The 72,089-nt window shown below is 38.7% G+C and overlaps 3 protein-coding genes and 4 gene segments (V, D, J or C); all 7 read left to right on the forward strand.

Annotated features, from left to right (window-relative positions):
- The first annotated feature begins 4,437 nt into the window (after window positions 1-4,437).
- On the forward strand, window positions 4,438-5,064 carry LOC120303587. The segment is given in 2 exon segments: window positions 4,438-4,543; window positions 4,631-5,064. Coding segments are annotated over 2 exon segments (480 nt in total).
- A 3,956-nt stretch (window positions 5,065-9,020) lies between these two features.
- LOC120303589 lies at window positions 9,021-12,153 on the forward strand. The gene is made up of 4 exons (XM_039333322.1): window positions 9,021-9,134; window positions 9,219-9,537; window positions 11,477-11,625; window positions 11,714-12,153. Exons 1-4 carry the CDS (start codon window positions 9,083-9,085, stop codon window positions 12,151-12,153), a joined length of 960 nt encoding a protein of 319 aa, XP_039189256.1. The 5' UTR covers window positions 9,021-9,082.
- A 5,807-nt stretch (window positions 12,154-17,960) lies between these two features.
- LOC120303590 lies at window positions 17,961-19,492 on the forward strand. The segment is given in 3 exon segments: window positions 17,961-18,079; window positions 18,172-18,500; window positions 19,370-19,492. Coding segments are annotated over 3 exon segments (498 nt in total).
- A 2,214-nt stretch (window positions 19,493-21,706) lies between these two features.
- On the forward strand, window positions 21,707-31,279 carry LOC120303591. The gene is made up of 5 exons (XM_039333323.1): window positions 21,707-21,828; window positions 21,911-22,231; window positions 24,696-24,844; window positions 30,700-30,763; window positions 30,846-31,279. Exons 1-5 carry the CDS (start codon window positions 21,783-21,785, stop codon window positions 31,277-31,279), a joined length of 1,014 nt encoding a protein of 337 aa, XP_039189257.1. The 5' UTR covers window positions 21,707-21,782.
- Window positions 31,280-43,056: 11,777 nt separating this feature from the next.
- Window positions 43,057-43,731, forward strand: LOC120303592. The segment is given in 2 exon segments: window positions 43,057-43,271; window positions 43,355-43,731. Coding segments are annotated over 2 exon segments (423 nt in total).
- Window positions 43,732-46,310: 2,579 nt separating this feature from the next.
- On the forward strand, window positions 46,311-46,922 carry LOC120303593. The segment is given in 2 exon segments: window positions 46,311-46,434; window positions 46,516-46,922. Coding segments are annotated over 2 exon segments (453 nt in total).
- A 2,823-nt stretch (window positions 46,923-49,745) lies between these two features.
- LOC120303594 lies at window positions 49,746-71,080 on the forward strand. The gene is made up of 4 exons (XM_039333325.1): window positions 49,746-49,896; window positions 49,978-50,366; window positions 70,429-70,561; window positions 70,644-71,080. The coding sequence occupies exons 1-4, from the start codon at window positions 49,851-49,853 to the stop codon at window positions 71,063-71,065; spliced, it is 990 nt and encodes a 329-aa protein (XP_039189259.1). The 5' UTR covers window positions 49,746-49,850; the 3' UTR covers window positions 71,066-71,080.
- The last annotated feature ends 1,009 nt before the right edge of the window (window positions 71,081-72,089 follow it).

Here is a 72,089-nt window from a genome sequence, read left to right on the forward strand (position 1 = left end):
CGAGAGGGGATAAAATGTTTTTTGGTTTTTGTCATTTTAATTCACATTTTTAATGTTCTTTTCTAGTTTTGTTTTAAACTGAGTTATTTTTCCCCCCTTGGGATTTTGTGTTTTAATCTTTTGAATAGAATAAAAATAAAAAGCACAATTAAAAAAAGGAAGAGACCCTCCCTAATTTTGGGGTTGTGACAGGAGGGGAGAACTAAAATCTTTCAGAATTACAAGATTCTGATAATGAATCCTTACAATTAAGTAGACCTGGAGCATCTGCTCTACTTTGTAAGGCTGACAATGGATAAAACAATTACCACTTTACAATGCCTTGGTAAGGCCACACTTGGAACACTGCATCCAGTTTTGGTCACCAAGATGTAAAAAAGATGCCGAGACTCTAGAAAGAGTACAGAGAAGAGCAACAAAGATGATTAGGGGACCGGAGGCTAAAACATATGAGGAACAGTTTCTGGAATTGGGTATGTCTAGTTTAATGAAGAGAAGGACGAGGGGGGACATGATAACAGTGTTCCAATATCTCAGGGGCTGCCACAAAGAGGGAGTCAAGCTATTCTCCAAAGCACCTGAAGGCAGGACAAGAAGCAACAGATGGAAACTAATCAAGGAAAGAAGCAACCTAGAACTAAGGAGAAATTTCCTGACCGTTAGAACGATTAATCAATGGAACAACCTGCCTTCAGAAGCTGTGAATGCTCCAACGACTGGACAGCCGTTTGTCTGAAATGGTGTAGGGTTTCCTGTCTGAGCAGGGGGTTGGACTCGATGACCTCCATGGTCCCTTTCAACTTTATTTATTTATTATTATTATTATTATTGTTGTTGTTGTTGTTGTTGTTGTTGTTGTTGTTGTTATTATTATTTTCCTGAGTTTTACAAAGATGAACATGGCTGTGTTTACTGATGTTTCCCATTTAGCTAAGGACAAGATATGAGACTATGCCATCTCACACAGTCCTCTGACTTCTCCCCACCTTGGCCTTACGAAGTTCTGCAGATAAGTGATACAATTCTGAAAAGAATCCTGTGATATAGCAATATCTTGCATCTATTTCCCAGGTGCAATAACAGGTTGTGTGCTTATGAAAACGTTGCATTCTTGACCCAAAAGGGCTTTCTGGGTTTTCTCAAAACTATCTTTTTTTTCTGAATGATTAATTCCAAATGGTTTTCATGATCCTCTTTATCTGAAGGTTTATGCAAATATGGAGATACTTGCTTTAAAAAAAAACAAAACAAAACTTTGCATCCATCCTTCCACCCACAACACCATCCAGAGAAATAAATGCAGTGTTTTTTTTTGTTTTGTTTTTTTACCAAGTGAGAGGAACTCAAAAATAATGATTTGGCTGCAGTTAGTTCTCCTTGCAACTGTCTTCACAGGTAATCTTTCCTCTTTTTATATATGACAGGGAAATACACACACACACACACACACACATACAGGGATGGGCAGCATCTGTTGATTCAGACTTGTAAGATGGTGTCTCAACTTTCAGATAAGACTACAGGGGAGAGTGATGAAGAAAGGGGGTGATCTAAATCTCCCCCCCCTCTTTTCCATTTGGGGGCAGATACAAGACTTGTAGTTAAAGTGGGGGGGGGGGTTGGGGAGTCAAAACATTTTCATTCTCTTTTTAAAATTTCTCCAAATCTGCAAAATCAAACTCAGAACAAGAACATCTGAAAATGCTTGCACATTCAACTGGATGGATTTCACTGACAACCTTTCAGATTATTTTCAGACAGATTTGGGGACTTTAATAGCAGGATTGGAAGTGGGTTGAATCTTAGGAGCTTGTCACCTCTGCTAGCATGTTAGCAGCTTTATTTGGCAAACGAAAGACCACGATTGGTGATTTGGCTGCCGTATTTCAGCTACAAAATCTGGAATTGTTCTAAGCCTGTTTGCAACTCAAAGTCTACCTTTGAACTAGAGGGGGAAAAAAAGATGGCATTTGTCTGTGAAGTCATATGAAAAAAATGGAATATTATATCCTTCTGTCCAGGTATCCACTTGGAGGTCCAGTTGGTGGAATCCGGAGGAGACACTAAAAGGTCTGGTCAGTGCCTCCATCTCTCCTGTCAGTATTCTGGAACCACATTCAGGAGAGATGAAATGCACTGGGTGAGACAAACTCCTGGGAAAGGACTGGAATGGGTTGCATGGGTAGACAACACAGGTGATCAGAGCCCCGTGTACTAAGCTGACTCGATGAAAGGACGCTTCACCATCTCCAGGAGAGATGCCTCCAACACAATCTACCTGCAAATGAACTCCCTCAAACCTGAAGACTCTGCTTTCTATTACTGTACAAGAGAGCCAGCCACACCGTGAGAAAAGGCAATGCAAAACCTCCTTTTGTTTATGGAAACACCACTAGGCAGTTCAGCTGCAGCATACTCAGAGGGGAAGGAAGAGACCACAATGATAGTCCACTGCTCAGTCAGGGTAAGTCAGAAACAACAGGTTGATGTAGCTTCCCCCAGATGTGAATGATGGCCATTTCATGGTAAAGAAAAGAGAGGAAATTGTTTGCAGTTGAGGCTCTACTCAACTCTACATTGATGTGTTCATTTTCATAAGTGGGCCAACAAGGAGGAACTCATAGATTTGAAGAATGCAATTAGGATAGACTATGGGGAAAAAATGATGATGTCTAGGAAAATTGAAGTTTGTAAAAGAAAGGGAAGAGAGAAGGTAGAACAAAGACTCCACAGGAAAAAAAAAATGTAGGAATTGTTCCATGCCTGGAATGCTTCTCAAGAAATTACTATCTTCTCCATAAAACCAAGGCTGATGTCATTACCAACCTCCATTCTTGAACATAAAGGAAATTGTATTTCTGGAAGACCACAAGGTGACTTATTCAACTTACTCAAAGTAAATATGAAGTCATTTTTGGGAAGTGACTTCTCGGGTTGCAACAGACACCAGTGTATCTTCTTCCTCTGTGAGCCTGCATCACATTTAGTCTGTTTGCTTTAACAAACCATGGGATCTTATCAATAATGGATGGACTGTCACATATCCTCCCAGTCTGTCTCTTAGGTGGCTAATAAATACTTCTGTAAGGGTGTGTCTGTGCGTCACTGTTGATTCTAGAAACACTTTTCTCAGTTGGAACTTTTGCAAAATAACATTTTACTTTCTCCCTTGAAAAAATCTTACCTCTTTGTGTAACAATTTTAACATTTTACCCTTTTTATTATTTATTAGAATGTATTAATAAATCTAAAGTAAGGTTCTGCGTTTAGATAAGAAAAACCAAATGTACAGGTATAGTATAGGTGGTACCTTGCTCAATAGTAGTAACTGTGAGAGGGATCTTGGCGTTCTAGTGGACAATCACTAGAGCCAGCAGTGTGCTGCAGCTGACAAAAAAGCCAACACAGTGCTAGGCTGCATTTAACAGAGGGATAGAATCAAGATCATGTGAAGTATTAATACCACTTTACAATGCCTTGGTAAGGCCACACTTGGAATACTGCATCCAGTTTTGGTCACCACAATGTAAAAAAAATGTTGAAAGAGTACAAAGAAGAGCAACAAAGATGATTAGGGGACGGGAGGCTAAAACCTATAAGGAACGGTTGCTGGAATTGGGTATGTCTAGTTTAATGAAGAGAAGGATGATAGCCATGTTCCAATATCTTAAGGGTTGCCATAAAGAAGCAAGAGTCAAGCTATTCTCCAAAGCATCTGAAGGCAGGACAAGAAGCAATGGATGGAAACTAATCAAGGAGAGGAGCAACCTAGAACTAAGGAGAAACTTCCTGACAGTTAGAACAATTAACTAGTGGAACAACCTGCCTCCAGAAGCAGTGAATGCTCCAACATTGGAAGTTTTTAAGAAGAGACTGGACAGCCATTTCTCCAAAATGGTATAGGGTTTCCTGCCTGAGCTGGGCGTTGGACTAGATGACCTCCAAGGTCCCTTCCAACTTTATTATTATTATTATCGATCATCGCACAGCCAGATGTTCAGACTGGATTTGGCATTTTGTCTACCTATTGAGTCCTTACCCAGGACCTGGGATAGGCAGATGTGGATGATTATTATTATTATTATTATTATTATTATTATTATTATACATTAAGGAAATCTACAAGGTCAAAACAGAGAGTGGCATTTTGATCCCAAAGTTATGCAAATTCAGGAGCAATTTCCTGCTCAAATGAGGTATCACTTTGGATTGTCAAGGCTTTACTTCTTACAGAATAAACCTGATGCTTCATGTATTGATTAGAAGTTCAAAATTGTCCGCTTTGACTAATGTTGGGACTTTTTCAGCATTTTTTAAGTGGAGGTTTAGAAGGTCCTAGCATGTAGCTCTTTTATCCTGAGGGCTATGTAAATTGAGTGACAGCTTCCTGTCCAAAGGAACCATATCATCCTGCTCTCCTGCTACACCCAAAGACACAAATGTTGAGTGCTTCTCTGGATGCTTTGCAGTCAATAGGAATCCTCTGAGCAAGGAAATATGGCACTCTGGCTAAACTTTATGTCTTTACTCCTAGTCCTCACAGGTATTAGTTTCATTTCCAAAGAGATGGTTTACTCCGCCTTTTTATATATTACACTATTGGGTCTTATTAAACAACTTTTCCTTCTAGGTGTCCAATCTGAGATCCAGTTAATGGAGTCTGGAGGGGATGTGAGAAGACCTGAAGAGTCCCTTCGTCTCTCCTGCCAAGCCTCTGGATTCACCTTCAGCAGCTATAGCATGGGCTGGGTGAGACAGGCTCCAGGGAAAGGACTGGAATGGGTGGCATACATCTATCCTGATTCCAGTCAAAAGTTCTACTCAGACAAAGTGAAGGGCCGCTTCACCATCTCCAGAGACAATGCCAAAAGCCAGATGTATCTGCAGATGAACAGCCTCAAAGCTGAAGACACGGCAGTCTATTACTGTGCCAGAGACACAGTGAGAGGAAGTGAATCTGAAGCAAAGCAAAAACTGCCCATTTCACAAAGCAGTTTTGTAAATTTCTCTTACATTAGAAATACAGATTCATTATTAGTATTCTTCTCCCAGGTTTTAATTTGAAATTCAACCTTCATTTTTCTTTACAAAAAGATTCTTCTTTTTATTTTCTGACAATCAGCTCCTCACCTCCATTTCATATTGAGTGATACTTAGTCAATCTAGTCCCGTGGTGGTGAACCTATGGCACGCATGTCACAGGTGGCATGCAGAGCCCTCTCTGTGGGCACGCGCGCCATCACCCCAGTCCTAGGGCTTCAGCTGGGTTTTATAAAACCTTTTCGCTTTAGGCCTCTGCTGCCATGTGCAAAAAAAAAAGTTTAATCAATAAATCAATTTCAACTTCTCATGGGAAAAAAAAGATCTCGCAAAGTTGGAATTGATTGATTAAACTTTTTAGTCCCACCCAGTCTGCTGTTACCACTGCAGCCATGCCCACCCAATGGGCCACATCCACCCGGCACCCAATGATACATAAGTGGGTTTTGGGTTGCAGTTTGGGCACTTGGTCTCTTTTTTTTTTTAATTGAAATTTTTTATTTTTTCCATTTAAACATTATAAAAATACAATATAATTTTAAAATAAGATAAATTCATAACCATTGGTGCGACCCGCCCATTCCCCCCAGGCTGTGTCCACCCTTTCTTAAAACATTCCCTACTTCCCTCCTCTTTCTCTCCTCCCCTCCTACTCTTTTCCCCTCCCCCTCTCCTCTCAATACCCTACTTCCTCTCTACACCTTCTCTCCTCTCATCCCTATCAAACCCATGAACGCAGCATAAGGGGAGTTGGGCACTTGGTCTCTAAAAGGTTCACCATCAACTGATCTAGTCATTCCTCAAACCTCCTCCTTCATTTCACTGCTCACATTTCTTCATACCCTTGATCCATATTTATTTCTTTGAAATATTCGGATTTTGTTTCTTACTGTCATTTAAGTTACTGCTTTTTTTTGACCTGTCAATCACATTGACGTTTCCCTGGTAATTACCAGCTTAGTTTTCCATTTTCTTTTCTTACCTCTAATAGTTCATTCAATCTCCCTTCTCTAAATGTATATCCACCATCTTTGGATGTGTACCCAGTTGATGGAAAAGCTGTATATTTAATAACTGGGAATTCTGAAGGAAATATTTACAGCAGGAAGAGTGTACCAACAGGGAGGTTAGTACAAGAGAAACAAGTCCAACTTCTCCCATGAGACAAGGTTCAGGAAAAGGATTGCATAACCATCAAACTGTGTGGAATAGCACTGATAATGGCTACCAGAGATTCTTGAATAAGAACTGCTACTTCTCATCCCCTGTTCTAGAGTCTTGAGCCATGGTGGCGCAGTGGTTAGAATGCAGTACTGCAGACTACTTCTGCTGACTCCTGGCTGCCTACAGTTTGGCAGTTCAATTCTGACTGGCTCAAGGTTGACTCAGCCTTCCATCCTTCCAAGGTTGGTAAAATGAAGGCCCAGATTGTTGGGGGCAATAGGCAATAGGCTGACTCTGTAAACTGCTTAGAGAGGGGTGTAAAGCACTGTGAAGCAGTATATGCTATTGCTATCCCATGTCAGTCAGAGTTGGAAGGGACCTTGGAGGTCTTCGAGTCCAACCCTGTGCTTGAGCAGAAAACCCTATACCATTTCAGGCAAATGGCTGTCAATTTCTCTTGTCTCTTTTTCTGCACCCACAACTTCTGAAGGCAAGCCATTCCACTGGTTGATGGTTCTCACAGTTAGTTCTAGATTCCTTCTCTCCTCGATTAATTTCATGTTTTTCATCCTAATTTTCTATGAGCTGAGCTAGGACAAAGGAAAAACAAGGCAGCCTTGCCTAACTTTGTAAAAGGAATCCTGATCTCCTTTGGACCTTAGTGTCTGATGGCTTTATTAGAAAGATCAAAATGAGAACTTTGCCCTCTCCAAATTCTCCAGAGCAGTAACCTTCCCATGGATATTTCTGATGAGAAAATCAAAGAGCAGTTTTGATTTCTCATTGTAGCTGTTTTGATCTTCAGGAGTTCAGCTATGCCTTCCTACACTTACTTCCTCTCTTTCAAAGCAAGCATCTCCCTGGAGAACCAGACCTTTTACACCAGGGGTCACTATTGTCCCACATAATTGGATTGTTCATAGGGGGAGGGGAAGGCAAATCACATCACAAGTTTTGATGAGATTTCAATTTTGAGCCTAATTATTCCCTTGGTTGCTGGCTTGAAAATTCATAGAGATCATCTTGATGTGGGCAGTGGTTAGAATGCAGCACTGCAGGCTACTTCTACTGACTGCCAGCTGCCAGCAGTTCAGCAGTTTGAGTATCACTGGCTCAAGGTTGACTCAGCCTTCCATACTTCCAAGCTGGATAAAATAAGGACTCAGCTTGTTGGGGGCAATATGCTGACTCTTTAAACTGCTTAGAGAGGGCTGTAAAGCACTGTGAAGAGATATATAAGTCTAAGTGCTATTGCTATCACATGTCAGTCAAGTTTCTCAAGAAGCTACTATTCTTTTCATAAAACCAAAGCTGAGTTCAGTATAGTCCTTCTTTCTTGAACACAAGGCAAACTGATTTTTTTAAAAATATGTTTTATTATTTTTTTACATAATCACCTTAATATTTGGTAAAGATCACAATGTTGTTGTTATTAAAAAAAAAAACAATCAATAGCAATTAGTTTCTATACTTCTATAGGCCATTGACTTTTCTTGATGTTCTCTTCTTCCAAAAATGTTCTCTTTTGCCATCCTTGAATTAATACAATTCTTATTAGTTGGATAAATAACAATTAAATGTAGACATTTTTTTTTAATATTTCTGCAAATAATAACCACATGTCAACGCTGCAAATACTGTATATTCTTGCTTTGACAAAATATGCAGAACTGTCTGGTATTTTTAGAGTTAATGTAGAGCAGAGGGGAAAGGAGGGAATAGCCCGCAAAAGAGAGAGGAAGGGAACCTTTGCCCTTCACACTAATTGGAGAACATGATATATGACAGCAAATTTAGGGAGGAAACATGCTGATAATTAATTGCTCAGGGGAAGAGAATTTAGATCTTAGTATTCCTTCGTTATGTCATGCCGACATTTTGTAATGTAATAAAAGACTTTTAGGAAAATCAATGCCTGGAAGTTCTTTGAAGTGTTTCATTAGCCGGAACCATGACACCACATTGATATAAAACTTCTTTTCTAACTGATCATCTTGACTGCCTTATCATAGATCCTGTTTAAAATTCTTATTTAAATTTGCTTTCCCCACAATATTCAAAACATTCTTAGTGGTTAAGATTTTCATTACAAATAAGTATTTAAGTTTTTTTCCTCATACTGGCCATCCCAACACTTTTACATTTCTCATATCTTAAAAAAAGAAAAAAAAATCAAAGAAAAGAAAAAGGAAAAAAAGAAAAGAAATAAGAAGATAGTATACTACTTAATATACACAAAATACTAATGTACATTTATATCCAGAATTTTTCTCTTCTTTTTAACCATATTCAAGGGCAAACTGAATATTTTTGAAGACCACAAAGTAACTTATTCAACTTTTTCAAAGAAAATGTTTGGTGGTGAACTGATTTCCTGGAAACCACAAAATCTCCTTTCTGGGCTAGGTAGGATTCACTGATGGAGTTAATCCACTTGCAGATCTACAAGAGGGAAGCAAAGAGAAAAAAGATTATTTATTGCCATCTAGTCCATATTCAATAGTCCTGTATTAATCCAAATTAAATCATGACAAATAGTTGGGATTTTAGAAGTGAAACCATGGTTAAAGTTCTATTGTGGACTGAAACTCATTGATTGATTTAAGCCATTCTACTCATTCCCAAAGCACCATCTCTCATTTCGCCATCCATACTTCTTTACATATATGAAACCACAATCAATGTCCCACTTCAGGGCTAGGACTAACTGGTGGACTTAACCTACATTCTTATAAAGTGGTTTTAACTTCCACTTGAAACTCAGATGCAAATGAGATCACTGAGCTGTTTCTCCTTTAAATAATCACAGTCACACCAAGGAGCATCCCAGACCCAAAGTATCATTGCTGTAAAGAAAGATTGTATTTCTCACTGCCCAATGGATCTTGCCATTCTTCTTCTTCTTCTTTGTGTAGTATCTGCTCCTGTGTGTGAGTATCTTCAAGATAGACCTCAACAATGAGATAAAACAAAAGCAGAGTTGTGTACTAATTCCTGCTTTGTCATTCATTTAGATGTCCACTCCACTGTCCAACTTGTGGAATCTGGACCAGGAACAGTGAGTCCTGGAGAATCCTTTAGATTAACCTGCAAAGTGACGGGGAACTCTATCAAGAGTGTGTGGTGGGAATGGATCCGCCAGGCTCCAGGAAAAGGACTGGAATGGGTGGGCCAGATAGACTGGTATGCTGACGAGTGGAGAACATTCTATGCCTCATCCCTCCAAAGCCGAGCAGCCTTGTCTGCCGATGACTCCCGCAACGAGTATTATTTGACAATGAGTTCCCTGACAGCTGCAGACTCAGCCACATATTACTGTGCACGAAAGCCACAGTGAGATAAAGCAAAGGAGGAAGTGTGAAAAACCTAGTTGTTTCTTGGTCTTTGCTTGAAGAGATTTTTATCTTTTCACATTAATGAACAGAGGTAACTTGGTTCTTCTTTCAGACCATCATAGTCTGCAAAGGTGAACAAGTTATTCTTCCAGCTCAACAACAAGTAGTACTAGACTTCAGAGAGGCTGCTCCTATTCAGAACAGCACATGGCATGCTATTTGCTTCTTCTTTCTCTTGTTCTTTTGTTTCTTTTCTCCTATTTGTTTTCTGAAGAACTGGCTGAAACATCCTTGTCATGGAGAAGGATTAAGAGATACAGAGCCCTGGTAGTTGGGTTGATTAACAAGTTCTAAGACAGTGTTTCTCAACCTTGACAATTTTAAGGCATGTGGAGTTCAACTCCCAGAATTCCACAGCCAGCAATGCTGGCTGTGGATTTCTGGGAGTTGAAGTCCACATGTCTTAAAATTGTCAAGGTTGAGAAACACTGTTCTAAGAGTTATATAACCTTTGCTCTTCCCATTCTCTTCAGCATATCCAGATGTGTATTGGTTTTTCAAACCATTAGAGTATGCAGATGGGATTGTAGGGATGGAAAGAATCTAATCAGTCACTGTAGAGAATTCTACTTCATTGACAGCAATTTCATCAGGGCTGAACTACACATTATATCTAAGAAATATGAGTATTTGCTAGCTCTAAGGAAATAAGTGCATATATTTAGAAATGTGTGTCTGTACATGTATATATATATATATTTCTTCCTCCCATATTTGGGCCGACAGGGCGCATCAAAAAGAACTCAACACACGCACATACACACACACGCACGCACACACACACACACATATATGTGTGTGTTTTTGTGTGTGTGTGTGTGTGTTGTATATTGTTTGCTTTATCAATTAAATGGATAAATTAAATATTTTCAAAATGACACTTTGAAAACTAATTCCAAGTGAATAAATATATCATACTATTTTTTATTTATTTCTTAAGGTGGGGCTAATGAGCTCATTCTATTCAACCTGGAAACTCTGGAGAACTCCTGGAGATCAGAAACATTGTCCCATGCCGTGTTTTCTTTCCCACATAATGAAAGTGTCTTCAGACCTTTAGCCTGATGGCTCCCTTCTACTTGCTTTGCAAAAGAGGGCAGCAGTGTCTAACAAATTGACATTCTCTACCTTACTAAAAATGAAAGTGTGGTTTCAGCTGTTAGCCAGATGGTTTCCTCTGCTGCTTCCGAACTATCACTCAACAGGTCCCTGAAGACCATCCTCTCCCAAAAGACTTTCTATAACTCCCTTTCTTCCTTTTTCATTTTCAGACCAAGCTTGATTCATTTGAGAAAGTTCCTCTTCCTTAGTTCACTGCCTGCTCTTTTTGTTCATTCCTAACTATGACTTGGGGTGAAAGAAAGATGCAGAAAAAATATATGTGCATGTAAGAATATGGGCATATATTTAATATTGGTGAATATTTACACAGAGAGTGCCAGTGCTAGGGAAGGGAAGCGAAGGGAAGGGAAGGGAAGGGAAGGGAAGGGTGCCAATCCCATTTTCTATGGGGAGAAAGAGAAGGAAAATTGTTGTCTTGCCTACGAAAAGAACACAAAATGGTTATCAGTGATTTACATCACTATCATGCAAAGTAGTAGAGCACTAGATACTAGTTATTTGTCCATATTTATATTCCCTAAATGTTCAAATGATGCATCAGGTTGAACTTTCAAGATATGACTTTCCTTCTTACAAAAGCAATCTCTTGCTTCACATATTCCTTAAGGATTAAAAAAAAAATCTGCTTTGATTAATGTTAGGAGTTTTTAAGCATGTCTTCAATGAAGGATGAAGGCACTCTAGAAGTTCAAAGCAGCCTGGGTGTCTTTTATCCTGAGGAATATGTAAATTCATTGACAGCTTCCTGTTCAAAGGAACCATATCATCCTGCTCTCCTGCTACACTCAACATCTTAAAGGTTGGGTACTTGCCTGTTTTCTCATCAATAAGAATCGTGCAATTTTTGAGCAAGCAGAAATGGCATTCTGGCTAAACCTCATGTCCTTGTTAGTTGTCCTCAAAGGTATTGTTTTCTCTTCCAAAGAGAGAGGTTATTCTTCAGTTTCTTGGGTTACCTGCAGGAGGTCTTATTAAGCAACCTTTATTTCTAGGTGTCCAATCTGAGGTTCAGTTGGTGGAGTCTGGGGGAGATGTGAGAAGACCTGGAGAGTCCCTCCGTCTCTCCTGCCAAGCTTCTGGATTCAACTTTGGTGGCTACCACATGGGTTGGGTGAGACAGGCTGCTGGGAAAGGACTTGAATGGGTAGCATTCATATACACTGATTCCAGTGGAAAGTTCTACTCAGACAAAGTGAAGGGGCGCTTCACCATCTCCAGGGACAATGCCAAAAGCCAGATGTATCTTCAAATGAACAGCCTCAAACCAGAGGACACGGCTGTCTATTACTGTACGAGAGACACAGTGAGAGGAAGTGAATCTGAAGCAAAGCAGAAACCTTCCATATCTCAAAGACATTTTCCAAGTTCACCCAATAACCAGAGCTTGAACTGGTACATAATTATTGTGAGGAATCATGCAAAAGCACCATAAACATTGTCTTTCCTGAAAAGATTTCACAAATAGAGTGATAAAGACAGAGAAAGACAGAGAGCCAGAAATGAGAAGCCAATGCTAACTCACAAAGCATATTTTCTATAAGCAGAACTAGAGGATAGAAAATCAAATTGTAGCCAATCACAAAACTTCCAAATGTGCTTTCCATACAGGTAACGCTCAGCGTACAACCATTTGTTTAGTGACTGTTAGAAGTTACAACGGTACTGAAAAAAGTGACATATGATCATTTTTCACACTTTGTAGCATCCCCATGACTAAAATTTTGATGGGAATTGATTCATATTTATTTTATTTTTTAAAAACAAATTTTATTGATTTTTAACTTTTACAACAAAGTGCTCGAGACACACCGTGGTGCTGGGGCAGTCAAATATCCAACAACAAAACCATATAAAATAACCCAAGTAAATACATTTTATGGATTACTGCCTTGTCGTGGCGAAGGGGCTTGCGTAACTCAATGAAGCTATAAGCTATGCCGTGCAGGGCCACCCAAGACGGACAGGTTATAGCAGAGAGTTCTGACAAAATGTGATCCACTGGAGAAGGAAATGGCAAACCACTCCAGTATCTTTGCCATGAAAACCCCATGGACAGTACTAAAAGGCAAAAAAGATATGACGCTGGAAGATGAGCCCCTCAGGTCGGAAGGTGTCCAATATGCTACTGGGGAAGAGCAGAGGGCTAGTACTAGTAGCGCCAGAAAGAATGAAGCACTGGGCCAAAGCCGAAAGGACGCTCAGCTGTGGATATATCTGGTGGTGAAAGGAAAGTCCGATGCTGTAAAGATTTTTTCTCCATAGGAACCTGGAATGTAAGATCCATGAATCAAGGCAAGCTAGACGTAGTCAAAAAAGAGATGACAAGACTGAACATCGACATCTTAGGAATCAGCGAACTAAAATGGACAGGAATGGGTGAATTTAACTCAGATGACCATCAGGTATACTACTGTGGGCAAGAATCCCTCAGAAGAAATGGAGTAGCCTTCATAGTCAATAAAAGAATAGGAAAAGCAATACTGGGATACAATCCTCAAAATGACAGAATGATCTCTATTCGAATCCAAGGCAAACCATTCAATATCACAGTAGTCCAAATCTATGCTCCAACCACTGGTGCTGAAGAGGATGAAATTGACCGGTTCTATGAAGCCCTACAGCACCTTATAGAATTAACACCAAAAAATGATGTCCTTATCATCATGGGGGATTGGAATGCTAAGGTAGGAAGCCAAAAGATAACCGGAATAACAGGCAAGTTTGGACTTGGAGTACAAAATGAAGCAGGGCACAGGCTAATAGAATTTTGTCAAGAGAATGCGATGGTCATAACAAACACTCTTTTCCAACAACCCAAGAGACGGCTCTACACATGGACATCACCAGACGGTCAACATAGAAATCAGATTGACTATGTGCCTGCAGCCAAAGATGGAGAAGCTCTATACAGTCAGTAAAAACAAGACCAGGAGCTGACTGTGGCTCAGATCATGAGCTTCTCGTTGCAAAATTTAGGCTTAAATTGAAAAAAGTAGGGAAAAGCACTAGGCCACTCAGGTATGAACTAAATCATATTCCTGATGAATATACAGTAGAGGTGACAAATAGATTTAAGGAACTGGATCTGATAGACAGAGTGCCTGAAGAACTATGGATGGAAGTTCGCAACATTGTACAAGAGGTAGCAACTAAAACCATCCCAAAGAAAAAGAAATGCAAGAAAGCAAAATGGCTGTCTGAGGAAGCTTTGCAAATAGCTGAGGAAAGAAGGGAAGCGAAAGGCAAAGGAGAAAGAGAAAGATACACCCAATTGAATGCAGAATTCCAGAGAGTAGCTAGAAGAGATAAGAATGCCTTCTTAAATGAACAGTGCAAAGAAATAGAAGAAAACAACAGAATAGGGAGGACCAGAGATCTCTTCAAGAAAATTGGAGATATGAAGGGAACGTTTCATGCAAAGATGGGCATGATAAAGGACCAAAATGGCAGAGACCTAACAGAGGCAGAAGAGATTAAGAAGAGATGGCAAAACTACACAGAAGAACTATACAAGAATGAGCTTAACATCCCAGATAACCACAATGAGATAGTCATTGACCTCGAACCAGACATCCTAGAATGTGAAGTGAAATGGGCCTTAGAAAATCTGAGCAACAACAAAGCTAGTGGAGGTGACAGTATTCCAGCTGAGCTATTCAAAATCTTAAAAGACGATGCAGTAAAAGTGCTACACTCAATTTGCCAGCAAATTTGGAAAACTCAACAGTGGCCACAGGATTGGAAAAGGTCAGTTTACATTCCAATTCCAAAGAAAGGCAATGCCAAAGAATGTTCAAACTATCGCACCATTGCACTCATTTCACATGCTAGTAAAGTTATGCTTAAAATCCTACAAGCTAGACTCCAGCAGTATGTGGATCGAGAACTACCAGAAGTACAGGCAGGATTTCGAAGAGGCAGAGGAACTAGAGATCAAATTGCCAACATACGCTGGATCATGGAGAAAGCTAGGGAGTTCCAGAAAAAAATCTACTTCTGCTTCATTGACTATGCAAAAGCCTTTGATTGTGTGGATCACAACAAATTGTGGCAAGTCCTTAAAGAGATGGGAGTACCAGACCATCTCATTTGTCTCTTTAGAAACCTATATGTGGGTCAAGAAGCAACAGTGAGAACCGAACACGGAACCACAGATTGGTTCAAAATTGGAAAAGGAGTCCGGCAAGGCTGTATACTGTCGCCCTGCCTATTTAACTTATATGCAGAGCACATCATGAGAAAGGCAGGGCTAGATGAATCAAAAGTTGGAATTAAGATTGCCGGGAGAAATATCAACAACCTAAGATATGCAGATGATACCACTCTGATGGCAGAAAGTGAAGAGGAACTAAAGAGCCTCTTGATGCGGGTGAAGAAGGAGAGTGCAAAAGTTGGCTTGAAACTCAACATTAAGAAAACCAAAATCATGGCATCCGGCCCTCTCAATTCCTGGCAAATAGATGGGGAAGAAATGGAGGTAGTGACAGATTTTATTTTTCTGGGCTCCAAGATCACCTCAGATGGGGACTGCAGCCAAGAAATTAAAAGACGCTTGCTCCTGGGGAGGAAAGCTATGGCAAATCTAGACAGCATTCTAAAAAGCAGAGACATCACCCTGCCAACAAAAGTGCGTATAGTCCAGGCCATGGTTTTCCCAGTTGCAATGTATGGCTGTGAAAGTTGGACCATAAGAAAGGCTGAGCGCAAAAGAATTGAGGCCTTTGAACTATGGTGCTGGAGAAGACTCCTGCGAGTCCCTTGGACTGCAAGGCGTTCAAACCGGTCAGTCCTAGAAGAGATCAACCCCGACTGCTCTTTAGAAGGCCAGATCCTGAAGTTGAAACTCAAGTACTTTGGCCACCTAATGAGAAGGAAGGATTCACTGGAGAAGAGCCTAATGCTGGGAAAGATTGAGGGCAATAGAAGAAGGGGACGACAGAGAATGAGATGGCTGGATGGAGTCACTGAAGCAGTAGGTGCGAATTTAAATGGACTCCAGAAGATGGTGGAGGACAGGAAGACCTGGAAGAGCGTTGTCCATGGGGTCGCGATGGGTCGGACACGACTTCGCAATTAACAACAACAAAATACATTAAATATTCCCTCTTTATTTCCCTCAAATAATATATTTAAAATAATCAATTTCTACATAAATTCTATAAATCCTAATCCTGTTTTTATACTTTATCAATTTACAACTACCATAGTCCACTTTAACCTTAAATAAACATGTTATCACTTCAAATGTCCCTTCCAGATGTATTTTATTTCTTAATCTCCTAAATCTTTATTTTATCACAAATCTCTCATTTCTTCTTCCACTACTCAATATTTATCCTAGTTAAAATAAAATATATCTCTACCCTATACATATACAATCCATCAATCAGTTTATATAACAAAACAAAATAATGCCAGATCTTGAATCATTTCAATCCATTAGGCAAATTCAAATCTCATCCAAATAGTTATCATGTCTAAAAACACCCATATTATTACACAATGCATCATCTTACTAATTTAACATACTCAATTAATTATTAAATCAATCCAAATCACTGTAAAACCTCTTTCATTTTCATTCATTCCATTACAAAATAATTTTCCTACAGATAAACCTATTATTCCAAAAATACATTCTTAATCTATTTAACATATATGTTCTGGTAATCACAACTTTTTCTCTCGCTTCTAACTCTAAATCTTAAACCTTAAATCAATCCGTATTTCTACAGTGCCTTTTAATCCATTATAAATACTTTTAAATTTCTCTTTTCAGTCTTATTCTGGCTTTCCTTTTGTGCCAGACCATTTTCCATAACAAAGCTTTTATCTCAGCAAGTAGATCTCCCTTTGTCACTTGTAATGTCATTTGAGTCAATAGAAAACACCCAGTCCTCTGTGATGGGCATGTAGCTCTTTTGTCATTAAACCCTTGTTGCTTTTGAAAGTTCCAGTCTCAGTCTTTGGTTCTTCTGATCCTCAAGAATATAGATGAAATGCTTGTAAGGTAAAAAAAGATTCCCCTTCAATCTCAATTAATTCTTCTTCTAGTATATTTTATACATAGTTAGATGAGGTCTGGAGATCAGTTTAAAGGTTTGGAGTAAGGCTTCTGGTTCTTATTTCTGTAACAATCTTTGTCATTTTAGCGCAAACCTCTTCAGTAGCTTCATAATTTTTTTCCAGTATAGGTTTACAGTTTAGTTGTAGATGAGGTTTCTCCATTTTGATAATAATTGCAGAAAGTCCCTTTTATCTTTTAGTGGAGGCTATATATAAACAATATCCACCCCCACAATTTCCCACAGCTGGCTCAGCTTATCTTTACTCTTCAAGAATAGTTTGAAAGTCCAGCCCACCTCATCTCCGGAAAAAAACAAATAATTGCAATATTAACTTTTCACCACAAGATGTCCACAGTAAGTTACAAAATCTTCCCCAGACACCTTTTTTTTTTCCTTTTCTCTCTTTGTTCTATCCTTTTATTCAGACGCCTTCCTTCCCACGCATACCAACACCACTTTTTCAAGGCAGGAAATTAATTCCAACTAAACTTTTACAGGCAAAAAATAAAATAGGGTGAAGAGAGGAGAAGGAGAGGTCTCACCCAGATCATTCATGGTGGGTCTTTCGCACTTAGATATACCTGTGACTTTCGGCTGGTGCAGCTAAGAAATTGGCCATCTTGTGTAATAATATGGGTGTTTTTAGACATGATAACTATTTGGATGAGATTTGAATTTTGCCTAATGGATTGAAATGATTCAAGGTCTGGCATTATTTTGTTTTGTTATATAGACTGATTGATGGATTGTATATGTATAGGGCGGCAGCTTCTTCCGTGGTTCCAGCTGACTCCTTAGGGCCGATGGAGCAAAGATATTATTTTGATGGTTTTACAATTCATCATCTAAATATCATTTGTGTAATATAGGCTCCACTAAATCAACAAGGTCAAAGAAGAGACTAGCAGTTTGATTCCCAAAGCTATGTAAATTCAGTAGCAGTATGATGTGTCACCTTGAATGTTCAAGATGTGGTTTTACGTCTTCCAAAACCAATCTATTGCTTCACATTTTTCTTAGGGTTTTTTTTTTTACCCAGCATTTGAAAACCATGTGCAAAAAGAAAGTCCCAGGAACTCTGGAAAGGCTTTTTTTATCCTGAGGGTTATGTAAATTCAGTGACAACTTCCTGTTCAAGGAACTATATCTTCCTGTTCTCCTGTAACACCCAAAGACACAAAGGTTGAGTGCTTAGTTGGATGTTTTCCCATCAGTAACAATCATCTGATATTTTGACAAGCAAAATGCCACTCTGGCTAAACTTCATGTCCTTGTTAGTTGTCCTCAGAGGTATTATTATTTTCCTCTCCAAAGAGAGGGATTATTCCCCAGTTTCTTGTGTTTTCCTGCAGGAGGTCTTATTAACCAACCTTTCTTTCTAGGTGTCCAATCTGAGGTTCAGTTAGTGGAGTCTGGAGGGGATGTGAGAAGACCTGGAGAGACCCTCCGTCTCTCCTGCCAAGGATCTGGATTCACCTTCAGCAACTTCTGGATGAGCTGGGTGAGACAAGCTCCAGGAAAGGCACTGGAATGGATTGCAACAATAAAATACGATGCAGGAGAAATCTACTACTCTGACAAAGTGAAGGGACGCTTCACCATCTCCAGAGACAATGCCAAAAGCCAGCTGTATCTTCAAATGAGCAGCCTCAAAGCTGAAGACACGGCAATCTATTACTGTGCGAGAGACACAATAAGAGGAAGTAAATCTGTAGCAAAGCAAAAACTGCCCATTTCACCCAGCAGTTCTGCAAATTTGCAGAAAAATGCAGATTTATTCATTAGGATTCTTCCTTCACGTCTTCATCTTGCAGTCCAAATTTCTTCTTTTTATACCCATCTAATGAGTCCCTCAATTTCACTTTCAGTAGAGGTTGATATTTACTCCGTTCACTCATTCCTGAATCTTCCTCCCTCATGTCACTATGTACATTTTCTTTGGACTCAGTGTATTATTATTATTTTTTTAATCTTAGGATTCTACTTCCTCCTGTCACTTCAGGAACTTTTTTTTTTTTAACTTTTCCATCAAATTCTACTGAGGTACTTACTCAGTTTTTCCATTTACTTTTTTTACCCCTCATAATGCAGAGGTCCTCAACCCCAGTTCCTGGACCAGCACTGGGCCACGGCATGCCAGCAACCGGTCCTCACAAACAAGCACACAAAATCATGGCCTCTGTTATAGTGGATCCAATTTCCCTTCTGTAAATATATATGCACTACTACAGATTAGACTATATCATTCAATCTATTTGTTGCAATAATTCCTTGAAACATAATCCTATGAGGTCTCCAAATTCTCCAGAACAGTAACCTTCCCAAGCCAATTTCTGGTGTTGTCTGGTGACAACAGCTTTGCTTTCTCAGTCAACATGATTTCATCTTCAGGAGTTCAACTATGCCTTCCAAGACTTAATTCCTATCTTTCAATGCAAGCATCGCCCTGCTTTTGCTTATCATGCACACCAGAGGACAATATTGTTCCACAGAATTGGATTGATCATGGGGGGAGGGGAAGGGAAATAAAGCCAGAATTTCCTGGTGAGGTTTCAATTTTTTTGGCTTGAAAATTGGTAGAAATGGTCTCATGTCAAGACTAACTCCTCAAGAAGTGACTGTTCTCTCCTCAAAACCATGGATGAAGTCACTGTTATTTTGGGGAGAAGGCCAGAAGGTGACATATTCAAGTCTCCCAAATAAAGTGTTCCATTCTGAAATTATTTCCTGAAAGTGATTTTTTTTGGTTACGACATGAAACTTTGTTCTCTAGAAATCTTTCCTGCTGACCCTGCATCAAATTAATTCTGTTTGCTTTAACAAACCATGATAGCTTATCCTATGGCCTTCCACACTGTTATTATATGGCTCATACATGCTTCTGTATGAATGCATCTGCACATGTTAGCTTTGAGTGTTCATTCTAGAAACACTTTTATAATTTGGAGATGCTTCACCATCTCCAAAAAACAATTTTACTAGCAAGTGAACTCTTTGAAATCAGAGGACATAGCAAATAATTTCACAATGTACAGTATAAAGTGTGTGCAAAGTAATCTGTAACCAAATGATCTGCTAGGTTCTTTTATCCCAAGAGATATGTAAATTGAGGAACAATTTCCCTTAAAACCAATTTACAATGCCTTGGTAAGGCCACACTTGGAATACTGCATCCAGTTTTGGTCACCACGATGTAAAAAAGATGTTGAGACTCTAGAAAGAGTACAGAGAAGAGCAACAAAGATGATCAGGGGACAGGAGGCTAAAGCATATAAGGAAAGGCTGCTGGAATTGGGTATGTCTAGTTTAATGAAGAGAAGGATGAGGGGGGACATGATAGCAGTGTTCCAGTATCTCAGGGGCTGCCACAGAGAAGAGGGAGTCAAGCTATTTTCCAAAGCGCCTGAAGGCAGGACAAGAAGCAACGGGTGGAAACTAATCAAGGAGAGAAGCAACCTAGAACTAAGGAGAAACTTCCTGACAGTTAGAACAATTAACCAGTGGAACAACCTGCCTTCAGAAGTGATGAATGCTCCAACACTGGAAGTTTTTAAGAAGAGACTGGACAGCCATTTGTCTGAAATGGTATAGGGTTTCCTGCCTGAGCAGGGGGTTGGACTAGATGACCTCCAAGGTCCCTTCCAACTTTATTGTTGTTGTTGTTGTTGTTATTATTATTATTATTATTATTATTATTATTATTATTATTATTATTATTATTATTATTATGAAGCCTCATGATCCCTTATCAGGTTATACCCACCAACACAAAACTTGAGCACTTTCCTTTCCTATCAATGCCCTCCATTCATTAGGGGGGAGCAAAAATGATCCTGTGGGTAAATTTGGTGTCCTTTCTAGCAGTCCTCAGAGGTATTTCTTTTCTGCCTATTCCCATTTATTTTCCTTTTAATTCTTGTATACAAAAATGCTCACTGGAATTCCTTTTACTTTAGCTGTCCAATCGCAGGCACAGTTGGTGAAGTCTGGAGGGGATGTGAGAAGATCTGGAGGATCCCTCCATCTCTCCTGCCAAGCTTCGGGCATCAGCTTTAGTGGCTCTTCAATGAACTGGATGAGACAGGCTCCAGGGAAAGGACTGGAATGGGTGGCATACATAAGCTCCGGTTCCTCTGGTATTTACTACTCAGACAAAGTGAAGGGCTGCTTCACCATCTCCAGGGACAATGCCAAAAGTCAGCTGTATCTGCAGATGAACAGCCTCAAAGCTGAAGACATGACAATCTGTTATTGTACAGGATACGCAGTGATTCCGAAGCTTGGCAAAAAAAACCTACCATTCATCGGAACAGCTCTGAAAGTCATTTCTCTGCTTTACAAAATGTGATTTATGCTTTAGTTTGTATGGCTTTAATATCGGTTTCTTCAAAACAAAAATTGGAAATCTCCTCAGTGAAATTTCTGGCTTTCACCGTTGAAGCCATTCATGGCTGAAAGTTGGAGTACTGATGGGACCATCTCTCCCAAGTTGTTTCTATACCCATCCCATCTGATCTAGCAAGATGGGCTACCTTTGGCTAGGGAGTCTTAGCTGATAATGCTAGGTCCAAGCCTGGAGATAAGAACGTGAGTTCTACTCAAGTCCAATTCTTCATTTGCTCCCACCTAATAGACAGAATCTTGGCAAACTTAAGCTTTAGTTTATAAGGTTAAGATTTTACTACATGGATAAAGGGAAAGGATACATCACCATCTCCAAAAAATAATTCTGGTAGGAAATGAACATCTTGAAACCAGAGGACGCAGCTTATTATTTAACATTTTATGAAAATCACAAGTGTAAAGTCTGTGCAAAGAAATCTATAACGGAACACTCTGAAGGGTTCTTTTATCTCAACTGATATGTAAATTGAGGCACAATTTCCCCTTTAAAAGAGCCCCATGACATCCCTTTTCAGGTTACGCCCACTAACACAAAGTTTGAGCACTTTCCTAGATCCTTTGCCCCCTCCATTCATTAGAGGGGGCAAAAATGTTCCTGTGGCTAAATTTGGTGTCCTTTCTAGTGGTCCTCAGAGGTAATTCTTCCCTAACTATTCAGATTCTTTTCATTTTGATTCTTATATACAGGAGAGCTCACTGAAACTCCTTCCATTTTAGGTGTCAAATCTGAGGTCCTGTTGGTGGAGTCTGGAGGGGATGTGAAAAGACCTGGGGGGTCCCTCCATCTCTCCTGCCAAGCCTCTGGATTCACCTTCAGCAGCTTTGCTATGAGCTGGGTGAGACAGGCTCCAGGAAAAGGACTGGAATGGGTGGTATACATAAACTCCGGTTCGTCTAGTATTTATTACTCAGACAAAGTGAAGGGACGCTTCACCGTCTTCAGGGATAATGCCAAAAGCCAGCTGTATCTGCAAGTGAACAATCTCAAACCTGAAGACACGGCAGTCTATTACTGCACAAGAGACACAGTGAGAGGAAGTGAATCTGAAACAAAGCAAAAACCTAACATAAACTAAGGAGGGAGAGAGAGAGAGAGATCTAAGTGACAGCAATGGGGAAAAGTTCTACTCTCAAAAAATCTTTAGAGATAAAAAAAATGTATTCCTTAATTAGCATTCTTTATTATTTTATTCAGTCATGTAAAAGTGAGATGGGCAGCTGCATAAGTCAATCACATAAATGAAGATTAAAATCAATAGTATAAAGGCTATAGAAATTTAATATTTTGGTTGAGTTTTTATTTTCTTTCTTTCTTTTCTTCTTTTTTTTTTTTTTGCCCCACCCTTATACAAACGGAAGCGGCAAATTAAAATTTCCATGGAGGATCAAAATATATGGTAGTGAAATATATTTATCAACTTGAAAGCTAAAATTTAATTTGGGACAAGTTTAAAAATTGTTGAATGGTTAAGACTCTCATTTTAAAGACCATTGTTCATATTGAAAACTAAATAGATGCTCACACCTAGTGATGGATGAAGATTTTGACAGTTATGATTTCCATAGAGAACTTGCCAAAACCTGGGAAAAGCTTATTTGTGACCTTCAAAGCTTTAATAACAAAGAACAGCTGTGACAAAAAAAACACAAAAAAAAATCTGGGCTGCAGACAAAGAAAGAATTATAAACTTTAGAAAAAAAATCTTTTTTTTAAATAAAGTTTTTATTGAGTACAAAGAAAAAAAAGGATTAAAAACATTGAACATGGTAAATCATCTTTGACTGACATCTCAGTCCATATTGTACATTATTTACATATAATATATCTATATACAAACTATACATTTCTGGTCTCTATCTTAACTCATCTCTTTATTTGTGACCTCCATTTTTTTCCCTCCATCTATAAAATGTATTCCATATTCGATAAAATTATGTTTCTTCCTGATTTTTTAATCTTTTAGTTATCCTATCTAGTTCTGCGCAATATATAATTTTCTTTATTAGTACTTCCTCACTCGGTACTTCCATTGCTTTCCATTTTTGAGCAAATAGTATCCTTGCCGCCGTAACCACGTGAATAATTAAATATGTGTCCTCTTTATTTACATTTTTCTCTAGTATTCCTAATAGTAATGCCTCAGGTTTGTATAGAATGTTTTGCCTAGTCATTTCTATTGCCCATTCCCAGACCATACGCCAGTACACCTGTGCTTCTCTACATGTCCACCATACATGAAAAAAGGTGCCCTTTTCTTTAGAAAAAAATCTTTTTTGAACTCTTTGGATTACAAATATCTATTTAACCGGAGCTCTAAAGCTATTTGTAGAAAAGAAGGAAAACTTCAACTTTTGGCCATCATGGATCAGAGATATGTAGATAGAACACACAAAGAAAACATAAATACCTCTCAGGAGGAAATATATAGAATACTGCAATTAACTCAAATAACACTGAGTTCAAATCACAAAGAAATCCAAAATAACTTTGAAAATATATATCAATCTATTTCTAAGTTAACTCTACAACAACAAAAAACTTCCAGGAAATAACAACAGAGAAGGAGCAGACAAAACAAATAAATGGACATAAAATTGAAAATAGAGACTCAAAGACAGAACTTAACAAAACAAGAAAACATGATTTAATCCTAGTGGGGAGAAAATTACAAGAAATGGAAAAAACAACTACAAAATAAATCTGAGGACAAAAAACAGATTGAAAATGAATCTGAAGCAAAGCAAAAACTGCCCATTTCACAAAGAAGCTTTGCAATTTATTATTATTTTTTTTTTGAAACCTTAGAATATGCTGCATGCCTCCTTTGGCCATCTTGTACTACATTGAGCACTAATCTCACACCACTGCAAGGGTGGAGCAAGGCATGGAAATAAAACTATTGTGTACAAATAGTATCTCATTTCCAAAGTAGACTTTTTTTTGATCTGGGATGCTTAAAATATCACCAAATATACCTCAAGACAATATCACTTTTCAAGAGACTATCGCCTGCTCCATAAAGCTGTATCTGAGTTCAGAAGTGGTTGTTCAAATATTTTTTTCAAAGTTTTTCAAATCTTTTTTTTTTACTGTCCATACTTTTATTATAAGCCTTTGGTTTCTACTATGTTATCACAGGGAAAGAAAAATAAAGTATGCAAGACATCACCTGTGTTAGGACTGGAACTTTACTTGATAATCACATGTGTAAGGTCTGTGCAGAGAAATCTCTAAGCGAATGTATTGAGGGTTCTTTTATCCAAACATATATGTAAATCTAGTTACAATTAACTCTTTAAAGGAGCCCCATGGTTTCCCTTTTGGGGCTGCACCCACCAAGAAACAAATTGTGCACTTCTCCAGATCTTTCCTATCTGCTCCTATCCATTAGTCAGAGAGAGCAAAAATGATCCTGTGGCTAAACCTGTTCCTACTACCAATCCTCACAGGTAATTATATCCTCTTTATTCAACACCATTCCATTTTAATCCTTGTATACAGCTCAACTCGCTGAAACTCCTATCATTTTAGATGTCCAATCTGCAGTCAAGCTACTAGAGTCTGAAGGGGACAGGAGAAGATCTGGAGACTCCATCAGCCACTCCTGCCAAGCCTCTGGATTCAACTTTGGTGTCTTCAACATGTTCTGGGTGAGACAGACTCCTGGGAAAGGATTGGAATGGGTTTCCAGGAAAGATATATACAGCACTTACTACTCTGAAAAATGAAGGGATGCTTTACTACTTCCAGGGACAATTCCAAAAGCCAGCTGTATCTGCAAATGTACAGCCTCAAACCAGAGGACACGGCCATCTATTACTGTGTTAGATACACAGTTAGAAGGAAGTAAATTTGAAGCAAAGCAAAAACTTCCCATTCCACATAGCACCTCTGAGAATTTCTTTAAAATTCTTAGAATTCTTACAATGTAGTGCATGCCTCTCTTGGTCATGTTGAACACCAGGGGGCGCTATTCTCACACAGCTGCTGGGGCACGGGAGGGTACGGAAATTAAACCACTGCATACAAACAATATTTCCAAGGCGGAGCTTTTCCAACCGATATGCTTAGAAATTCACCAAACTGGTCTCAAGGGAATGTTATTTCTCAAGGGACCACAATTTCCTCTTTCCTTTCTTCAGAGCAGCTCTGCAACTTAAGTCAGCTCCAGACCCTGGATCAGCCGATGAGGATTCATCACCATCTAGGGAGACCTTTAAGACTCTTTTTCTAGGTAACCAATTAGAGAGTTTGTTTGCAGAAATTGTGAAAATGGCTTGAAAATTCCAATTTCACCTTCATTGTCGGCAAGGTAGTCTGATTTCTGGAAAAATAAAAATAAAAACCTGGAATGGAATATTGTCCTTTGGTATCGTGGAAGAAGTCAGGAAATGAAACTTCAGGATAATCTTTCTCAATATCCATACTCACATTAACACATTGAGGAAACATTTTGACCAAAAGAATCTCCTTGGAAAATTAAAATAGGCCCTGTACCCACTCTTTTGTGCAGGGCAATGTCACATGAAATCCCATGGCCTCTGCGCCTGATGGGTTTGGGGTTGGAAATAAAACTAGTGTCATTAAATATCTATCTATCTATCTATCTATCTATCTATCTATCTATCTATCTATCTATCTATCTATCTATCATTTATCTATCTATCATCTAGCTAGCTAGCTATCATCTGTCTGTTTGTCTAGCTATCTAGCTATCTAGCTAGTTAGCTAGCTAACTAGCTATCTAGCTATCATCTATCTAGCTATCTATCATCTATCTGTCTGTCTGTCTAACTTAATAGCTATATCTCTATCCGTCCATTATCTATCTATCTAGCTGTCTGGCTGTCTGGCTGGCTAGCTATCTAGCTAACTAGCTATCTAGCTAACTAGCTATCTAGCTAACTAGCTATCTAGCTATCATCTCTACCTATTCCTCACTATGAAGATCAATGGAGATTCTCAATCATCCAAGCCATGGTTGTCCTAAAGGTACTTTTTTCCAAAAACATCTTTGTGGCCTCACCCTAGAGTCATGTCTGAGGTGACAGCAGATGTATTTTGATAAATATAGAGTAAACTGAATTCTTTAGAGAATATGAAGTGGTTTATGAGGCCTACGCAAACACCAGGGACTATATTCAGTGACATTTTTAATTAACATTGGTATTAGCATCACAGTTATTATTATTTCAATTTGTATGGCTGCCCATCTTGGCAAATCAACACTGGACAAATACTGGATAAAAATGACCTGCAAAATAGCACCCAAGAAGAAAATGGTCTTGGCCTGCCTTCAACTCCTTTCAGTGTCTTCGAAAGGGTATATGAGAAGGAAAATAAAGTTACAAAGTCTGCTTCTGTCTCTAACATGTCCTTTCAAAACTCTTACCTTGAATCCCTTTTTGAGAAGTGGTGACATTCTGCAATGTCTTTCTTTTAATTGCTCTAATTTAAAGTCTGCTTCACTTTTGAAAGAATTGGAAAGTTATTTCAAAATTCCCCTGTGTAGGGAACGTGCAAGGAAAACGTGGTGACTGCACTAGGGAGGTCATTTATGTCAATCAATATGTAAATTGAGGGACAGTTTCCCCTTTAAAGAAGACAGTTGGATTTCCTTTTCAGGCTACACATACCTCACCACAAATTTTGTGCACTTTGCCAAGTCATCTCCTATCAATTCTCTTCCATTCATCCAAGGGAACAAACATGATTCTCTGGATAAAATTTATGTGTTTACTAGCTGCCCTTGGAGGTAACGTTTCTGTTGCAGCCCTCTCTGTAGTATTTGCTGTTCTTGTATGTAAGAGATATCACTGAAACATCTTTCTTTTTAGGTGTCAAATCTCAGGTCCAGTTGGTGGAGTCTGGAGGGGATGTGAGAAGCCCTGGAGGGTCCCTCCGTCTCTCCTGCCAAGCTTCTGGATTCACCTTCAGCAGCTATTACATGGGCTGGACAAGACAGTATCCAGGAAAAGGACTGGAATGGGTTGCAGATATTGGTAGATCCTCATCTCCAATTCGCTACTCAGACAAAGTCAAGGGATGCTTCACCATCTCCAGGGATGATTCCCGCAGCCAGCTTTATTTGCAGATGAGCAATCTGAAACCAGAGGACACAGCCGTCTATTACTGTGTGAGAGACACAGTGAGAGGAAGTGAATCTGAAGCCCATCAAGAACTTTCTCTGTCTCTTGGAAGAAGTGATAAGAAAAATCCTGGACTGTGCTGAGATGGACAAATTAACAAAAGAGATAAAAGAAAAGGAAGACACAGAGTACTATCTAATATGGAATAAGTGGTATGACTGGTTGGAGACTAGAAATAATAGAGGAGAATAAACGTGGAAAGGTCAAAAGTGGAAAATGTGTGTATAATAATGTATAGTAATAATAATATGCATTATTCTTAGTATGAAGTATAGTATGAAGGAAGAAAAATGCAAATAATGAAACAATGGGGCAACAAGGACAAATATTCTAAAGAAGAATAAGGGGGGAATGTAAATAATAGATTACCGTTATGAAATCGCTATTAAAAAAAGGGAGGAGTATACACTGTGTGTGTATGTGTGTTATGTTTTGTTTTGTTTTGTTGGTTTAAAAAAAAAACAAAAAAAGAACTTTCTCTGTCTCTGAGCAGTGTTGCAATTTGTTTCGGTCATAGAAGTTTGAATTTACACATGAGAACAAAGAAGGGCCTTATCAATCTGTATTGTAATAAGTGGGATCTTGGAATAAGTTCAATGAGCTAATCTTGAAATAAACTGCATGGAACCTTCTCTGTAGTTGCTGTGGAAGGAATTTTCCATGGCTGCAGAATAAAATGAGAAGTGTAAACAAAACTGTTTATTTTCCTAGAGAGGAAGAAATATGGATTCATTTCTTACATTTGTTGACATGATATCCTCCACAGTAATTTTGCTACATTGAAATCCCGCAACTTCTGGAAATTAAAAGAAAAAAAGAATAAAATAAATCCTATTGTCTCATCTTGTAGAGCTGTAGATTTTGCTCTGTGATTAACAGAATAATAGAGTTGAAAGGGACTTTGGAGATCTTCTAGTCCAACCCCCTGCTCAAGCAGGAAACCCTATACCATTTCAGACAAATGGCTGTCCAGTCTCTTCTTTAAAAAACTCCAGTAATGGAGTACTCACAACTTCTGGAGGGAAGCTGTTCCACTGATTAATTGTTCTAACTCTTCTTAGTTTCTCCTTAGTTCTAGTTTGGTTCTCTCCTTGATTAGGTTCCATCCGTTGCTTCTTTTCCTGCCTCTGGTGCTTAATCTATATCACATGAAAACTGGTTTTATCACCAGATGATAAAAAAGCATTCACACATGGACACAAATACTTTTTAATTATTTTTTTAAAGAAACAGTCTTTTAAACAAACAAATAAATAAATAAACAAGTCATCCTCTTCTTTCTCTAATGTAGATATTAAATAATTTTTGATGGATGATTGTCTATTCATGTTTCAAGATTAGAAAACGAACATGCACAATTCCTTCTGTTATTTTCTCTATTGTAAATCAGTTTATCATATATTTAGCTATTAAGAAATTATAGGTTTTGTGCATTCTCACAAACATGAGTGGAATATACATTTACAGAAATGTGCAAGTGTCTGAGACAGACATGTCAAACTCATGACATCACGTGACATCGTGCAACATATCAGGACGTTTTTGCCATTGCTGGCAATGGGGTGGGCGGAGCTTCTGGATGATGTGTCTGGCCCATGCACCGGCAGTTTGACACCCTGGTCTAAGAGATCCTTCATTTGTAATCAGCTTCTGTTCTCATCTCCCTCTCTTCCACATCACTCACACCAGGATTAGCATTGTGTAAACTCAATCATATTCACCATAAAGGAAGAATTCAGATCTTCAGAAAAATGGCCTCATTTCTAAGGCTGATTATATCTGATCAGAGGGCTGGAGGGTAAAACATATGAAGAATGGTTACAGGAATTGGGTATGTCTAGTATAATGAAAAGAAGGACTAGAGGCAGTGGTAGGATTCAGCCGGTTCGCACCACTTCAGCAGAACCAGTAGCTAATTTTTTGTTGCCCAGGCCAAGAATGGACTTCTGGAAGAGCATCCACACAAAGAACTGGTTGTTCACACATTTGAATCCCACCACTGACTAGAGGTGACATGATAGCATTGTTCCAAGGAAGAGCTGATCTGTATTATATGCTACTCCATCAGTAGAAATATAATGTAATAAAATAAGGATGGTCTAAAACACCTAATTTTTTGGTCTGGTATGAAACCAAGGAAGGAGATAGAATCTGGAAAATGAGGGTCTGCTCCTTTCTTTCCCTCCAATATTTGAGGGACTCCAACAGAGATGAGCAGGTCAAACTATTTTCCCAAGCACCAAAAGGCAAGAGAAGAAACAATGGATGAAAACTAACCAAGGAGAGAAGCAACCTATAATTAAGGAGACATTTTCTAACAAGGAGAGCAATCAGCCAATGGCATAGCTTACCTTCAGAAGTTGTGGGTGTTTCATCACTGGACACTTTAAAAAAGAGACTGGACAACATTTGTCTGAAATGGTATAGGGTCTCCTGTTTGAGCAGGGACATCCCTACCAATTCTATTATTCAATGTTCTATGTTCTGTCATTTGCTTAGAAGTTGCCTCAATGGATCTCAAAGGAATTTAACTTTTTGAAAGATGAAAAATCTCACTGGGAAGCCAGGTCTGATTTTAAAACAAATAACAAAAAAGCACATATTTTGGATAAGATAAAGAGAATTATTTATCGTTCTCTTTGAACTGAGAGAATGTTCATAATATGACTTGGGTTTGACTTTGTGCTTGGGTGGACCCAAATACTGTGGATGACAAATCATTCTTCGAGGATTAGTGACTGTTCAGCATATTAGCTACTATCCAGTAATGAAATCAAAAAACAAACAAACAAACCAAAAAGTTAAGGAAGAAATCAAGTAGCAAACTTCCTAACTCAGATTTGTTAATCTTTTTTATATTTTGTCAAGTAACATGTTTCCATTAACAAGATTTTAAAGCAAGTAGATTCTCTGTTACCTTGAATTGCTTCCCAGAAGTGCTGTTATTTTTTCAAACCTTTGTCTTACTTACTGCAAAGTAAACCTGTCCTATTAACTAAGAAGTAAAATAATCATGTTACCAATAATGGGAAGTATTTGTAGCTCAGGGTAAAAATGAGGGGTCCTTGGTGCTCTCAGAACTTGGTTTTCTTGCAAATATTTCATTGTAATGCAAACTCTGCAAAAAAAAAAATAGAGAGCACCAAGGACCCCTCAAAATCACATTTGTAAGGTGTAAGCAAATATGTCTTTAAATGAATGCAGTAAGAGGCTCTTTTATCCCAAGCAATATGCAAATCAGGACATATTTTCCCTTTTAAAAGAGCCCCATGATATGCCTTTTCAGATTACACCCACCAACATAAAGCTTGAGCACTTTCCCGGATCCCTTCCTATCAATTCCCTCCATTCAGTAGAGAGAACAAAACACAAAAATGATCCTGTGGTTAAATTTGGTGTCCTTCCTAGCAATCCTCAGAGGTAATTCTTTCTTACCTATTCAGTTTCTTTTCATTTTAATTCTTGTATAAAGGAGAGCTCACTGAAACTCCTTCAATTTTAGGTGTCAAATCTGAGGTCCAGTTGGTGGAGTCTGGAGGGGACGTGAGAAGACCTGGAGGGTCCCTCCATCTCACCTGCCAAGCCTCTGGATTCACCTTCAGCAGCTATGCTATGAGCTGGGTGAGACAGGCTCCAGAGAAAGGACTGGAATGGGTGGCATATATAAGCTCTGGTTCGTCTACTATTTACTACTCAGACAAAGTGAAGGGACGCTTCACCATCTCCAGGGACAATGCCAAAAGCCAGCTGTATCTGCAAATGAACAGCCTCACAGCTGAAGACACGGCCATCTATTACTGTGCAAGAGACACAGTGAGAGGAAGTGAATCTGAAGCTTGGCAAAAACCAGCCATTCTTCACAGCAGTTCCACAAATCTTTTCAACCTCAGAATAGGGCTGCTTTTCCAATTGAAGTGTGGTGGTGGGGGGAAATGAGAAAATCTGATAAAAGAAAATAAAGTGAGGAGAGAGAGAGAGAGAGAGAGAGAGAGAGAGAGAGAGAGAGAGAGAGAGAGAGACTTCTCTACAATTAGAAATGTAATAATAATAATAATTATTATCATTATTATTATTATTATTATTATTATTATTATTATTATTATTATTATTATTTCACAGCAAGAAACAAACCAACTAATGTACAGCACAGCTGCAGTTATAACAGAATACCTGGGATGCAAAATCAACAAAGAAGAAAAACAAACAAACAGTGCACCACAAAAATGGAAGGTTAGACTAGAAAATAAGACCAGCAAGTTAAGATCGCATGCAAGCAAACTAGAACAGATGAAAGAAAAGAAGGTGAAGAACAAGAAGACCAAAGAATACCTAATCAAGAAATACCACTTAGAAACAAGGAAGATTGTAACGACCCACCCCACTTTGCATCTTAAGAAGACAGAACTCTTGGAATAATTCTTCCAACAGGAATCCTTTATTAAGAGAAAATGGTTGCAGGCATGCTAGACAGGACTTGGGGTTCAAGCTCTCCCATTCAAGGTTTTAAGGGGTTCCCCAGTAGTCCCACCCAATCAACCCCCCTTCCAGTGATAGTTTCAAGTATCACAATTCCACCCCCTTTCTTCTTTCTTCCGTCTGGATGGAGACTTCAGATAACTACATGAAAGGCAATTACCTTCTTTGTTATGATAAGGTTCTTTGGTGCTAACGCTTTGAGGTTACAATAAACACACATTCAGCATTCAGCTCTTTGAAGTGTACTGAAGGAAGTGAGGGCCATAAAGCCCCTTTGTTCTCCCCCTTCTCTCCCTCTTATGGCAGAATCCAGAGAAGGCAGAATTGGGAGTTTCTATGTTTGATAATTAAAGATGAAATATAATTGGATTCTGACAAAGATCAAGGAAGCACTGGAAATAATAAAGCAACAAATAACAGCTATAGCCAGGAAAATCAGTAGATATGAAGCTCGAATTGCAAACTATAGGCAGAACCTCCAATTTCAATCCAATCAGAAACGTTTCTACCAATCCATCAATGGAGAAACTGCAAGGAATCAGTCAGTACCTGACAAGGAAGAAACAGTGCAGTTCTGGAAGCAGATATGGGATAACCCAAAGAAATACAACAAGGATGCGGCTTGGTTAAAAGAGGTGGATGCAAATAAAACAGAAGTTGAAATGAAAGAACTAGTAATAACAACAAAAATGGTAGAAAAAAGAGCAAAGAAAATCAAAAATTGGTCAGCACCAGGTGAAGATGAACTGCATGGGTTTTGGTTGAAACATCTAACTGTTATACACCCACTCATTGCCAAGCAGTTCAACAATATACTACAAGGAGGAGAAATTGAAAAGTGGCTAACAACTGGGAAAACCTACCTAATAATGAAAAATCCAGCAAAAGGGGCAACACCAGGTAACTACAGGCCAATTACCTGCTTACCAACAACTTTCAAATTACTAACTGGTGTGGTAGCTGATGCAGTACAACAGCATCTAGTTGAAAACAATCTCTTTCCACCTGAGCAGAAAGGAAACCGCCCCAATAGCAGAGGAACAAAAGATCAACTCCTAATAGACAAAATGATCTTGGAAAACTGCAAGAGAAGGAAGACCAACCTGAATGTGGCATGGATTGACTACAAAAAGGCATTTGACTCTCTGCCACATGACTGGATAATCAAGTGCCTAGAAATAACAGGAGTCAGTAGAAACATCAGAAAATTTGTGCAAAGATCGATGGCACAATGGAAGACACAGTTGCAGATCAATGGTGAGAGACTGGGAGAGGTTAATATCAAGAGAGGAATATTTCAAGGAGATTCATTATCACCATTACTATTTGTTATTGCACTGTTTCCTCTGTCAACAATACTGAATAACTCAGGACATGGCTATCAAACATCAAAAACATCTGCCAGACTATCCCACCTCCTTTACATGGATGATCTGAAGCTGTATGGAAAAACATCATCTGAAATAGAATCGCTGCTCAACACTGTCCGTATATATAGCCAAGATATTGTAATGGAGTTTGGCTTGGACAAATGTGCCACACTTACTATCAAACAAGGAAAAATAGTGAAAACTGAAGGAATCAAGATGCCCCACGAAAATAACATTAAGAGTCTGGATGAGGAAGATACTACAAATACTTGGGTATCCTTCAAGCTGACAACATCAAGCACACTGAAGTCAAGAAAAAGATTAGAGGTGAATACATCAAGAGAGTGAAGAAGATCTTAAAGTCCAAACTCAATGGAGGAAATACCATAAAGGCAATCAACACCTGGGCAATCCCAGTCATTAGGTACACAGCTGGAATAGTGGACTGGACTCAAGCAGAACTAAAAGCAATGGATAGGCAGACCAGAAAAATAATGACAATGAATCATGCCCTTCATCCACGCAGTGACATTGATAGACTTTATCTACCAAGGCAAATAGGTGGGCGTGGAATGCTACAAGTACATCAGATGGTGAAGAAGAAAAAATGGCTTTGGAAGAATATCTGAAGAACAATGATGAAGATGCACTGAAATTAGTATATCAGGAAGGCTTACTGACTACTGGAGAGACCAAACTGGCCTACAAGAAAGACCAAATGAAGAACAGAATAGAGGCATGGGAAGACAAAGCACTACATGGCCAATACATGAAAAAAATAGCTGGGAAAGCAGATAATAACAAGACCTGGCAATGGCTAAGAGCAGGAAAATTGAAGAAAGAGACCGAGGGACTAATTCTGGCTGCACAAGACCAAGCCTTAAGGACAAATGCATATAAAGTCAAAATTGAGAAGACAGCAACAGACAGTAAGTGCCGCCTATGCAAAGAAGCTGAAGAAACAGTGGACCACCTGGTAAGCTGTTGCAAGAAGATTGCACAGACTAACTACAAGCAGCGGCATGACAAAGTAGCAACAATGGTGCATTGGAAGATCTGCAAAAAATATCATTTGCCTGTAAGCAAAAACTGGTGGGATCATAAAATAGAGAAAGTCATAGAAAATGATAAAATTAAACTGCTCTGGGACTTCAGAATTCAAACAGACAAGCACCTGCAACATAACACCCCAGACTTAACAATTGTCGATAAGAAAGACAAAAAAGTCTGGATAGTGGACGTGGCAGTGCCTGGAGACAGCAGAATAGACGAGAAAGAACTGGAGAAGATAACAAAATACAAAGACCTACAAATAGAAATAGAAAGACTGTGGCAAAAGCAAGCAAGGGTAATACCAATAGTAATAGGCTCCTTGGGTGCAATCCCAAAACAACTGGAGCACCACTTGAACGCCATTGGCATTGACAAATTTGCTATCAGTCAATTGCAAAAGGTGGCCTTACTAGGAACTGCTTCCATCCTGTAACGATATCTGTAATACCATCAAACATCCACATCTGCCTATCCCAGGTCCTGGGTAAGGACTCGATAGGTAGACAAAATGCCAAATCCAGTCTGAACATCTGGCTGACTGTGCGATGATCCATAATAATAATAATAATAATAATAATAATAATAATAATAATAATAATAACAACCCCCAGTGAGCACTACCTTGATGTGGTTGTGGGGCTTGTGTACTCTGAGGAAGATAACAGCTATACCAGAGGTTCAACCATACTGGAAAGGTCTCATCAGAGGAGTCAGACAAAGAGTGTCTCTCACATAAAAATATGGTGAGACGTAAATTTCACAATGCCATACCGGCTCAGATGTCACCCGGGTTAACAAGGTCCGCGCTAGATATTGGAGTTCCTGGATATCTGGTGAAAAATGGGTTACAGGACTCAGGACTGTTGGCTGAGCAACCAGGGCCAGCAGCTGCAGAACTACTGCAAGAAAAGGTGTCTACCCGTCGCAGATACACAATGATTAAAAACAAAGAAATAATGATCTGTTACTACAGATCAAGTCCCACAAGAAGAAGATATCTAAAACAAATGCACCAGTTCTGGAAAGAACAACATCCAGAATCAGAAATAACAGAACAGAGACTAGCAGATCAACGCCGATTTATAATACGAAATAAAGTATTCACAGAAACAGAATTGGACAAACTGCAAAGGTTTACCCAGGCAAAGAAATCAAAGCCTTAGCAGAAGTAATTCAGAATGTAGAGGCAAACCAGGGGGAGTTGGCAGTGAAGGAATCCAGCAGAGATATACAACTGTTCTCATTTGGAAACCAGGCACCACTTCCTCAGGAAGAACAAAACCCTCTAACTAAAGAAATAAAAGAATTGAAACAAAGAATAACTGAGCATCTAGAACAGCACAAAAACAACAGAATAAGGCTGCCTGCATTGAAGCTTGTTCCAAAGAAACAGCTAGCACAAGCATTAAAAGATGCAAATACTGCAATAGCAAGTATAAGCACCAATTCACTGCAAGAAACAAACCAACTAATGTACAGCACAGCTGCAGTTATAACTGAATACCTGGGATGCAAAATCAACAAAGAAGAAAAACAAACAAACAGTGCACCACAAAAATGGAAGGTTAGACTAGAAAATAAGATCAGCAAGTTAAGATCACATGCAAGCAAGCTAGAACAGATGAAAGAAAAGAAGCTGAAGAACAAGAAGACCAAAGAATACCTAATCAAGAAATACCACTTAGAAACAAGGAAGATCAAGGAAGCACTGGAAATAATAAAGCAACAAATAACAGCTATAGCCAGGAAAATCAGTAGATATGAAGCTCGAATTGCAAACTATAGGCAGAACCTCCAATTTCAATCCAATCAGAAACGTTTCTACCAATCCATCAATGGAGAAACTGCAAGGAATCAGTCAGTACCTGACAAGGAAGAAACAGTGCAGTTCTGGAAGCAGATATGGGAATAGATATGGGGAAATAGCAGGTTTAAAAATAAATAAAGAAAAAACTAAAATGCTTGTCAAAAATATGACTAAAATACAGAAAAATGAATTGGTTGACAGAATTGGTGTTCAAATTACAAATAAAATTAGATATTTAGGGATACAACTGACTGCCAAATGCGCTACACTTAAAAGGGATAACTATGATAAGTTAATAGAACAGATTCAAAAAGACTTTGATATTTGGACTAACCTACAGCTCTCTTTTATGGGCAGAATTGCGGTGATTAAAATGAATGTGTTGCCAAAAATCTTATTTTTGTTCCAATGTATACCTATAAAATTAGACAATATTTTTTTTCAAAATTTGAACAAAATGATGTGTAAATTCATCTGGCAAGGAAAAAGAGCAAGGATTAAATTAAAATTACTACAGGACTTAAAGGAAAGGGGGGGATTTGGTCTTCCAGACTTGGAGAAATATTACCAGGCCGCAGCATTAGTATGGGTAAGAGATTGGATATTACTAAAAAATAGGAGACTATTGTGTCTGGAGGGCCATGACCTACAAATAGGATGGCATGCCATATTATGAGATCATAAATATAAAGTACATAAATATTTTCGAAGTCACTATATTAGGCAAGCTCTTATTGATGTATGGACAAAAATTTGGCAACCAAATTATACCCAAGTACCTAGTTGGATCTCACCGTTAGAAATATATGTACACCCAAAATTTACTCAATTAGACAAGATCATAACATATAAAAATATCTTAGATGAAAGAGGGGAATTGAAATCCAGGAAAACCATCCACGATGAAGGGATAGAATTAGAATGGTGGGCATACCTGCAACTGCAGGCAAGATATCGGAAAGACAAAAAAGAGTTAGGCATTAAATTAGAACCAATAGAATTGGATAAAATAATTTTGGGGTCGGAGGATAAAATGATTAAAAAATTATACTACTATTTGCTAGATCAGGCAACGTACGAGGAACAAGTAAAAGTGACTATGTTGAATTGGAGTAAGGATTTTGGTCTTAATTTTGATCTGCATATATGGCAAGAACTATGGGCAAGAAACAAGAAGCTTACTTTGGCCACCTCTTACAAAGAGAACCTTTACAAAATGTTTTATAGATGGCATCTCCCACCCACAAGATTGTCTAAAATGTATACCAATGTCTCCCCTAAATGTTGGAAATGTAATTTGAAAAGTGGAACTTACTATCATATGTGGTGGGAATGCACGCGAGCTTGTGATTTTTGGAACAGGATTAAAACATGGTTGGAGGAAATATTAGAGCAAGCGGTAGAACCAAAACCAGAACTCTTTCTATTAGGTTTAACTACGCAAAAACATGACAAAGGCATATTTTATTTAATGCTACACATTTTAACGGCCTCCAGGCTGGTTTTTGCTCAAAATTGGAGGAACAAGGAAATCCCAACGGAAGAAGAGATCCTGCATAAAATTCTAATATGTGCTGAGATGGACAGGCTTACAATGATCATGAAAGACAAAACGGAACACAAATACTTCGAAATCTGGGGCAAATTTTACCGCTGGTATGAATTAAGAACTGCTCGGACTTCAAACTAATGGTAGAATTAAAAGATATACATAACTGTACATATAATTGTATATATAATTGTATTGTATAAAAGATGAGGTTTATATAGAGGTTAAGAACAATGTATAAAATTTTTGTACTATGATAGGAACTGATAGAAAAATTCACTCTGGAATGTCATGTTTGTCCATTGTTGTTTTAATTGTATTATGAATAAAAATTTAATAATAAAAAAAAAGAAATACCACTTAGAAACAAGGAAGATCAAGGAAGCACTGGAAATAATAAAGCAACAAATAACAGCTATAGCCAGGAAAATCAGTAGATATGAAGCTCGAATTGCAAACTATAGGCAGAACCTCCAATTTCAATCCAATCAGAAACGTTTCTACCAATCCATCAATGGAGAAACTGCAAGGAATCAGTCAGTACCTGACAAGGAAGAAACAGTGCAGTTCTGGAAGCAGATATGGGATAACCCAAAGAAATACAACAAGGATGCGGCTTGGTTAAAAGAGGTGGATGCAAATAAAACAGAAGTTGAAATGAAAGAACTAGTAATAACAACAAAAATGGTAGAAAAAAGAACAAGGAAAATCAAAAATTGGTCAGCACCAGGTGAAGATGAACTGCATGGGTTTTGGTTGAAACATCTAACTGTTATACACCCACTCATTGCCAAGCAGTTCAACAATATACTACAAGGAGGAGAAATTGAAAAGTGGCTAACAACTGGGAAAACCTACCTAATAATGAAAAATCCAGCAAAAGGGGCAACACCAGGCAACTACAGGCCAATTACCTGCTTACCAACAACTTTCAAATTACTAACTGGTGTGGTAGCTGATGCAGTACAACAGCATCTAGTTGAAAACAATCTCTTTCCACCTGAGCAGAAAGGAAACCGCCCCAATAGCAGAGGAACAAAAGATCAACTCCTAATAGACAAAATGATCTTGGAAAACTGCAAGAAAGGAAGACCAACCTGAATGTGGCATGGATTGACTACAAAAAGGCATTTGACTCTCTGCCACATGATTGGATAATAAAGTGCCTAGAAATAACAGGAGTCAGTAGAAACATCAGAAAATTTGTGCAAAGATCAATGGCACAATGGAAGACACAGTTGCAGATCAATGGTGAGAGGCTGGGAGAGGTTAATATCAAGAGAGGAATATTTCAAGGAGATTCATTATCACCATTACTATTTGTTATTGCACTGTTTCCTCTGTCAACAATATGAATAACTCAGGACATGGCTATTACTACAAATACTTGGGTATCCTTCAAGCTGACAGCATCAAGCACACTGAAGTCAAGAAAAAGATTAGAGGTGAATACATCAAGAGAGTGAAGAAGATCTTAAAATCCAAACTCAATGGAGGAAATACCATAAAGGCAATCAACACCTGGGCAATCCCAGTCATTAGGTACACAGCTGGAATAGTGGACTGGACTCAAGCAACAGACAGTAAGTGCCACCTATGCAAAGAAGCTGAAGAAACAGTGGACCACCTGGTAAGCTGTTGCAAGAAGATTGCACAGATTGACTATAAGCAGCGGCATGACAAAGTAGCAACAATGGTGCATTGGAAGATCTGCAAAAAATATCATTTGCCTGTAAGCAAAAACTGGTGGGATCATAAAATAGAGAAAGTCATAGAAAATGATAAAATTAAACTGCTCTGGGACTTCAGAATTCAAACAGACAAGCACCTGCAACATAACACCCCAGACTTAACAATTGTCGATAAGAAAGACAAAAAAGTCTGGATAGTGGCCGTGGCAGTGCCTGGAGACAGCAGAATAGAAGAGAAAGAACTGGAGAAGAGAACAAAATACAAAGACCTACAAATAGAAATAGAAAGACTGTGGCAAAAGCAAGCAAGGGTAGTACCAATAGTCATAGGCGCCTTGGGTGCAATCCCAAAACAACTGGAGCACCACTTGAACACCACTGGCATTGAAAAATTTGCCATTAGTCAATTGCAAAAGGCGGCCTTACTAGGAACTGCTTCCATCCTGCGACGATACCTGTAATACCATCAAACATCCACATCTGCCTATCCCAGGTCCTGGGTAAGACTCGATAGGTAGACAAAATGCCAAATCCAGTCTGAACATCTGGCTGACTGTGCGATGATCCATAATAATAATAATAATATCCTGATAATTTAGAGTGATATGAAACCAAGAAATGGGGCAGTTGAAAAATAAATCATCCCTCCTGTCTCCCTCCCCTCTGCCTCTCCTCTCCTCCCTCCCCTCTCTTCCTCTCCCCTCCCCTTCCCTTCCCTTTCCTCTCCTCTCCTCTCTTCCCCTCCCCTCCCCTCTCCTCTCCTCTCCTCTCCTCTCCTCTGCCCTGCCCTGTCCTGCCTTCCCCCCCTCCTCTCTCCTTCCCTTCCCTTCTGTCCCATATCCTGATGACTCAATGATGATCGATAACTGTCTAGTGAGAACTTTAAGATTCTTTTATTCTAGGTTCTATTTAGAAGGTTTTCTGGAAGAAAATGTAAAACGTCTTGAAGATGGTTTGAATATTCTGGTTTCATCTTCCCTGTTTACAAAGTGTTCTGGCTTCAGAAAAAAAAAAAAAAACAATAACAACCTTGAATTAAAAGTAGCCCTTTAGTATCATTGCAGAAGGCAGGAAACAAAACTTTATGATCATCTTTCTAAATATCCAAACTGCCATACAACTATTGAGGAAACAGCTGGACTTAAAGAATCTCCTTGGAGAATTAGGAAGATGTTTCCCCTCCTCACTTTTGACACTGGGGGGGCAATCTTGTCACATGAAACCCCACGGCCTCTGCACCCAGTGGGGGGCTGGGTAGAGAACAAGTCTCATTAGATATTTTCTGATTGTACAGGCACAATATTTTTTTATGTTATTTCCGTAATAGTTCATTGAAAACAAATGTCATGAAAATTTCACCTCTTAGCCTGAACCTGGGACTTTGTTTTCCCAATAAAATGTTGTATCATTTGTGTTTCTCATCAGAGAAATGACCTAGAATGTGTAAATGTACTTCAATATTTTCCTGGAAATGTGAACAACATGAAGCAACATTTTCTAATGTGGGGAAGACGTACACAATAGCTAAAAAAGGTATGGAAACAAATTATCTCAGTGATTCACAAGTAAGACCAGGGCTTTTTTTTCTCACAGAACACCCAGAACGGAGTTCGGCACCTTTTTGGGATGGAACCTTGTAGGGTAGGCAAGGCGGGTTGTATGACATGTGTGAGTTCCGGCACCTTTTTTTTTTTTGTTTTTTTAGAAAAAAAGCACTGAGTAAGACTAATGGACAGGCACTTAGAAGAAAATCTAGGGAACCATTCATTCATTCATTCATTTATTCATTCTGTTCCATCTCTCAATGATAAGGGTGAATGGGGGCAGCTTTCAAGCAGTAAAAAGATAAATAACAATAGCATTTAGACCTATACACCAGTTCATATCGCTTTACAGACCTCTCTAAGCAGTTTATAGAGTCAGCATATTGTCTCCAACCATCTGGGCCTCCATTTTACCAACTATGACAGGATGGAAGGCTGAGTCAACCTTGAGCCGATGAGAATCGAACTGCTGGCAGCAGGCAGAGCTAGCCTGCAATATTGCATTCTATCCATTGTGTCACCATGGCTAGATAGATAAAAAGTTAAATGTAACTCTAATTGCAATTATAATTATAAGGCTATATAAAATCTAGAACCAAGGAGACAGACAGACTCAGGTGAATGAGAGCTTCTTGTTACCCTGACAACCACTTCCAGGAGCGAGCAGTCCTCTCATGGCCTGCAGCCATCTGGCAAAACCATTCTTTAATTTATACCTTTCTTCAAGGCCAAAAGGGTGAGGGCAGTTCTCACTTCTGGCGGGGCCACAGCGGAAAAGGCTCTTCTGCATGACCCCATTATCTGACATTCCTTGGCTGAGAGGGTGTGCAGCAGGCCGCTTGGCTGGAGCAAATGCGGCAGGTTAGCCCCATTGGGAGAAGGTGGGTCCTCAGGACTTTTTTTATATATGACAACTGCAGAGAGTCTATCATAGGCTCAAAAATGGGAAGGTTCAGCACCATCCACAATGGAGGAATGGTTGGTAAAGACAAAAGAATTTGTGGAGATGGCTACATTTATTTATTTTATATCAGAAAGAAAATGTATATTCAGGGTGACTGGAAATAGTATATACACTTTTTGTATGAAAGAAAAAATAATAATACTCTCATGATTTGGGGGTTTGATTATTAGGAAAAAAGGGAAAATCTTTCTTTCTTTCTTTCCTTTCCTTTTCTTTTATTTTATTTCTTCTGCCTTCATTTCACCTGTCTTCCTTTCCTTTCCTCTCCTCTCCTCTCCTCTCTCCTCCTTTCCTTTCCTTTCCTTTCCTTTCCTTTCCTTTCCTTTCCTTCCCTCTCCTCTCCTTTCCTCTCCTCTTCTCTCCTCTCCTCTCCTCTCATCTCCCTATCCTTCTCCCTCACCCTTTCCCTTCCCTATTTCTTCTCTTTCTTTATTAGTGTGTGTTAGTTTTCTGTCTCTGTGTATGTGTTTTATGTATAATTCCTGACTAAGAATCCACATCTGAGTTGATTGAACTTGTGCTGTGTTAAATATAAAACAAACTGAATGCATTGGAGAATACAAAGTGATTTATTCATATAACTCAGTCTTCAGAGTGCATTTGTTGGCAATTTTTATTAGCCATGATATTAGTATTACTGTTGCCATTGTTATCTCAATTTGTATAGCTGCCCATCAGGGCAAATCAAGTCACAGAAACTAAGAACTGATAAAAAGACCAAGCAATATATAAAATAAATTCAACTGCCGAGTTAAAACCAAATCTAATAAGCAAAGAACACCCCACAGGCTGAACCTATTTCTTTTCTTAGTGTGATTTTTTTTTTCCATTCCATTATAACTTAGAAATTGTTGAATGAAAAGCATTTAAGCATTGGTCTACATTTAAGTCTTTTGGTTTCTTCAAAACACCATATTAAAGGGGAGGAGGACTATGTATATATATATATATATATATATATATATATATATATATATATATATATATATATATATACACACACACACACACACACATACATATTCACTAAACTCAAATGTGCTATTCTCTTCCTATTCTTTGTCTAAAGTGTCTTTCTCAAAAAGAATTAGTGCATGTTCACCATTTGTAATGCTGAGTCAATTCTGAGAAGTGGTGAAGTTTTTCAAGACTTTGTTTTAATTGTTCTAATGTAAAGGCTGAGTTCTGATTTTGCAAGGCTATAAAGTTATCTAAAGATCACCTCTGTAGGGAGCATGCAGGGAAAACTATGAGATAAATGCAACTAAATAGCTCTTTTATCTCAACCAATATGTAAATCAAGGCACAATTTCCCCTTTAAGAGTGTCAGTTGGTTTTACTTTTAAGGCTACACCACCGACACAAATTTTGTGCACTTTCCCAAATCCTCTCCTATCAATTCCCCTCCATTCATCAGAGGAAGCCAAAATGACCCTTGGGCTAAACTTGGTGTTCTTACTTGCATGCCTTGGAGGTAATGTTTCCCTCTACATATACTTTTCTTTCATCTGTTGTTATTGTATTTATGAGTTCTCATTGAAACATCTTTCTTTTTAGGTGTCAAATCTCAAGGCCAGTTGGTGGAGTCTGGAGGGAACTTGAGAAGACCTGGAGAGTCCATGCGTATCTCCTGCCAAGCTTCTGGATTCACCTTTACTAGCTCCTGGATGTACTGGATGAGACAGGCTCCAGGGAAAGGCCTGGAATGGGTTTCTCATATAAATCCAAGTTCATCTAACATTTACTACTCTGACAAAGTGAAGGGACGCTTCACCATCTCCAGAGACAATGCCAAAAGTCAGCTGTATCTGCAAATGAACAGCCTGAAATCAGAGGACACAGCAGTCTATCATTGCATGGCAGACACCATGAGAGGAAGCAAATCTGACACCAGGCAAAAACTTTCTCTTCCTCTGAGCAACTTTCCAACTTGATTTAGTCACAGAAGGTTGAATTTATGATCCATCTCTGAAAAGCAACAGATAAACTTCCATCATAGCTTATTCTAGAATTGATCTTGGAATGAGCAGTAGGGAACCTGTTTAGCTGTAGGTTAGGGAATGTGTTGAAAATTTCATGGCAATATAGATGATATATCCTTGGTACATAATGTCCAACAAACTGTCAATCAGAAAAAGAAGGTTTCTCAAATGTTTGTTGGAAATGCAATGATAAGTAAGGTACTTTTTATCATCTCTGGTGGACTTGTGATAATGCAAAGAAATATTGAGGTCAGATCAAATGCTTCCTTCACATATTATTTTCCAGTTCAATCCCCTTTCTTTCTCTCAATGTTTATTTATTTTGTTATTTTATCTTATTTTTATTTATATACTTCCCATCTTTTATTTATATACTTGACTCTCAGGAGCTTATACAGCAATAATATATTATTGACAATATGCCACTGTTTATTTCTTTTCTACAGGATATTATTTTTTCATTCATTCATTGCCAAGTTAAAAACTAAAAATTAAATTAGCCAAGGCTCTGGATTCACCTTCAGAAAACACTGGATGAATTGGGTGACATAGGCTCCTGGGAAAGGACTGATATGGGTTGCAAGCATGCCTACATCTAGCATTTACTACTCAGACAAAGTGTAGGGATGCTTCACCATCTCCAGGGACAATGTCAAAAGCCAGCTTTATCTGCAAATGGACAACCTAAAACCAGAAGACACAGCCGTCTATTGCTGCACTAGATACACAATGAGAGGAAGCCAAAGCAAACCTAGCATTTTATGCCTTACTTTGTACAAAGTTAATATGGGTTTCTTCAAAACATAACTTGATTAAGAATACCAATGTTCCTGACGTACCATTTGAACCAAATGTACCACTTTTAAGTTCCATCTTTTACGATGTCTATTTAAAAAAAAAATATTAGTAATGATTTCTCTGTGTTACTTAGAACCACTTTCCTTAGCCGTAACCCAAAAGACTGTCTCTTACTTAATGAATTTTAAATGAAAAAAATAAAAATAGAACTTAAAAAAACCTTAGTCTTGACTATTTTTAACTGTTTGGATTTCGTTTTCAAAATCACCTTTATAAGATACTTATCAAAACCGATTTGAGACTTTGAGACAACTTTGATACTTGGATGTAGGTTTCAAATTGTGCTTTATGGTTTATTCTACATTGTTCTTTTGGATCAAGGAACATGACCAAAGGAACAATCATTTTTTTTTTTAACTCGGATGTACCTAGGACTGAACCTCATTTGAAATCAATGTGTGAAATCTATATGCAAAGAAATGTATATCTAAGCAAATGCAATGAGATGGCTTTTTGATGCCAGATATTTAAATCAAGACACAATTTCTTATTTGAAGGAGCCCCATTTCATTTTCACTTTACACATGACAACACAAAGTTAGGCCACATTCCACAATCCTTTCCTATTAATTCCCCTTGATTCATTAGAGAAAGAAAAAGAGTCTACACTTTTTTGGATCTCCTTACTAGCAGTCCTTAATGATAATTTGTCTCTGTCTGTAGAGTTTCCTTCCATTTATTCTTCTTGTATACAAGAGATTTCTCTCAAGCACCTTTCTTTCTGACTGACTTCTTTCTTTCTAGGGGGTTCAGCCAGAGCTCCTCTTGGTGGGGTCCAAAGACTCTGGAAAGAGTGCGGAGAGGAGCAACAAAGATGATTGGGGGACTGGAGGCTAAAACATGTAAGGAACGGTTGCTGGAATTGGGTATGTCTAGTTTGATGAAGAGAAGGACGAGGGGAACATGATAGCAGTGTCATAATATCTCAGGGGCTGCCACAAAGAAGAGGGAGTCAAGCTATTCTCCAAAGCGCCTGAAGGCAGAATAAGAAGTAATGGATGGAAACTAACCAAAGAGAGAAGCAACCTAGAACTAAGGAGAAACTTCCTGACAGTTAGAGCAATTAGCCAGTGGAACAACCTGCCTCGAGAAGTGGTGAATGCTCCAACACTGGAAGTTTTTAAGAAGAAACTGGACAGCCATTTGTCCGAAATGGTATAGGGTTTCCTGCCTGAGCAGGGGGTTGGATTTGATGACCTCCAAGAAACCTTCCAACTTTATTTTTATTATTATTATTATTATTATTATTATTATTATTATTATTATTAATAATAATAATAATAATAATAATAATAATAATAATAATATAGGGCCCTTCAGAAGGCTTGGAGAGTCCCTCCATCTCTCCTGCCTGCCCTCTAGATTAGCTTTCTCATCCATTGCATGAAATGAATGAGAGAGGCACCTGGAAAATTGCTGCAATAGATGCCATAAATCAAAGTTCTTACATGATTTACTACATGAATAAATAGAAGAGATGTTTCACCAAAATGCAATTCAATTAGCCAAGGAATAACTTGAAACCAGAGGAAACAGCTTATTTTTTTTTTATGAACATCACAAGTTTAAGAAATGTATTCAGTCAATGCCCAGAGGTGTTCTTTTATGCCAAGCGATATGTAAATCGAGGCACAATTTCCTCTTTAAAGCTCATGGTTTCCCTTTTCAGGAAACACCCACCAACACAAAGTTTGTGTATTTTCTAGCATCCTTTCCTAACAGTTACGCTCCGTTCATTAGAGGGAGCAAAAATGTTCCTGTGGCTAAACTTAGTGTCCTTTCTAGCAGTCCTCAGAGGTAATTCTTTAGTAATTATTCAGACTAATTTCATTTAATTCTTGTATACCGGAGAGTTTATTGATACGCCTTTCTTTTTAGGAGTCCAATCTCAGGTCCAGTTGGTGGAGTCTGGAGGGGATGTGAGAAGACCTGGAGGGTCCCTCCGTCTCTCCTGCCAAGCCTCAGGATTCACCTTCAGCAGCTACCACATGAACTGGGTGAGACAGGCTCCAGGAAAAGGCCTGGAATGGGTGGCATTCATAAGCACCAATTCTGGTACTATTCGCTACTCAGACAAAGTGAAGGGCCGCTTCACTATCTCCAGGGACAATGCCAAAAGCCAGCTGTATCTGCAGATGAACAGCCTCAAAGCTGAAGACACGGCAGTCTATTACTGTACGAGAGACACAGTGAGAGGAAGTGAATCTGAAGCCAGGCAAAAACCTACCATTCCTCAGAGGACTCTGCAAGTCCTTTCACACTCAGAAGGCTGCATTTTTCAATGAGGGGAGCCTGAGGTAGCTGCTTCATTGCCAGGAAGAAGAAAGAGATGACCTTGGTATCTGCAGTGTGTTTTCCAATTGGAGGCGGGGAAAACCAAAAAAAATCTCAATCAAGAAAATAAACTGAGTAATTATACAGGGAAAAAATAAAACTCTTATAAGACAGCAATGGCAAAGTGCTTACAAGTTCTGCTCTCAAAATATCTTTAGAAATGGAAAATGGACTTCCTTCATTAGAACTCTTCATTCCATTATTGGATTTGCAATTTGATCCTCATTTTATCTTTCTCAAGACTCAGATCTTCTTCCTTCTGTCTTTATGTATGTGTGTGTTTGTGTGTGTGTGTGTGTGCGCACGCACATTTGTGTGTGCATCTTATTGTTTGTGTCTATATATTTTTTTGGTATAGCTGTCTCTTGCTTTCCTTCCCTCCTTCCCTATTCTGGAACGTATAGCCCTATGTAACGTCATACTTTTACTATTCTGACTCTGATATTAAACACCTTCTTTAAATCAAGTCAGATAGATAACTCAAAAGAAACGATCTCATAACAAAAAATATATATTTTAATCAGAAAGATTACTTGCATTCACGCTGTGGTTGTTACTCCTGGAAAATACATCTTTTGTCCATTTCTTTAGACTATTTCTTTAGGTAAAAGTATGATGCTCTCTTCCATACCATCTTTATAACGACTCAAGCTCATTGTGTGACCTTTGATGGCCCATGCTTCTTTCAGACAAAGAGATTCCACCCTGGCTTGTGTCCAGGAAGTCTCCCAATGACCTTTTGAGACTCCTCCCACTGACCCATCAACATGCCTAGCATTTAATCCAATAACTGCCAGATATTCTAACATACTGATACCTGCTCTCTAGTTAGGGCAGTGGTTCTCAACCTGTGGGTCGGGACCCCATTTGGGGTCGAACGACCATTTCACGGGGGTCGCCAAACAACGCAGTCCGCCATTTTTCCCCCCTTTTCCTTAGCTGTGCTACTCCCTTTTATTCTATTGGCTTTTGAAAGCCAATAGAATAGACTCTCTTGAATAGAGTCTAATTCTATTGGCTTTCAAAAGCCAATAGGAATTGTCCAGGCTGTCTCTGCCCTGCTGAGCCTGCCAAAAGTCCCATTCTGCAAACGGTGCTGCACCAGTTGAGTAGTCCTCGACTTACGACTGGTTAAATAGTCCTCGACTTACGACCGGTTGGGAGTCGTGGCATTAAAAAGGTTGAGAACCACTGAGTTAGGGTTACATAGGACTATACGTTCCAGAATATTCCCCCCTCCCTCCCTACACACACACACACACACACACACACACTCACACTTGAAAGTTTAAATATGTTGAAAATCATATCACTCTCTAGCAGTAAATATATAAGCATATAATCTGGAAACACTGGGTGAGACAGGCTCCAAAGAAAGGCCTGGAATGGATTTCCCATATACATCCAAGTTCAATCAGCATTTTCAGACAAAGACAAATTTGTCCAGAATCATGTAGGGTTTACTGCCTTATCAGGGGGCTGGACTAGATGACCTGCAAGGTCCCTTCCAACTCTGTTGTTGCTGCTGTTGTTGTTGTTGTCATCTGCTGTATCTGCTAATGAAAAGCACAAAATCAAGACACAGTTTCCTCTTTGAAGGAGCCCCATGGTTTCCATTTTCACTCTACACATGACAACACAAAGTTAGGGCACATTCCACAATCCTATCAATTCCCCTTGATTCATTAGAGGAAGAAAAAGAATCTAATCTTTTTAGGAACTCCTTACTAGCAGTCCTCAGTGATAATTCTTCTCTGTCTGTAGAGTTTCCTTCCATTTATGCTTCTTGCATACAAGAGATTTCTATTGAGGGAAGTCAGCTCCCCAGAGAAGGAAATATTAAAAAGGCAGAAAAAATATATTTCCTCAAAAAGGATTTTAAAAGCAGAAACCAACCCTGCCCCCAAATCTCTCTGTCCCAAGCAGGAGCCAGCTCTGTACAAATCCAAATGTAAAACATCAGGAAAGTTGGAGCCAGGAAATCAAGAAGATAAAAGACCTAAAATCTGCATAACCCACCCAAACTCTAGGAGCCATTAGCCCCATCACCAGGGAAGCAGGATATGATAATAGGACTAACCCATCACCATAAAGGATACCAGAGAGGCACACCTAAACTCGGGTCAGAAAACTTGACACAGGAAATAGCCTCAAAGTTCATGCCACAGGAACAGGAAACTATTCCAAACAAAAGGCTAGAGAGGGTATAAAAACCTACTACCCATGTGCTCAGGCCCTTCTTTTCTCTGCTCTTTCCTGCAAGAACCATCTTTCTGCCTCTTCAATAAACTGCAACCTTCTTCCCAAAACAGTCGCCATGTTGTTTATTTATCCCTGGCTTGGATGAACCAGGATGAAGACTGGTCTTCCCACACCCTCAAGCACCTTTCTTTCTGACTAACTTCTTTCTTTCTAGGGGGTTCAGCCAGAGGTCCACTTGGTGGGGTCCAAAGGGCCTGGAGAGTCCCTCCATTTCTCCTGCTTGGCCTCTAGATTAGTTTTCTCATCCACTGCATGAGACAAATGAGAGAGGCACCTAGAAAATTGCTGCAATAGATGGCATAAATCAAGGTTCTTACATTATTTACTACATGAATAAATGGAAGAGATGCTTCACCAAAACCCAATTCAATTAGCCAACGGACACAGCTTATTTTTAACTTTTTTATGAACACCACAAGCTTAAGTCTGTGCCAAGAAATGTATTCAATGAATGCCCTGAGGAGTTCTTTTATGCCAAGTGATATGTAAATCGAGGCACAATTTCCTCTTTAAAGCTCATGGTTTCCCTTTTCAGGAAACACCCACCAACACAACGTTTGTGTATTTTCTAGCATCCTTTCCTAACAATTACGCTCCGTTCATTAGAGGAAGCAAAAATGTTCCTGTGGCTAAACTTGGTGTCCTTTCTAGCAGTCCTCAGAGGTAATTCTTTAGTAATTATCCAGACTAATTTCATTTAATTCTTGCATACAGGGGAGCTCACTGAAACTGCTTTCATTTTAGGTGTCCGATCTGAGGCCCAGTTGGTGGAGTCTGGAGGGGATGTGAGAAGCCCTGGAGGGTCCCTCCGTCTCTCCTGCCAAGCCTCAGGATTCACCTTCAGCAGCTATTGGATGCACTGGGTGAGACAGGCCCCAGGAAAAGGCCTGGAATGGGTTGCATTCATAAACACCAATTCTGGTACTATTTACTACTCAGACAAAGTGAAGGGACGCTTCACCATCTCCAGGGACAATGCCAAAAGCCAGCTATATCTGCAGATGAACAGCCTCAAAGCTGAAGACACGGCAGTTTATTACTGTGCGAGAGACACAGTGAGAGGAAGTGAATCTGGAGCTAGGCAAAAACCTACCATTCCTCAGAGGACTCTGCAAGTCCTTTCACACTCAGAATAGGGCTGCATTTTTCAATGAAAGAAGCCTGAGGTAGCTGCTTCACTGCCAGGAGGAAGAAAGAGCTGACCTAGGTACTGTTGTAATGTGGAAGCTGTTTTCCAACTGGAGGTGGGGGAAACCAAAAAATCTCAATAAAGAAAATAAACTGAATATTATATGGGGAGGGGGGAAACCTCCTGTAAGACAGCAATGGCAAAATGCTGACAAGTTCTGCTCTCAAAATAGCTTTAGAAATAGAAAATTGATTTCCTTAATTAGAACTCTTAATTCCTTTTCTGGATTTGCACTTTGATCCTCATTTTTTTCTTTCTTGAGACTCAGATCTTCCTCTTTCTGCCTTTGTATGTTTGTGTACCTCGTTGTCTCTGTCTATATATTTTTTCTGTATATCTCTTGCTTACTTGTTTTCTCTCCCTCCCTCCACACACAGCCACAAAAACCCCACCCTCACACTTGAAAGTTTAAATATGTTGAAAATCTTATCACTTCTCTAACAGTAAAAATATAACCATATAATCTGGATATATGGGTGAGACAGGCTCCAAGGAAAGGTCTGGAATGGGTTTCCCATATACATCCAAGTTCATCTAGAATTTCCTACTTAGTCAAAGTGAAGGGGCCCTTTACACCTCCAGGGACAATGCTATAAGCCAGCTGTATCTGCTAATGAACACAGTGAGGGGAAATAAAGCTACAACTGCCCATTTCACAAACAACTTCTGGGAACTTTTTTGAAACTTTAGGATTCTTACAATTTGGCATATGCCTCCCTTGGTCAGCTTGCACACTAGGGGTTGCTATTCTCACACTGATGCTGGGGTGGGGGATGGCATGAAAATCAAAACCGCTGTGTACAAGTACTGTAATATCTCATTTCCCAGGCATAGTTTTTCCATCTGATATGCTTAGAAATTTATCCAGTTGATTTCAAGGGAATGTCATTTCTCAAGAGACCACAATTTCCTCCGTAAAGACACATCTGAGTTCAGAACAGAATGTGCCTTGCTAACTGTAGATGTTTGAAATCTTTGCAATGTAGAAAATGTCATGTTCATTCTTGGATGAGAGAGTGTGTACCATATGAACTTGTGAGGTGATTGCTTTGATTTTGACCTTGCAACTTGCTGCAAATTATGTAACTTAAAACTGTGTTTTGTATGTCATTATTATGAGTTTCTTCAAAATGTAACCTGGTTAAGAAAACAAAGGTTCTTGAATGCAGACATACAGTTTGAATTAAATGACCTCTTTTTAGTTCTATATTTAACATGTCTGTTTCAAAAAGTTGTTAGTCCATGCTTTCTCTGTGCTACTTAGATCCGCTTTCCTTATCTTTAATCCAAAAGTTTTGTCTCTTACCTAATGTAAGGTAAAGCTCTTTGCACGTACAATAAATTTAAAAGGAAAAAAAGTTTAGTCTTGGCTGTTCTTAACTTTCTGCACCATTTTCATTGCATGATTTATTTCTGTCACCACGGAACCTTTTCTTGAAATGATGAAACTATCAGATCTTGCTTTACATGTCTGACACTAGGGAGTGGTGCTCATCTCCATATTTTAACTGAGGGAGCCAGCATTGTCCAAAAACATTTTCCCCATTTCCATGGACTTGTGGCCAGCATGACTATATGCAAGGTGCACTTCCCACTGAAGTGGTGCCTATTTATCTACTCACATTTGCACGCTTTTGAAATCCTAGGTGGGCAGGAGCTGGGGCAAGTAATGGGAGCTCACCATTGGGCAGCGATGGCTTTTGAACCCTGGCTATCAGCTTCCCAGCTGTGTAAACCTGTATTTTCTGCTATGTACTCACAATAAAAAGCATGATGGACAGTTCCTAGGATGGACCTTGTTTGAAATGCACGTGTGAAATCTGTGTCCAAAGATAGATAGATAGATAGATAGATAGATAGATAGATAGATAGATAGATAGATAGATAGATAGACAGACAGACAGACAGACAGACAGACAGACAGACAGATAGATAGATAGATAGATATACATATAAGGAAATGCAATGAGGTGGCTATTGAAAGCCATAAATTTACATCAAGGTACAATTTCTTCTTTGAAGGAGCCCAAACCCAAAGTTTGGATACTTTTCCACTTTCTTTCTTTTCTTTCTTTCTTTCTTTCTTTCTTTCTTTCTTTCTTTCTTTCTTTCTTTCTTTCTTTCTTTATTTCTTTCTTTCCAATTTCTCTATTAAAAAAAAAAAAACATTTCTCCCATCAGGAATCCTTTCCTGTTAATTCCCATAAATTCATTAGAAGGAGAAAAAATGCTCTTCAGGGGTGAAATTTAGTCTCCTTACTAGCAGTCCTTAGAGATACTTTTTTCCTCTCAGAAGAGTTTCCTTCCATTTATTGTTCTTGTATATAGGACAGGGGTGTCAAACTCAATTTCATTGAGGGCCGCATCAGTATTGCGGTTGCCCTCAGGGGGCTGGGTGGGTGTGGGCAGGGTGGACATGGCCTACTGGGTGGGCATGGCCAGCTCTACATCATTTGCGTCAAGGGTGCCTGTGTGGGCCTAGGCAGGAGTGGGACAGATCTGAGGGTCTCTGGCAGAAGGGGGTGGGACCAGGGCAAGCGCCAAGGCATGGTCGATTTCTTCATTCCTCACAAAGGGTGACACCTCCCCAGTGTGCACCCAGGGGGCAGGGCTGATACAGGAGGGGATGGTTCCTCGCTGTTTCCAGACGGCCTTGTGGAGCTAAGACTGAATGCATTTCAGCATAGACGGCCACCACAAAATTGTACATTGGCTTCTGGCCGGCCTGGGCCAGGGCCAAGACAGCGGGGGCCGTTCCCTCACTGTTTCCAGGATGGCTTCGCGGACCACATGAAACCACTTCGTGGGCCGCATCTGGTCCCTGGCCCTTGTGTTTGACATGTCTGATATAGGAGATTTTATTCAAGAACCTTTCCATCTAAGAATCCAGTCAGAGGTCCACTTGATGGGGTCTGAAGTGCCTGTGAGTAGGCCAGGGTTGTCCCTCCATCTCTCCTATCCTGCCTCTCAATTAGCTTCCACATATTTACATGAAATGGCTTGGAGGCACCTGAAAAATGGCTACAATAAATGGCATAAACCAAGGTTCCTACATTGTTTAATGCATGGATAAAGGGAAGGGATGTTTCATTATCTCCCCCTCCCCCCAAAAAATATATATTAGCAAAGGAACAATTAGAAATCAGAGGATACAGGTTATTATTTAACATTATTTGAAAATCACATCTGTAAAGTCTACACAAACAAATCTATAAGTGAGTGCCCTGAGGGGCCTTTTATGCCAAGCGATATGTAAATTGAGGCACAATTTCCTCTTTAAAGTTCATGGTTTCCCTTTTCAGGCAACACCCACCAACACAAACTCTGTGCATTTCATCTCCTGTCAATTACCTTCCGTTCATTACAGGGAACAACAATGTTCCTGTGGCTAAATTTGGTGTCCTTTCTGGCAGTGATCAGGGGTAATTCTTTCCAAAATATTCAGATTGTTTTCATTTTAATTCTTGTATACAGGAGAGCTCACTGAAACTCCTTTCATTTTAGGTGTCCAATCTGAGGTCCTCTTGGTGGAGTCTGGAGGGGATGTGAGAAGACCTGGAGGGTCCCTCAGTCTCTCCTGCCAAGCCTCTGGATTCAACTTTGCTGGCACTAACATGAACTGGGTGAGACAGGCTCCAGGGAAAGGCCTGGAGTGGGTGGCATACATAAATCACCCTTCCAGTGGTATTCACTACTCAGACAAAGTGAAGGGTCGCTTCACCATCTCCAGGGACAATGCCAAAAGCCAGCTCTATCTGCAGATGAACAGCCTCAAAGCTGAAGACACAGCAATTTATTATTGTGCAAGAGACACAGTGAGACGAAGTAAATCTGAAGCTAGGCAAAAACCTACCATTCCTCAGAGGACTCTTCAAGTCCTTTCACACTCAGAATAGGGCTGCATTTTTCAATGAAAGGAGCCTGAGGAAGCTGCTTGATTGCCAGGAGGAAGGAACAGTTGACCTTGGTATCTGTAGTGTGGAAGCTGTTTTCCAACTGGAGGTGGGGAAAACCAAAAAATCTCAATAAAGAAAATTAACTGAATAATTATACGGGGGGGGGGGACTCCTGTAAGACAGCAATGGCAAAATGCTGACAAGTTCTGCTCTCAAAATAGCTTTAGAAATAGAAAATTGATTTCCTTAATTAGAACTCTTAATTCCTTTACTGGATTTGCACTTCGATCCTCATTTTTTTTTTTCTTGAGATTCAGATCTTCATCTTTCTGTCTTTGTGTGTTTGTGTACCTCGTTGTCACTGTCTATATATATTTTTTTTCTGTTTATCTCTTGCTTATTTGTTTTTTCTCCCTCCCTCCGCACACAGACACAGACACACAAAAACCCCACTCTCACACTTGAAAGTTTAAATATGTTGAAAATCATATCACTTCTCTAACGGTAAAAATATAGCCATATAATCTGGATATATGGGTGAGACAGGCTCCAAGGAAAGGTCTGGAATGGGTTTCCCATATACATCCAAGTTCATCTAGAATTTCCTACTTAGTCATAGTGAAGGGGCCCTTTACACCTCCAGGGACAATGCTAAAAGCCAGCTGTGTCTGCTAATGAACACAGTGAGGGGAAATAAAGCTACAACTGCCCATTTCACAAACAACTTCTGGGAACTCTTTGAAACCTTAGGACAGTGATGGCGAACCTTTTAGAGAACAAGTGCCCAAAAACTGGCCGCGATGGGTCGGACATGACTTCGCAACTAACAACAACAAGAGCAGGCATGTCAAACTGCCGGCCCACAGGCCGGATGCATCATACTGAAACTGTGCCCACTCCATTGCCAGCAATGGGTGAAAAGTCGCAATGTGTCGTGTGACGTCACATGATGTCGTGAGTTTGACATGCCTGGATTAGAGTCATTCATCCTCATCCCTTAACTGTCAAACGAAAAAAGAAAAAAAAATAGTGAAATAGATCCTATGGTCTCATCCTGTAGACTTGTCACTTTCATTATGTGGCCAATTCCACATGGCAAAGCAACATTTTTCTTTATTCAAGTCTGGAATCAGAATTTAAAACATCTTAATTTTCACTGCATGTCTTGTGAAGTCCCAACTATTGTGTTTTACAAGACACAGTGAGAATAAGTCTTTGTGAGATCAAGGGAAAAAAAATGTCCTTCATTCAGAAGAAAATTCTGGATTGCTTTTGAAATCCTTGGTAAGGGATGTAACAAATTTTCCGTTTGGATTATCTTGGTGCCAGTGGTGAGATCCGCCCCCGTCCTTCTGGATGTTTGAAAGGTCCTCAAAACTTGATTCTGCTGATTGGTGTGGGGTCCTGATTCTTCTTCTTCTTGTGCCATATCCGTTATCGGACGTTGGTGATCATGTTGGCGATCCTGTTTTTATCAGCAGCTGCACGAAAAAGTGCTGCTGAGTTTTGTCCAAACCAGTCCCTTAGATTTTGAAGCCACGATGTTCTTCTTCTGCCTGGACCTTGTTTGCCTTCAATTTTTCCCTGGAGGATTAAATGGAGTATGCCGTATTTTTCTGGGTGTCGCATCACATGTCTGAAATATTCTAATTTTTGTTTTTTAATTGTTTTGATGATTTCCCTTGGTTTTCCCAGGCGGCTTATCACCTCTTCATTTCTGATCTTGTCAACCCAGCTTATACATAACAGCCACCTGTAAATCCACATTTCAAATGCTTCTAGTCTCTTCAGGTGGCCTTCTGTCAGAGACCAGCTCTCTACTCCATAGAGCAGGATAGAAAAAATATAGCATCTGACAAGCCTGATTTTCAGTCTTAGGCTTACGTCGTGACTGCAGAATAGTTACAGAGAACCCCAATATCTCAGGGGCTGCCACAAAGAAGAGGGAGTCAAGCTATTTTCCAAGGCGCCTGAAGGCAGGACAAGAAGCAACGAGTGGAAACTAAGCAAGGAGAGAAGCAACCTAGAACTAAGGAGAAACTTCCTGACAGTTAGAACAATTAACCAGTGGAACAACCTGCCTCCAGAAGCGGTGAATGCTCCAACACTGGAGGTTTTTAAGAAGAGACTGGACAGCCATTTGTCTGAAATGGTATAGGGTTTCCTGCCTGAGCAGCGGGTTGGACTAGATGACCTCCAAGGTATCTTCCAACTTTACTACTATTATTATTATTATATTCAAAGGCATTCAGTTACTGAATATCAGTTTGCTGCAGGGAACCACATAAATCCACATTTCAAATGCTTCTAGTCTCTTCAGGTGGCCCTTTAGGCTGGAGGTTTATGGTTCAGTGACAGGGAAGCCACCACCATTATTCCTATCCAGCATTATTTTTGAATTGTTATTTAATTCTTTGGAATTTTGATTGTTCTTATACTTACAACTGTTTTTGTATTTCCATTTTTATTACTTTGTAAGCTGCCCAGAGTCAACTCTTGAGTGACACATAAATTCAATAAATAAGTTTAATAACATGAATTTATTAATTATTCATTATGAAATAAATTTCTTCATGAACTCAAGGAAATATGATCTTGAATTCTTTTTTCTAAGTAAATTTCTCCTATGAACTCACAGAAACAAAAGACCTTCTCCCCACTTTTCTTAGGACTGGAATGGTATTTGTGAATCCTACACATCACCACAATGAGTAACTCCTTTATCTCAACCAATATGTAAATTGAGGCAAATTTCCCCTTTTAAATAAGACTTTTCAGGCTACACACTTTAACTCATAGTTTGTCCACTTTCCCAAACCATCCATCAATTATCTTCCTTTCATTAGAAGGAGTAAAAATGATTCTGCAGCTAATCCTGTTCTTTACAATAATCCTTGGAGGTAATTCTTTCTTTCTTTCCATTTTAATTCTTTAACACAGGAGAGCTCACTGAAACCTTTCATTTTAGGAGTCCAATCTGAAGACCAGTTCATGGAGTCTGGAGGGGATGTGAGAAGACCCGGAGGGTCCCTCCGTCTCTCCTGCCAAGGTTCTGGATTCACCTTCAGCAGCTACGGGATGCACTGGGTGAGAAAGTTCCCAGGAAAAGGACTGGAATGGTTTGCATGGATATTTACCGATTCCAGCAGTATTTTCTACTCAGACAAAGTGAAGGGACGCTTCACCATCTCCAGGAACAACGCCAAAAGCCAGCTGTATCTGCAAATGGACAGCCTCAAACCAGAGGACACAGCTGTCTATTACTGTACAAGAAACCCAAGGGCACAATTGTCACAGTGAGAAGAAGCTAAACAAAAAAACATTCTTTTTTTCACAGAGCAGCTCTGCCACTTGATTCAGTCCCTGTTTGTGAATTAGTCAGTGAGAAATGAAATAATAACAATAACTATAACAATAGTAGTAATAACATTATTAATAACAGTTCCACCAATTATACTTTCCCTCTGGGTTGAGAAACCCTAATTAGTCACTTTGCATTCTCCAAAGAATTCCGTTTGCTCTATGATTAGAATATGAAAAGAAATATTCCCAACAACTATATGCAGTGCTTTTTATGTTCTATCTCCAATCCGCGTCTTTCAAAATGTTTTTGTGCAACTTGATTATCTGTTACATTTGAATCACTTTGGAAAAAGGGTGAAATTTGACAACTCTTTGTTTTAATTACTTTATTGTAAACCAGTCTTTTCTCTCATAAATTCAAAAATAAAAGATAACAACAACAACAACAACAACAACAACAACAAGAACAACAACAACAACCCAGGTCCTGGGTAAGGACTTGATAGGTAGACAAAATGCCAAATCCAGTCTGAACATCTGGCTGACTGTGCGATGAATAATAATAATAATAACAACAAATATAATAATATATTATTATATATAATATAATATAATAATAACAAATGCATATAAAGTCAAAATTGAGAAGATAGCAACAGACAGTAAATGTCGCCTATGCAAAGAAGCTGAAGAAACAGTGGACCACTTGGTAAGCTGTTGCAAGAAGATTGCACAGACTGACTACAAGCACCGGCATGACAAAGTAGCAACAATGGTGCATTGGAAGATCTGCAAAAAATATCATTTGCCTGTAAGCAAAAACTGGTGGGATCATAAAATAGAGAAAGTCATAGAAAATGATAAAATTAAATTGCTCTGGAACTTCAGAATTCAAACAGACAAGCACCTGCAACATAACACCCCAGACTTAACAATTGTCGATAAGAAAGACAAAAAAGTCTGGATAGTGGACGTGGCAGTGCCTGGAGATAGCAGAATAGATGAAAAACAACTGGAGAAGATCACAAAATACAAAGACCTACAAATAGAAATAGAAAGACTGTGGCAAAAGCAAGCAAGGGTAGTACCAATAGTAATAGGCCCCTTGGGTGCAATCCCAAAACAATCAATGCACTGAGAGGATCTTTTATAAAAAGCAATGTATAAATCAAGTAACGTTTTCCCTTTTAATTGAACCAGTTGGTTTCCCTTTTCAGTCTACACAAGTCTTTCTTTTACTTACTGTAAAGTAAATATGTCCTACTAGTTTGGAGAGAAAAAAAATATGTGTAAGATGTGTTCAAATAAATATATACGTGAATGCTGTAAGAGACTCTTTTATCCCCCAAGCAATATGTAAATCAAGGTACAATTTCCCCTTTAAAAGAGCCCCACAATATCCCTTTTTTAAGTCACACCCAACAACAAAAAGATCCTTTCCTATCCATTCATTAGAGGGAGCAGAAAATGACTGTGTGTCTAAAATTGGTTTCTTTACTAACAGTTCTCAGAAGTAATTGATTTTTCCCTATTAAACCTCTTCCCATTTTAATTCTTGTATACAGGAGAGTTCATTGAAACTCCTTTCATTTTAGGTGTCCGATCTCAGGTCCAGTTGGTTGAGTCTGGAGGAGATGTGAGAAGACCTGGAGGGTCCCTCCGTCTCTCCAAGCTTCTGGATTCACCTTTGGAAGCTCTGCCATGTACTGCGCGATACAGGCTCCTGGGACAGGACTGGAATATAATACAGGTTCCAGCACTATTTACTACTTAGACAAAGTCAAGGGATGCTTCACCATCTCCAGGGACAATGCCAAAAGCCAGCTGTATCTGCAGATGAACAGCCTCAAACCAGAGGACACGGGAGTCTATTACTGTACGAGTAATAGAAGTGAGAAGAAGCCACACAGAAATCTTTCTTTCTTGTACAGAAGCTCTGCAAGTTGTTTCAGCCCCAGATCCTTCATAAGTCAAGGAGAATTAATTACCATCTAGTGAAACTTTAGGACTCTTTTCTGTTAGTCCAGTTAGAGAGTTTGCTGGAAGAGAATGTGAAAATTGTGAAAATGGCTTGAAAATTCCAAGTTCACCTTCCCGGTTTAAAAGGCAATTTGGCTTCAGCAAAAAGAACTGGAATGGAATGTAGTCCTTTTGTATCATGGCTACAGATGGAAGGAGATGAAACTTTGGGATCCTCTTTCTAAATAAACAAATGTATACAAATACATGGATATTGAGGAAATATCTGCTCTGAAAGAGTCTGCTTGGAGAATTAGGAAGATGCCTCCCCTGCTCATATTTGACACTGTCACATAAAACCTGTAGCCAAGCAAAAACTGTCACTTTCATAATACAGCTCTGCAAATTTATTTTGCTTTAGCTTCATTAATTAACATTCTTCCTTCAGGTCTTCAGTTTGAAATTCTATCTTAATTCATTGTCTATGAACAAAACTCTTCTTTTTACTTTTTACCTCCATTCCATATTGAGTTTGATATTTACTCAGTCCATTGATTCCTGAAGCCCTCTGTCTCATTTCACACATGTTTACTTCATACTCTTGCGCCATGCAGAGATTGGTCACAATGTATGAAACTATAATTTCTTAAGATGTCACCTCACTCTTCACCTGCATTCCATCAATGAAAGTTGCCATGGTAGTTAAGAAATGACTATTCTTTACCTTCATTCCAACAACTGAAACTGTCACAGTAGTGAAGAAATGACTGCTACAAGGCAGCACATTAGGTGACAGAACTGAACACTAAAGCATACAAGGAACGGTTGCGGGAATTGGGTATGTTTAATGAAGAGAAGAACCAGGGGTGACATGATAGCAGTGTTCCAATATCTCAGGGGCTGCCACAAAGAAGAGGGAGTCAAGCTATTCTCTAAAGCACCTGAAGGCAAGACAAGAAGCAACGAATGGAAACTAACCAAAGAGAGAAGCAACTTAGAACTAAGAAGAAATTTCCAGAGAGTCAGAACAATTAATCAATGGAACAACTTGTCTCCAGAAGCTTTGAATGCTCCAACACTGGAAGTTTTAAAAAAGAGACTGGACAGCCATTTGTCTGAAATGATATAGGGTTTCCTGCCTGAGCTGGGTGTTGGACTAGATGACCTCCAAGGTCCCTTCCAACATCATCATCACCACCATCACCACCACTACTATTATTATTATTATTATTATTATTATTATTATTATTATTATTATTGATCATCGAACAATCAGCCAGATGTTCACACTGGATTTGGCATTTTGTCTACCTATCGAGTCCTTACCCAGGATCTGGGATAGGAAGATGTGGATATTTGATGGTATTACAGGTATCGTCGCAGGATGGAAGCAGTTCCTAGTAAGGCCGCCTTTTGCAATTGACTAATAGCGAATTTGTCAATGCCAATGGTGTTCAAGTGGTGCTCCAGTTGTTTTGGGATTGCACCCAAGGAGCCTATGACTATTGGTACTACCCTTGCTTGCTTTTGCCACAGTCTTTCTATTTCTATTTGTAGGTCTTTGTATTTTGTTATCTTCTCCAGTTCTTTCTCGTCTATACTGCTGTCTCCAGGCACTGCCACGTCCACTATCCAGACTTTTTTTATCTTTCTTATTGAGAATTTTTAAGTCTGGGGTGTTATGTTGCAGGTGTTGTCTGTTTGAATTCTGAAGTCCCAGAGCAGTTTATTTTTATCATTTTCTATATTATGATGATGATGATGATGAACCTCAGCCCAGACCACATACATTCCCAGCTGGACCTCAGCCTGTCCACTACCTATTTTAAATAAAAGGAAGTTTTCTACAGAAAAAAAAACATGGCTGCACCATGAGTTCACCAGTGTCTCCCATTGTGGCCAATCTCTAAATGGAAGAGGTAGAAACCAAAGTCCTAATCTCCTTCACAGGAATTTCACCCACTCACTGCCCATTTCACTTAGCAGCTCTTAGAATTTCTCTGAAACCTTAGGATTCTTACAATTTGGTGTGTGCCTCTCTTGGTTGTCTTGCACACCAGAGGGTACTATTCTCACACAGCTGCCTGGGCAGTGAGGCCATGCAAGTCAAACCAGTGACAAATAATATCTTATTTCCAAGGCAGAGCTTTTCCATACTGAAACATTTATCAAATTGATCTCAAAAGAATGTGTCTACTCAAGAGGCCACAATTTCCTCCATAAAGCCATGTTTGAATTCAGAACAAATATGCATTGTGAAACTGTAGATGTCTGAAATTTTTGCAAAGTAGAAAATGTCAAATTTAGTTTTGGATGGCTGAAAAAATGTCCAATATGAAGCTACGATGTGATTGTTTTGATTTTGACCTTGGTACTTTGTGCAAATTCTGTCTCTTACAAATTGTGATTTATGCCTTAATTTGTATGCAGTTAACATGAATTTCTTTCAAAGAAAACCTAGTTAAGAAGACAAGGTTCCTGAATTCAGACATATCATTTGAACTAATTCACCACTTTTAAGTTATGTCTCTAACATTTCTGTTATATATATATATATATATATATATATATATATATATATATATATATATATATATATATATATATATTAGTCTATGTTGTTGTTGTTGTTAATATTATTATTATTATTATTATTATTATTAAGATGGGCTGGTTTCGGACTTCTGGTGGTTAAAGCGGCGATGATGGCGGCTACTTTGTAGCCGTCCTTCTGAGACGGTGTCAGATCCGCGGAGCACAGCGTTCATCAGCTGGCTCGCAGCTCGAAATCCCCTTCCCGGGCGAAGGGAAGGGGTAGAGACTGCATGAATAGAGGTAGAACCTCTTAACCTTCCCTGGATTTTTTTTTTAGGGGGGTAGAAAGAGTGCTCCCTCGGAGTTCATTGCCTTCTCCGCCTCTCAGCTGTCTTTGCTTTTTCGGAAGCAAAGCAAAACGCCGTTACCATCTCCGCACTCAAAGCTGCTTGGTGAGTGACTTTTAAAGCGGACAGAACTGTTTAAAGGATTTTATTTAGAGTTAGAGATTTATTTTCTTTAATTTTTTCTTTTTAGTATAAGCTGATTTTTTTTTCACTTTCTTTTCTTTGGGCGGAAAGTGAGAGTGAAAGTAAAATGGCATTTTGAAAGTTTTTTTCCTATCTCGGGAAAGAAAAGACGGACTGATTGAACTGTATGCTTAACATTGTTTTTTTTTAAGTCTTTTTTCTTCTTTTAAATTGCCTTGGGAGTTTTTATTTTTATTGTATTTTTCCTGGTCTTTTTATTTGTAAGGATTTAAGTACTTTTTTTCCTTTTTTTAAGAAGAAAGAAAGATACTTTAAAATGGCTTCAAAGAGACAACCAGCTTCTATAGTTTCTAAGGTGATTTCTTCTCCTGTTACTGCAACTGTTCAACAACAACTTAAAGTAACACCACCGGTGCAACAACCTAAGGCTATATCTCCACCTTCTCCTCCCCCATCAGGCACATCTGCACAAGATTTAAAGGATATAATGGGAAAGGCTGTGTCTCAATTTAGGGAGGAAGTGAAGCAACTTCTGGAACAGAGCAAATCTGAAACTAAGGAAGAATTGAAGAAGGAAATGAAGGAGCTTTTTGTACAGAATAATACTATTTTGAGGGAAGACATAGTCTCAGCTTTATCTGGATTGGCTTCTGTGGTTGTGAAGCTGGACTCCAGAGTGGAAGAAGTTGAAGAAAAAGTAGAATTTTTGGATTATAAATTTCAAGATATGGAAAAAAAAGTGGAAACCTCACAAGATGATATCCTTATGTTTCAGTACAGACAGATGGAACATGCTTTGAGAATCAGAGGCCTTAAAGAAGATAAGAATCAAGATCTGATGGAAATGGTGATTAATGATTTGGCTGTTGTTCTGAATATAGACAAAGATGAATTACGTGGAGAAGTGGAAAAAATCTACAGAGTTAATTCTTGGATTGCGAAACAGAAGAATTTGCCTAGAGATGTGGTGATCTACTTTGCTAAGAAGTCTCTGCGTAATCAGATTTTACAAGCTTTTTATAACAAAAGATTCCAGATTGCTGCTCAAGATATTATTATTTTAAAGGAAATCCCATCCAAAATCTTAAGAAGCAGAAAAGATTTTGCTTTTTTAGCAAATGAACTTAAAGCAAGATTGATTTCATTTAGATGGGAGATTCCGATGGGTATTGTTTTGAGCCATGCGGGGACACGTTATAGACTTAACACAGTTGCTAAAGCTAAAGAATTTTATAACACGGTCCTGGGTGCAGGCTCATTTTCATTTATTCAGAAAGCTTTGAGTGATAAAGAGGAGGAACAGCAGTCTGAGGGATCAGGCTTGATGGCTGCTGGGCAGGTGGAATGGATGCGTCAAGCAGAGGTTAAAGAACAGAGAATGACCTGTGCAGCATATAAACGTAAGGAAAAGGAGCAACAGAAGAAAGAAGCTAAAGAATCTGTTCATCAGATTGTTTCAATGCCGGTGGGAGGAGCAAGACCCAAAAGTTCTGCAACACATTCTTCAGTAGCAGATCTTGAGGGAATCTTCTCCAGGCTCCTGGTTGAGGGAGATGGCAAAGTTCCTGACCTGGAATGTTAACGGTTTAAACATTCCCCAGAAGAGGAAGAAAATTTTTCATTATTTAAAGCAACATAACAATGACATTATTTGTTTGCAGGAAACTCATATTTTACTTAAAGATCAAAAATACTTAGCTAACCCTCGTTTGGGATCTCATTTTATATCTCCTGCCCCTGGGAAAAAAGGGGGTGTGGTAATTTATGTTAAGCAAAATTTACCAGCTTGTTTGGTAGAATCAGATCCACAAGGAAGATATGTTATGGTTAAACTTGGTTTATATGGTAAGAAAATACTTATTGTGGGATTGTATGCACCAAACCAGCAACAGGAACAATTTTATAAGTTGTTACATCAGAAAATAACTCTGTTGGACTATAGGTCCGTGATATTAATGGGAGACTGGAATGGTGTTTTAGATACACAAAAGGACAAAAAAGGTTCTTCTATTTTTTTCAAACAGGCTAAACTACCTAAAGCCTTTTTTGAATTGAAAGAAGATTGGGAATTGAGAGACTATTGGCGTGAATGTAACCAAGAGGAAAGAGATTTTACCTTTTTTTCAGACAGACACAAATCCTTTTCAAGGATTGACTTTTTTTTTATTACAACAGATTTATATAACAGGGTGAAGAATATTAAAATCTTTCCTAGGACATTGACAGATCATAGTCCAGTCTGGATGGAATTGGTTGCTGAGAAAGAAGAGAGGAGATCCTGGAGGTTGAATGAGAATTTATTTAAACAAGAAAAAAATGTTCAAAAACTAAAGGAATGTTTAAAGGAATATTTTGCTTTAAATATGAATAAGGGAACATCAATGTCAATGGTATGGGATGCAAGTAAAGCCTTTATGCATGGGATTTTGATAAATATGAACAATTTTCATAGACAGAAGCAGATTCAGAAACGTAAAGAATTAGAAGATGAGATTAAATTAAAAGAGAAACTTTTAATTTCAAATCCTTTAGATGAAAAGGTTAAAGGAGTTATAGAATTGTTAAAAACACAATTTAATATGTTGATGGCTGATCAAGCTGCAACCAACTTATTGTTTATGAAACAAAATACATTTTGTAATGCTAATAAACCAGGGAGGTGGTTGGCTTATCAGTTAAGAAAGAAACAGAGACAGAGAATTATAGATAAAATAAATTATAATGGTAAATTGGTTTACCAGAAAGAATTGATAAAGAAATCTTTTTTAGATTATTATCAAAAATTATATAAGAGTACTAATGTACAAACTACAGATATAAACAATTATTTAAGTAAAGCTAATTTTCCTAAATTAACAGAAGATCAGAAAAAAGAGATTAATGATGTAATTACCAATGAGGAAGTTGTGACAGCTATTAAGCAATTGAAATTAGGCAAGGCGCCCGGTACGGATGGTTTGACATCTATTTATTATAAAATTTTAGTAGAAGAGATGACCCAACCATTATGTGAGCTTTTTAATAATATATTACAGGGTTTAGAGATCCCTCCGTCATGGCGTAATGCTTTTATATCTTTGATTCCAAAAGAGGACCAAGATCTCACCTTGCCTAAGAACTATAAGCCCATATCTCTTTTAAATGTGGATTACAAAATTTTTGCAAAAATCATAGCCAATAGGTTTATGGGGGTTTGGCAGCAGCTTATACATAAGGACCAATTGGGTTTTATAACTGAAGGTATATGAAAAATAATGTTAGACAAATTATTAATTTATTAGAATATCTAGATAAAAACAAACAAGTCCCTGCAGGGCTGATATTTTTGGATGCTGAAAAAGCCTTTGACCAGTTGAATTGGCAGTTTATGTTATGTTTAATTAAGGAGATGAGTTTTGGACAAAATATATTACAAGTTTTATCTAATATATATCAAAAACAGACTGCTCAACTTATTGTAAATGGGGGTTTGTCAGAGGTTTTCACAATAGAAAAAGGTACAAGACAGGGATGCCCATTATCTCCGTATAATTTGTTTGTCTTAACATTGGAAATTTTGTTGATTAAAATTCGGGAGTCTCAAGAAATAAAAGGAATAGAAATTAATAAAAAAGAATATAAGTTAAGAGCTTTTGCAGATGACTTGGTTGTTACTTTGTATCAACCTACTTATTCGGTAGTTAAATTATTACAACTGATTCAGCAATATGGGTGTGTCTCGGGTTTTAAAATTAATAATAATAAGACCAAAATATTACCAAAAAATATGACCAATTGTGATAAACAGACTTTGGTCAATTTAACAGATTTCGAAGTTGTTGACAAGGTAAAATATTTGGGGGTTACACTATCTGCTTCTAATGCAAAACTGTACAAAAATAATTATGAAAAGTTGTGGATTGGGGTACAGAAGGATTTAAAGAATTGGAATAATTTATAGTTATCTCTTATGGGTAGAATTGCAGTTATTAAAATGAATGTTCTGCCAAAGTTTCTTTTTTTGTTTGAAATGTTACCTATTTTAAAGAATGAACTTAACTTAAATGAATGGCAGAAAGGTATTAACAAATTTATTTGGGCAGGGAAGAAACCAAGGGTCAAACTTAAAATTATGCAAGATTTCCATGAGAGAGGTGGACTCAAGGTACCAAATTTGAAATTGTATTATGATGCGGTGGTACTAACATTGATTAGTGATTGGGTGAATTTAACAAATGTAGAAATACTCCATTTGGAAGGCTGGGATTTACTTTTTGGATGGCATGCCTATTTAATTTTTAATAAAAAAATGGACCGGGTTTTTAAATCTCATATTATAAGAATTTCTTTGCTTAGGGTGTGGAGGAAATACTATAGAAATGATTTTAAAATACCATTATGGGCCATACCTTGGCATGTGATAGAGGGAATAAAGAAAGGAGTCAAGATGGGTACGGTTTCTTATATACAATTTGTATAGTTTCTTATATACAAGTTTCTTATATACAATTACTTAGATGGGATGGTCAAAATGGTCAAAATCTTTGGAAGATTTAACACATGAAAATTTTACTTATTCATGGTCTCAATATAGACAAATAGTGGATAGATGGAAGACGGATTGTAATATGGGATGGCTTAGAGAAGATGAAAATCTCATCAAACAGGTAAGGGATCAAAGACCAACCCATATTAAGAGGGTTTATGGGGTTTTAGTGGAAATGGACTCAGAATCTGAATTAATTAAAGATTGTATGATTAAATGGGCGCAAAATATCGGTGAATCAATTTCACTGGATACTTGGGAACTCATTTGGGTGAGGAATGTTAAATTCACACAAGCACAGAACTTAAGAGAGAATTTTTATAAAATGTTTTACAGATGGCACCTTGATCCAAAGAAAATGTCCATTATGTACCCTGATCTACAGCCTAAATGTTGGAGATGTGGTTGTTTGGATACTACTTATTTTCATATTTGGTGGTCGTGTAAAAATATAAAAGCCTTTTGGATTAAGATATGGTGGAATATTCAAAGAATTTTTAGAAGGAGGGTAAAATTTACCCTGCAATTATTTTTATTAGGTATTATTACTGACTGTGATGCTAAGGAAGTTATACTGATGTTAAATTTGATTACAACCGCTAGGCTGTTAGTTGGACAATATTGGAAGAAGGATTCTTTGCCTACTTTGCAAGAGTGGTTTTATAAAGTTTCTTATTTGGTGGAAATGGCAAAGATTTTGGCTTTCTTAAAGGAGCAATCTCAAGAGAAATTTTTTGTTGTATGGGAAAAATGGATAAATTTTATACAATATAATTTGGATATGGAAAAATATCATTTAGCTTTCTTATAATTTGTATAGATTGTTTTTTCTTTTCTTTTTCCGTTTCTTGTTTTTTTATTTTTTTTTTCTTTTCTTTCTCTTTCTCTCTCTCTTTCCTTTCTTTCTTTTTTCTTTTTTAAGTATTTTTTTTAATTAATGTTTATATATATTTTATTATTATAAGATGTAAAATTTGTTTAGATATTTTAAAATTTTAGATAAGCCTATATTCAGTTCTGGGAAGTTCGGGGAGGGGGGAGGGAGGGGTGGGCTTGGGAGGGATGGGGTGAGGGTTGATATTTGTAAAACTTTTAAAAATTTTCAATTAAAAAAAAAAGATGGGCTGGTTTCCTTACATTTACCCTTTTCTTGATTATTTTGTGCATTTCAAAATCAACTTTATAAGATGTTCAGCAAAATTGATTTGGGACTTTGATACAACTTTGATACTAGATTGTGTATGTACAATTCAACTGTGGGTTTCAAATTGTGCCTTATGACAATTTAAATTATTTAAATTGCCATGTTGGAGGCCAAGTATGAAAAATGTGATACATTTGAATTCAGGATATTTAATCCACAACTGTTCCCTTGACCACATGGTCAAGGGAACAGTTGTGGATTAAATATCCTGAATTCAAATGTATCACATTTTTCGTACTTGGCCTCCAACATGGCAATTTAAATAATTTTCAGCATATTAAAAAAAAAAAAAAATCTGTCACCGTAGAACCCTTTCTTGAAATGACAAGGCTATCAGATCTTGCTCTACATAAAGGTAAACCTTTCCCCTGTTCAGTTGTGTCTGACTCTAGGGGTGGTGCACATCTCCATATTTTAATTGAGGGAGCCAGCATTGTGCAAAGACATTACCGTGGTCATGTGGCCAGCATGACGATATGCAAGGTGCACAGAATGCTGTTCCCTTCCCAACAAAGTGGTACCTATTTATCTACTTGAATGTTCATGTTTTCGAACTGCTAGGTTGACAGGAACTGGGGCAAGTAATAGGAGAGTTCACCCCATCCCATGGCACTCAATCTTGAACCCAGGCTGTCATCTTCCAAGCTGTGTAAACTGGGTTTTTCCTAGGTACTCCCAATAAACACCATGGTGGACTGTTCCTAAAACCGAGCCTCATTTGAAATCCATGTGTGAAATCTACATCCAAAGATATATACATAAACAAATGCAATGAGATGGCTCTTTTATGCCAGATATTTGAATCGAGGCACAATTTCCTCTTTAAAGGAGCCATATGGTTTTCCTTTTCAGTCTACACACATCAACAGAAAGTTTGGTCAGTTCCCATAATCATTTCCTCTCAATTCCACTCAATTCATTAGAGGAGAAAGAATGAATCTCAAAGATGAAATTTGACGTCCTTACTAGCAAACCTCAGAGATAATTCTTCCCTCTCTCAAGAGTTTCCTTCCATTTACTCTTCTTGTGTACAGGAGATTTCTTTCAAGCACCTTTCTTTCCAGGAGTCCAGTCAAAGGTCCACTTCATGGGATTTGAAGGGCCAATGAGAAGGCCTGGAGAGTCCCTCTATCTCTCCTGACTTGCCTCTAGATTAGCTCTTGCATCCGTTACATGAAACGCATGAGAGAGGCACCTACAAAAGGGCTGTAATAGATGGCATAAATCAAGATCCCTATATTATTTGATACAGGGATAAATGGAAGGGATGCTTCACCATCTCCAAAACCCAATTCTATCAGCAAAGGAACAACTTTAAAACAGAGGACATGGCTTATTATTTAACATGATTTGAAAATGACACATGTCTCCCTCCAGCCAGATTAGCCAAAATGTATAATGGATACTCACCTATGTGCTGGAAGTGTAAAAAAGAAAAGGGCACTTTTTTCATGTATGTAGAGAAGCACAGGTGTATTGGCGTATGGTCTGGGAATGGGCAATAGAAATGACTAGGCAAAACTTTCAATACAAACCTGAGCCATTACTATTAGGAATACTAGAGAAAAATGTAAATAAAGGTGACACATATCTAATTATTCATGTGGTTATGGCGGCAAGGATCCTATTTGCTCAAAAATAGAAAGCAATGGAAGTACTAAGTGAGGAAGTACTAATAAAGAAAATTATGTATTGCGCAGAACTAGACAGGATAACTAAAATATTAAAAAATCAGGAAGAAACAGAATGTTATCGAATATGGAATAAATTTTATAGATGGAGGAAAAAAAATAGAGGTCACAGCAAAGATATGTTAAGACAGAGACCAGAAATGTACAGTTGTATATAGATATATTATATATAATTAATGTACAATATGGACTGACAAGATGGAGATGTCAGTCAAAGACGATTTACCATGTTCAATGCTTTTCATCTTTTTTTCCTTTGTATGCAATAAAAACTTAAAAAAAAATAAATAAAGTCTATACAAAGAAACCTAAGAGCAAGTGCCCTGAAGGACCCTTTTATAACAGGCAATATGTAAATTGAGTCACAATTTCCCCTTTAAAGCTCATGGTTCCCCTTTTCAGACAACACCCACCAACACAAAGTTTGTGCATTTCATTTTCCAGAATCCATTCCTATCAACTACGCTCCATTCATTAGAGGGAGCAACAATGTTCCTGTGGCTAAATTTGCTGTCCTTTCTAGCAGCCCTCAGAGGTATTTCTTTCCTAACTATTCAGATACTTTTCCTGATAATTCTTGTATACAGGAGAGCTCACTGAAATTCCTTTCCTTTTAGGTGTCCTTTCCGAGGTCCAGTTGGTGGAGTCTGGAGGGGATGTGAGAAGCCCTGGAGGATCCCTCCGTCTCACCTGCCAAGGTTCTGGATTCACCTTCAGTAGTGCTTACCTGCACTGGCTGAGACAGGCTCCAGGAAAAGGCCTGGAATGGGTGGCCTATATAAGTACAAGCTCAACTCCCATTTACTACTCAGACAAAGTGAAGGGCCGCTTCACCATCTCCAGGGACGATGCCAAAAGCCAGCTGTATCTGCAAATGAACAGCCTCAAAGCTGAAGACACAGCAGTCTATTACTGTGCGAGAGACACAGTGAGAGGAAGTGAATCTGGAGCTTGGCAAAAACCTGCCATTCACCACAGTAGCCCTGCAAGTCCATTCAGCCCCAGAATAGGGCTGCATTTTTCAATGAGGGGAGTCTGAGGAAGCTGCCTGATTGCCAGGAGGACGATAGAACTGATCTTTGTATCAGCTCTGTGGGGGCTGTTTTCCAAGGGGAAGGGGAAGAAAATAAAGTGAATAGTTAAAATGAGAGTGAGAGAAAAACGCTTAGAAGACAGAAATGGCAAAGTGCCCTCAAGAAATCTTTAGAGATACAACACTGTATTCCTTATTTAGAACTCTTTTTTTTTTTATTGGGTTTGTAGTTCAGTTCTCAGATCTGCTGCCTTCCACCTTTTGTGCATGTATGAGTATCTATGCCTCTCTATCTCTCTCTCTCTTTCTTTACACACACACACACACAGAGAGAGAGAGAGAGAGAGAGAGAGAGAGAGAGAGAGAGAGAGGGAAGTTTAAATATGTTTAAAATCATACCCTCTTCTATCAGTAGAAATTTAGGCAGGTAATAAAATAAGGATAACCTAAATGCTAATAATTTAATGTAGTGTGAAACCAAGGAAGGGGGCAGAAGTTGAATTATAAGTCTCCTCTCGTCTCCTCTCCTCCCCTACTCCTCTCCCCTCCCCTCCCCTCCTCTCCTCCTCTCCTCCCCTACTCCTCTCTCCTCTCCTCTCCTCCCCTACTCCTCTCCCCTCCCCTCTTCTCTTCTCTCCTCCCTTACTCCTCTGACCTCTCCTCTCCTCCCCTCCTCCTCTCCCCTCCCCTCTCCTCCCCTCCCTTATTCCTTTCTCCTCTCCTCTCCTCCCCTCCCCTCCCCCCCTCTCCTCTCCTCTCCTCTCCTCTCCTCCCCTCTCCTCCCCTCCCCTCCCCTTCTCTTTTCTTCCCTTGCCTTCCAACCCATATCCTAATTACTCATTGAGGATTGTTCTCCTTCTACTGAGAACTTTAGGACTCTTTTGTTCTACAGAGCTTGCTGGAAGAAAATATAAAATAATGAAGATGGTTTGAATATTCCAGTTTCATCTTCCCTGTTTACAAAGTGCTCTGGCTTCAGGGGAAAAAAAACCAACAATAACAACCTTGATTGAAACGTAGCCCTTTGGTA

This window comes from Crotalus tigris, unplaced genomic scaffold (assembly GCF_016545835.1).
Source record: "Crotalus tigris isolate CLP2741 ecotype Arizona unplaced genomic scaffold, ASM1654583v1 scf7180000024473.799607, whole genome shotgun sequence".
In the NCBI taxonomy this organism is placed as follows: domain Eukaryota; kingdom Metazoa; phylum Chordata; class Lepidosauria; order Squamata; family Viperidae; genus Crotalus; species Crotalus tigris.

Coding starts and splice junctions, on each gene's coding strand:
- LOC120303589 (XM_039333322.1), top strand. CDS start 9,083: ATGGATCTTGCCATTCTTCTTCTTCTTCTTTGTGTAGTATCTGCTCCT. Junction 9,538..11,476: donor TACTGTGCACGAAAGCCACA/GTGAGATAAAGC, acceptor TCCTGTTCAAAG/GAACCATATCATCCTGCTCT. Junction 11,626..11,713: donor CTTGTTAGTTGTCCTCAAAG/GTATTGTTTTCT, acceptor CTTTATTTCTAG/GTGTCCAATCTGAGGTTCAG.
- LOC120303594 (XM_039333325.1), top strand. CDS start 49,851: ATGTTCCTGTGGCTAAACTTGGTGTCCTTTCTAGCAGTCCTCAGAG. Junction 50,367..70,428: donor AAGTCCTTTCACACTCAGAA/TAGGGCTGCATT, acceptor TCCCCTTTTCAG/ACAACACCCACCAACACAAA. Junction 70,562..70,643: donor CTTTCTAGCAGCCCTCAGAG/GTATTTCTTTCC, acceptor CTTTCCTTTTAG/GTGTCCTTTCCGAGGTCCAG.
- LOC120303591 (XM_039333323.1), top strand. CDS start 21,783: ATGTTCCTGTGGCTAAATTTGGTGTCCTTTCTAGTGGTCCTCAGAG. Junction 21,829..21,910: donor CTTTCTAGTGGTCCTCAGAG/GTAATTCTTCCC, acceptor CTTCCATTTTAG/GTGTCAAATCTGAGGTCCTG. Junction 22,232..24,695: donor AAGAGACACAGTGAGAGGAA/GTGAATCTGAAA, acceptor CCTTGTATACAG/CTCAACTCGCTGAAACTCCT.